This window comes from Ambystoma mexicanum, chromosome 1q (assembly GCF_040938575.1).
Source record: "Ambystoma mexicanum isolate Mex_15411 chromosome 1q, UKY_AmexF1_1, whole genome shotgun sequence".
Lineage (NCBI taxonomy): Eukaryota > Metazoa > Chordata > Amphibia > Caudata > Ambystomatidae > Ambystoma > Ambystoma mexicanum.
The window spans coordinates 478,961,633-479,033,721 of NC_090922.1; positions in this window are offsets into that span (position 1 = coordinate 478,961,633).

Genomic DNA, 72,089 nt, shown 5'->3' on the forward strand with positions numbered 1-72,089 from the left:
CTGCCCTCATCAATTTCACACCAGGTCAGCAAGTCCTGATCATGAATCCTATAAGGCCTAGAGCACTATAGGACAAATGGTCAGGCCCTTACACAGTGGTGGAGTCACTGGGTGAGGTCAACAATTTAGTGGACCTTGGAAAGGCTGGACAAGCTCCAAAAGTGTTGTATGTGAATAGGCTGAAGGCTTTCATCCCAAGAGTTGAAATTGCTGCACTGATGCTGGCTGCAGATGTTGAGGAGGAGGTGTCAGAACCTCGCCCTAACCTGTTCCAGGGCAGTCCTTCAGATAGCTCCATTGAGGGTGTCAAATTCGCCCGTTGCCTGACTTCTGATCAACAAGCTGAGGTTAAATGTTTTCTGAGGCAGTTTTCCCCCTTGTTCTCACAAACTCCTGGTTTGACATCTTGGTGCACACATGACATTAACACTGGAGATAGTGTGCCTACCAAAAGTAGGGGATACAAGATGTCAGACAAAGTAAGGTCTTACATTAAGACAGACGTCAACAAAATGTTGGATCTTGGGGTGATTGAACCCTCTAGTAGTTCTTGGTCCAACCCAGTGGTGTTCGTTCCAAAGGCAGGCACCTCTGAGTTGAGGTTCTGTGTGGATTACAGGGCTCTGAATGCTGTCACCAAGACAGATGGGGTTTATTTTTTTCTCCTGCTAAGAGTGAGACTCTTTTTCTCCCACTCTTAGACATGATTTGAGATATCCTTTGACTTAGTAATGTGTTTATGGGCTATGGGGTCTTTTACTCCATAGGGTTTCATGTGGTTTTTGGTAAGTGTGTTACACAGCACCCTCAGTGTAGTAACACAGGGGTGTTATAGTGACCCCCAAACATAGACTCCATACGCTGGGACTGACTACTGTCTTCCAGGGCATGTAAAGTCACCATTGACTTTACTAGTCTTAAATTGGGAACAGAACCAGTACAAACCATCATATTGTGGAAGTACTGGTAGGGGTAATTAGGTTACCCCTGGGTCTGTTTTTCGAGGGGGCACTGTGCAGTCCCCCTCGTCGATTTTCTGGCTGGTGGCAGTGGTTACCATGCGAAATATTCCACTGGAATATTTCCTATGGGATTTTCCCATTCATTTTAAACGCACCACTTTTTGGTGCAATGTTAAAGATACCGCCGGGTTATTTATTTAATATTTAGTCCCCGGTTGGGTCCTTTTGCCGGAACTCGGTTTTAAAATGGTGTTTGTGTTCAACTCTGTAACTCCAACCCAAGTCGAGCCCTTTGTTCCATTTTTTTCAGGCTTCTCCACAGGAGCCTCCAAAAGTGGTGCCACTCTGTCTAGGTTTACAGGATGTGTGGGAGGGGGGTTTAGGCACCCTGGACTGAGTTGCCTCGGCAACTCAAGTCGCACTCTTGTATAATTGGCCCAGTGGTGAGCCGCCCGGCTCACCACTTAGCATGTTTGAGTGACAGCTAGGACTGATGAATGGGGGTTTTCTGCATAAAAGCAGGGCTTTGGGGACTGGAACTTCAGAAGTCGCCACAGGACCAAAGAATCCGAAGAGGGAGAAGCTGAGCCAACCTGCAACGACGACAACACAGGTGGAGCCCTGCTGAACCGCCTCACCACTTTTCCCGACGACAGAGGAGATCTTCATTCCGAGGAGTCGTCTTCCTTTGACTGGTGGGGATAACCAGTTTGCCTGCCTTTTCGCCTTCCCGGATCGTCTCGTGGCCGCCTTGCCTGTGCCAAGCACCCCGGCAACCGGGCTACCACGATTTACCACTACCTCGAATAAAAGGGTAGTACCTTTTAACCGGAGAACTCCGTGGCTGGTTTCTTCCCTGGCAGTGCAACGACCTTCAGCTTTCCTCCACGTCGAGATCTTCTCTTCCTCTGGACAACGCCGCGACTTGCACCTGCTGCCAGGAACAACTGCCCCCGCTGGAGGAACCTCTCCATTTTAAAGGTACTGTGACTGCCTAGCCTCCCTTGCAACGGTCTGTATGGGGTGTCTATTAAATCCTCGATTTACCACCTGGGCTGACCCTAGGCTGGCTAACTGAACTTTTCTGAGCTGAACCAATTCCTTTTTGAACTCTCTGCAAGACTTTTTCAAGCCTCTTAAACTGTGTGATCTTGGGCGCATTGGTGTTCTGCTCTCTCTAAGAGGGAGCCTGGCCTCTGAAATTTTTGCTCACAAGTAGACTTTCCTGCCTTGCTGCGTGCTTCTAAAGTATTAGTGTTGTGTGCTTTTCTAATTTCTGCCTTTTCCCTCCCTTTTTTTGATAACTTATTGGAGTGCCATTTTCAGTTAAGCGCTCACTTCTGTCTGGACTAGTGACTGTGTTTTTAACTTGCTTACAATAATAGTGCTGGAGTGTTTGTATAAGTGTGTCTTTAAATAAATAATTATATACTTTGATACCAAAGCTCTGGTCAGTGTTTGCTTGTGCTACTGTATTTTAGTACCTATCTTGTATACTCTATATACTGTCTAACTCTTCTTGAGAGAAGTCTGGCTGCTCAGCCACAGCTACCAGGTAGATCTGGGTGGTACAGACTGCTACCAATTGGGTTTACTGCCAACACCTGTAGTCCTAAGCCTTTTGCAGTGGTCCCTAAGGGAACTGCACAGGTTTCTGCCTAACACTCAGCACATTTGACCTCACTGCAGGCTATTGGCAAATAGCTCCTGCAGAACATCCCAAGGAGAAGACCGCTTTCTCAACACCACAGGGTCCTTACCAGTTCAGGGTAATGCCTTTTGGGTTGAGGAATGCCCCTGCCACTTCCAGAGGCTTGTGAATCATGTCTTTAACGGGTTGGACGAATTCTGTCTAGCATATCTGGATGATGTATCAGTTTTCAATGCTACCTGGGAGGATCATGTGAACACTTTAGGATTGTGTTAGTCTCTTCACAAGGCCCACTTGACCATAAAGGCCAGTAAGGGCCCGATTGGACAAGGTTCTGTGGTCTACCTTTGGCATGAAGTAGGTGGAGGGAGGATACAGCCTCTGCCCAGTAAAGTACAAGCAGTACAAGACCGGCCTATCCCACTTCTCAAACCCAAGTGAGAGCCTTTTTATGACTCACTGGGAACTATTTGAATTTTATGGCAGACTATGGCACCATAGCTGCTCCTTTGACTGCTCTCAAAGCTTCTAAGAAACCCAAGAAGATAACTTGGTCTGAAGAGTGTGGGAAGGCCTTTACAGTACTTTACAGTACAGTGCACTTGGGTCTTCCTGTCATTCCTAAAGGCCCTAGATGCTCTTGAAGGATTTTTTAGCAGAAGTGCAGATGTGCCTTGGACAGGGCGGGTGGCAACTTATCTTTTCATGTAGTTTTACCCCTTTCCTGCCTGGTAAACCGCATTTACCGCATTTGGCACGAATAGTTGGCCTGGCTCCAAAATGGCCTGCCACGAGGTTCTTTGTCCTGACCTTTGGCCATCTTGCCCCTTGTCCTTTCCCAGGTTGAGCTGACCCGGATCAGTCCTTTTTTGGGCATGCATTCTCTCGCAAAACACCAAGCTTTCGCAGGCTTCTGCATGCCTTGTGTGTGTGCTTCCAGGATGTGGGCTGGACTGTCTGGTTCCAATACACATGCTGGGTGCCAGAGTCTCTGGTGTGCTGTGAATGCCTGGGACCACCGTGGCCCATGATTAGTCCACATATGGTATGCCTGTATATGAACAGATCTCCCATTGGGTCCTCATCGTTTTGGCGCGAAGGAGATTTTGGATAAGAGAAGGCTCGAAACACCCATACCATGTCAATCTCTGGAGTTCTCACTGAACGGAAGTATAGGATCCAAGTATCCTGAAACTAGTAAGCCGAGGCAAGGAACCGCTGGAGACCCGCTGGAAGGTTTGGCACCTTGAGCCCGCTGTCATTCCAGTGGACCCCTCGCCACTCTCACACTGAATGTCGTACACTTAGCACTTCCAGGTCTGGAGTAAAGAGAGAGCGCCCGAACCAGAGTACACGTGGTTACCGTGTTGCCCAGCCATGGTGAAGAACTTTGCAAATGTATTGCAGCTGTGCTCTTCTGTGCCGTGAAGCCTGCTACAGTGGAACTGGCCTGATTTATCCACCAGGAGCGGAGAAATTGCCACTGTCCCGTGGGAATCAACACTGTAACTTTGTCGCTAGAAGCTGTAGAACCATGAGATTGCCGCATTTGAACCTGCAACTGAAGTAGACTCGACTGCCGAAGTTTGGTCTGGAGTGGGCCGGGGGTCGGTGAGTATTTGCAACCCTAACCGGTGGCCCCTATCGCATCCATCAATTTTTTACGCACGAGTGGCCCCTGGAGGGCCCTCTCCTTTCCACTGCTAGTGAGAACAAGCAAACTATTACCAACTCTTGGAACCTGCTCTTCCCTGTTGGGGAGACCCTCCACGAATAGTGGGAACTTATTCAGAATCACCTCACCCACCTTCCTGAGCTGCTACAGACCCTGCAAAAGACCCTGTTTTGCCCATCTGCACTACCGTGTGCGCCAGCATTGCAAGTACATTTGAGCGATCGGCTCCTCTCTTCTTAGGAACTGGACTGCCTTTCAGTTAGGAATTGTGTATGTTGCAGAACTGCCTTACGACTATTTGCACTACCTGCTTCCTTCCATTTCTAGCTTGTTGACCCATTTTGTGCATTAACCCTTTAGGCCCTTTGGTCTTGTATATATGTATTTAAGTAGGATTGTGTTGGTTTATAAGTGTTACTGTTAATAACTATAGTGTTGAAACTCAAAGGCCTTGAAATAAATGTATGTGTACTTTTAATATATCTAAACCTGACTGTGAGTGATTTGTAAGTGTCCTTTACTGTGTGTGCTCATTGAGGTCTTTCAGTCACCCTCACCCCTCCTCAGACCTAGTCTTGAACGCCGCCAATGCTACCTTGATTGGTTTGGCTTGTCCAGAAGGTTACCATGTTCCAAGAAACTAGGCTGGCCTTCTGAACCTCTGCCCACCAGGTGTTTGCCACGAGTAATGGGGAGGTATGATGAGACAGTTGAAATGTGTCGCTTGCAATTACTACAGTATGTGCCACAACACTCACCTAAGCAATGGTGACAGTAACAAGTGAATCTACATAATCAGCTTCTACCACTCAATTCCAACGCAATTGCTGTCCCGTTTCGCGACCGCGTATGTTCAGCCCCCAATCCAACCAACAAAGGCAGAGGATTCATACCTCCAACAGTTGTTTTCAATGTTGCAGACACGGTTTTGCGGATTTGACCGGGTCTGACTGGGTACAACTGGACTCTCTTTGCTGGAATCAACGTGATGGCGCTATGCACCGCTTCCAACTCTTATAGGCTCCTCCTCTGTATTAAAGGAGAAGTAGGAAGCGGTTTTGCAGCCAATAGCAAAATGTCACAAAGTAACGTTGAGCACAATCACTCCACCAGTAAGCAGGGTACGACTGGACTCTCTTTGCCGGGCTCCATGTGTCTGCGCTACTTGCCGCTTCCAGCTCTTATAGGCTCCTCTTCTGTTTTAAAGGAGCCGCAGAAAGCAGTTTAGCAGCCGATGGCAAAATGTCACAAAGTAACGTTGAGCACAATCATTCTACCAGGAAGCTGGGTATGACTGGATTCTCTTTGCCGGACTCCACTTGTTTTTTACAAAAAGCTCTCTTCTCCTCTTTGTGGGGACCCTACTACACTCCGCTTTATCTTACAGACAACACCACTGTCCCTCCTGCTACTGTAAAAATTACCAATCCTCCTTCACATCACTGCTCCCTCATCTTCGCCTGGGAGGGTACCATTTTTTATCATCCCATCCACCTCTCCAATATGTCTTTCTAAACTCCTTTCTCTTTCTTGCTCCTGTTCCTCACTTTTTTCCTTTTCTCAAAGCATGCGTTCCTTGGCAATTTATCTGCTTCTTTTCGTGTCTCTTTCGGCTTCATTCCATCTTTCGCTCTATCTCCCTCTCTCTTTCTTCCTCCATTTCCTCTGTGCTCTCTTTCGCTGCTTCCCTTTGCCTTTATCTTTCTTCCTTTTGGTTTCTTGCTCTTTCCCTTTCTTGTCTCTCTAGCTCCCTTCACTTTTACCCCTTTCGCTTCCTTTCTTCCTATCTACTTCACATTTCCTTTCTCTCTCCTTCTCTTCCTCAATTATTGTGTCCCACTCTCTTTCCTTCCCCTCCTGCTTCCTTATCAGTCATGCTGTTTTCTTTCCTCTTGCTCTTCCTTTTCCTGTCTTTCCTTAACTTCCCTTTCTCTGTCTTTAGCATCGTTCATGTTCTGTCCATCTTATTTAGGCAATATCTGTCCTCCCACCCACGTGTTGAAAGTGATCGCTGTATCTTCTTCATTGCCCTGCCTGCCTCTCTGTCTTTGGATCTCTTTCTCTTGCCTCTATCAGCTTTGCCTTCAGTTCGAAGCACTCGTTATACTCATTGCACATGGACACTGGCTTTTCTTTGTTTAATTTAGCACCTTTATAACATTCTCACTACTGTAAGCGGGGGTCACATATAAAGGGTTAGTGTACCCTGCTTTGAATTCTTTCAATAAGCGCACACCCAGCTGAGTACCCTGAAGAGTACTGACTGCAGTATCTGCCCGCCTTTCTGCTCTGCTCCAGCGCCGCTCGAATTCAACGTGATTCCTTTAAACTTCACCTCCAGCTGCTTCTTGGTACCTGCCTGAAATACTTACTGGACATTTGCTTATACTTATTTACAACAAAAACAAGTGGATTTAAACTAATATATTTTCGTTTTCTACTTTTAGAAAATAAGCCACGCCCCCTTTTTTCCGTGGCTCTACAAAACACAAGATGTGCGCGCAACTGCGCGCGCGCACACAGCGGAGTACCCTGAAGAGTACTGACTGCTGACCGCTGCAACGCGGCACAGCGAGTCAGCGAGATACTCTATCAGTAAGACTCTAATGGTATATATTTTAGTTTTTTCTTCTTTCTCTTCTTTTTTCTTCTTTTAATACAAGCTAACTGACTTTTGATTTTGATTTTCTCTAAAATAGCCCGGGCCTTGAACTTAACTTAGTATTGCCCCGGACTGAGTCTGTTTAGATTATAAGCCCTGTTTTCGGTCGCCTCTCATAAACTATTGCTTTAATATATCTTTAATACACCTGCGTGATCATGAATCGTTTAACTGCAGGAATGCCTCGAGTCTCGAGCTTGCTAACACGCAGAAGTCTAGACAAGTCCCCAATCAATATTGGCGCCTCAAAATCAGGAATCCCTTCGAAAAAAAGTCTTGGCTTTTCTCCTGACATCCGCCATTTTTTGGTAAACCCTGAACAACCCGAGCTCCAACCTGCTTCTGACCATTCTTTAAATAATGTCCCGGCCAACATTGCGTTACTTGACCAGCTGCATAAAAACTCAGATAGACACCCAATGCATTTGTCGGATAATACGATGCAGCGCTGCTTATCCCTTTCATCAAGCCCTACAAGTAATAATCTTTTTCATACTCCCACCTATTTACCAGAATTTTCTATGGAACCACAGCAAAACCTCTTTGTGCCTCCACCACAGGCCGCTAATCTAAAAACCCTTTATTCAGATATAGTCAACCCTGCCGTAATAAAACCTTTACCAATAGTGCAACCTGTGGCAAACGCTCCTTATTTGCTTCCATTACCTCTCTCTTCTTCTACACAGACTCCGGTTTCGAATAGTATTGACTTACCAACTCTGAATGGTACGTTAAATGCTCCTAACACTTCTGCACTCTCAAAAACTCCAGATCTTTACATAACAGACGCAACTGAAGACCTCTTTTCACCAATTAAGTCTCCATCGTCTTTTGTCGCTTCTTTCTCTAAACTAACAGCACGCCAATCATTTGGATTTCCATCAATCAACAATCCTCCACTCGATGCTGCATTAACAGCTATAAACACTAGCATATTTTCATTAGTCAAACTCTTTGAAGTACTAGACCATAGATCGGCTTGTCATCAAGACTCTCTGCTTCTTCATAAAAATATAGATTGGATTGCAGCATCTAGAAATAATGTAACATCTCATTTGAAAACAAGTGAGCTTCATTCTTTAATACCTTTGGAGAGTCCTGCTTCTGAAGATCCAATTGGAGATGTACAGCCAAATCTGGAACCACCTGCAGTTTCTAATGAGGATGAATGAATCCCTAATTCCCCTGACGTGCAAATTGTTGAAAAACCCCTTTATGAGGTGTTAATTAAACCAGTTCAAATCTCCAAAAGAAGGAGAGGAAATAGGAAGCGCACATCACAAAATCTGAATTATTCTGGTTGTAATTCCGATATTGAACAAAAACCATCGAAAAAAAATCACCAAAAAATAAAACAAATAAAAAAGCCAAAACAAAAAAGTTTATTGCAAATTTAGCATCTAGTGATAAATTGTCTCATGATTTATCTGAACAAGATTTGCAAGAGCCTCAAAAATGTCCTTCTCCATCAAGAACGGTTACATCGACTCTTCCTTCAGTCTTAGAAGTCTCCAAAGGTAAGAAGCCTACTCTCTCTCAACCAATTTGTATTGAAAGTGAAGAATTAAATGAAGCTGATTTGAATGACATCCAAGAAGAGCTTATGAACATGCCTGTATGTAAATGACTCAATTATCGAAGTAGTTCATCACGGTCTACACAACACTACATTAAATAAACAACAGGTGAGGCCTATCTTTCGTGTACATTTTGATGCAAACTCCATAGCTTTCAAGACCCTTGATCAAAGGTGGAAAGCCTTACAGTCAAATTCCCTGAGTCTGAGTGATAGATCGGACACTACTGACATCCCTGTATTAGCCAACCAAAACACTCATGGAGTTGTTATGCAACAATGGACAACTTCAGAATCTTTTCCGGCAGTTAGACCCAAATCTACATCTTCCCTGAGATTAAGATCTACAACTAAAACAGTGTCAAACATTTCTGAAGATTATATCCATGAAGAGTATAGACCTGACATATACCTTCCAAACCCCCCAATATTAAGAGATGAGTGCTTGAAGATGACAATGCTTGACAGGTTACATTCGGATCCCTTTCCGAATCGTAATACAATACTATTAATATTAAATTCAATACCTGCATTATCACAAGTAAACTCAAATGATATTGCCTCTCTATGGTATCCAATGCCAGCACAACAAGATGTCAGCCTGATCGATGTGTATTCGATATTTGTCAAAAATCTTATCTGGAAAGAAAGACAAGAACTGTACAATAGAGGGTTAAAGATTGAAGCATTTTGTCCCCCTCCTAAAATTGAGAAAACTATGCCTAAAAATCCAAACTCCAATGTGACACATGCACACAACATTGAATCGACTTGCTGTACGTGTAAGGCTGATAAAGGCTCAAACCAAGGGCCCCCCCCATCTAAATGGGAATGGCTTAAAAACGAAAAAAAGGGTGGGGTCAGTCAACTAAATCATTAGACTAAATCTGCAAAATTATTACACTCTTGTACCTTAGCATCATGGAATACTAGAGGGTTCGCACATTTACTGTTCACTAATGAATCAAATCTTAATACGTATGACATAGTTTTACTACAAGAAACCTGGCTCCAAATTACTCCTTGCTGGGCAGATCATCAACTCAACATTGTGCCGGCCTCTAAACCAACTAAAGGGCGTCCTGCTGCTGGCCTCTTGGTTGCAGTCCATAATGACAGCCAGCTTGCCCTCAAAGCGTGGCCATCACCTGACATTGGAATTCAGGTTGTTGAACTATCTACGACTAACTCTTCATCAATTTTTTCCTTCTTGCTTAGTACTAAATATATATTGGAACCCCTTATCTCCTTCTGAGCTGCGTTTCTTAGATGAAATGGAAAATGTGCTAAATCAAGCTTTAATTAATCCCAATATTAGAACGGTGATTATTGCTGGTGATTTTAATTTAAATTGTATAAATATAAAATATAACTCAAGAGTCTATAAGTGGACTAAGTTAGCAGTCGAAAGAAAGTTATCTATGTTAAACGGATCATTCTCTTCAGATACTCCACCCAAGCCGACGTGGAAGCGAAATAATAGTAAGTCTATATTAGATTATGTCTTCATATCTGCAGAGGCCATTCCTCTGATAGCATCATTTGAGGTATTAATGACCAAACTCGGTGATCACAACATCATCGAAGTTTCTTGGTTGGAATTCGTGATCATTATAATTTGACAATAGAAATAAATAATGAAGGCAACCGACTTAAAAGGTATCCTTCCCAAATAGCTAAACTGAAACATCATATGATAATTCTACTATAGCTAGTGTTTTTTATAGCGATTGCATTCAAGTTTTAAATCAGGAAGTAAGTATACTACCTCGTACATCCTACTCACATAAATATCCACGATTATTACAAATTTCAAACCTAAAGAAAGCAATGAGACAGGAACTGAGAACTATACCGGCTAGGACATGTACAGCACACAAGCACCAAATAAGAAACTATTACAAAAATCGAATTAAACAACTCTTATATAATTATAATCAAGAAAGAGCTGAAGCTATGCTAAGAGCACTAGTTTCCAAGTCAACTGTCGAGATTTGAAAGTTCTCAATGACCTGCCTCGTAATGCTCATAGATCTATCTTACTAAACCCTATCGCTGAGTCTGTATGGTCCAAGCATTTCCAGCTATTACTACAAAAATCAAACCAGACCTGGGATTTAGAATTCATACCCAATCCTCGCTTATGGTTAGGGAGAATTCTCTGTTTAGGCTGAATTTCCTAACCTAGTGAGTCCCCCAGCAGCTTTGCTGGATTTTTTGGGGTTTATTTTTTTTCTCCTGCCAAGAGTGAGACTCTTTTACCCTCACTCTTAGACATGATTTGAGTGTGTTTCTTTGAATCTAGATGTGTTTAATGGGCTATGGGGTCTTTTACTCCATAGGGTTCCATGTGTTTTTGTGATGTGTGTTACACAGCACCCTCCGTGCAGTAACACAGGGGTGTCATAGTGACCCCCCAGTATAGACTCCATACCCTGGGACTGACTACTGTCTCCCAGGGCATGTAAAGTCACCATTGACTTTACTAGTCTTAAATTCTGAACAGGCCCAGTACAAACCATCATATTGTGGACGTACTGGCTGGGGCAATTTGATTGCCCCAGGGTCTGTTAGTCGAGGGGGCACGTCTCCATCCCCCCTGATCGAGTTTTGGCTGGTGGCAGTGGATACTACTTTTTATATTCAACCGCGAATATTTTCCTATGGGATTTCCCATTGTTTTAGGCTACTATCTTTATTTAATTATTTAAGGTAGCCTCGAACATACCGCTGGTTTATTTAATTAATATTAATTCTCCGGTTGGTATTTTTTGCCAAAACTTGATTCTAAAATGGCGTTTGTGTTCTCTTCTGTGACTCCAACCCAAGTCGAGCCCTTTGTTCCACTTTTTGGCGGGCTTCTCCACAGAAGCCTTCCAAAGTAGTGCCACTATGTCTGGGGTACTTAGGAGGGGTGGAGGGGAATTTAGGCACCCTGGACTGAGTTGCCTAGGCAACTCAAGTCACACTCCGTCCTGATTGGCCCAAGTGGTGAGCCGTCCGGCTCACCACTTAGCATGTTTGAGTGACAGCTAGGCTGAGTGAATGGGGGTTTGCTGCATAAAAGCAGGGCTTTGGGGACTGGAACTTCAGAAGTCGCCACAGGACCTAAGAATCCGACGAGGGAGAAGCTGAGCCGACCTGCCACGACACCACGAGCGGTGGAGCCCTGCTGCACCGTTTCACCACTTTTCCCAACGACAGAGGAGATCTCCCGCTGGAGATTCTTCTTCCTTTGACTGGTGGGGATAACCAGTTTCACCGTCTTTTCACTTTCCCGACGTATCTCGTGGCCACCTTGCCCGTGCTAAGCACCCCCGCAACCGGGATACCACATTTTACCACGGCCGCAAGATAAAGGTACCACCTTTTACCGGAAAACTCTGCGGCTGGTTTCTGCCCTGGTAGTGCAACGACCTGCATCTTTCCTCCACGTCGAGATCTTCTCTTCCCCTGGACGACGCCGCAACTTGCAACCACTACCAGGAACAACTGCCACCGCTGGAGGATCCTTCCCACTTAAGGTACCATGTCCCGCCTGGCTTCCCTTGCAACCGACTGTACAGGGTAGATTTAGCCCCCGGCTTTCGAACCTGGGTTAGCCTGGGACACCCTGGCTAAACTTTTCTAAGCCTCTCTAAACTCTTCTCTGAACTCTCTGCAAGACTTTCTAAGCCTAGTGCAACTGTGTGATCTTGGGCGCATTTGTGCTCTGCTCTCTCTAAGAGTGGGCCCAGCCTCTGGACTTTGGCTCACCAGTGACTTTTTGCTCTCTGCCTTGCTAATAGTGTTCCTGAATCGTAGAGTGCTGTAATCCTGCATGTTCTGTCTTTTTCCCTCCCTTTTTCACAACCTTAGTATAGTGCAATCTAGTTAAGCGCTCACCTCTGTATGAAAATAAGTGGTATCTTACTGTGATTTTCTAATAAGGGAAAAAGGGGTGTATATATCATAATAGTAACTGTGTTTAGAATATTTTACAATAAGAGGGCTGGAGTGTTTCAACTGTGTGTTTATAAATAAATAATTATATACTTTGATACCAAAGCTCTGGTCAGTGTTTGCTTGTATTATTGTATCTGAGTGCCTATTGAGTATACTTTGCATACTGCCTAACTCTTCTTGAGGGAAGTCTGACTGCTCAGCCACAGCTACCAGGTAAATCTGGGTGGTACAGACTGCTACCAAGTGGGTTGACTGCTAACACCTGTAGTCTTAAATCTTTTGCAGTGGTCCCTAAGGGAACTGCACAGGTTTCTGCCTAACACTTATCAGATCTTGTATTTGATGAATTGGACATTCTATTGATAATTAAAAAATGTAGTACATCTAGAGCCCCTGGACCGGATTTGCTCACTGATGCAATACTAAAGAAAAATCCTGAACTGTGGGCAAACGTGCTAAAATCAATTTTTATGAGAGTTATTGTTAGGCAGAAACCTGTGCAGCTCCCTCTGGGATCACTGCAAAAGATTTAAGACTACAGGTGTTTGGCAGTAAACCCACTTGGTAGCAGCCTGTACCACACAGATTCACTTGGTAGCTGTGGCTGAGCAGTCAGACTTCCCTCAAGAAGAGTTAGGCAGTATACAGAGTATTCACAATAGGTCACAAGAACACAGTAGAACAAGCAAACACTGACCAGAGCTTGGTGTAAAAGAGATATAATTATTTATTTAAAACCACATCTAATAAAACACACAGGCACTAATGTTAAGCAGTTCAAAAACACGGTCACTAAAAGATATACACTCCCTTAAAAGAATATTAGACAAGTCTTAAGTAAAGCCCCACTTATTTTCAGACAGCAGTGAGCGCTTAACGCAGATGGCACTCTAATAATTCGGTTTAAAAGGGAGAGAAAGGCAGAGCATAAATTGAAACAGATCCCAACACTTTCAAAAGAACACAGCAAGAGAGGAAGGCAGAGTCAAACCGTGAAGTTAGAGTTCAGAAAGCCGGATCCACTTTAAGAGGATCAGAACGAAATGTGTCCAAGGTCACACGGTTGAAAAGTGCACAAAAGTCTCAAAGGTTCAGAAAGAGTTGGACCAAAAGAAAGGGACCAGTTAGATGGTCAAGGCGGCCAGCCCAGGCAAGAAGGTTAAGGGATTATTATTACCTTGTAGCAATCTTTAGAAAGGGAGGCCTGGCGGACACGGTACCTTAAAGTGGTGAGAATACTCCAGTGGGGGCAGTTGTTCCTGGCAGCGGATGCAAGTCAGGGCTTCGTCCGGGGGAAGAGAGGATCTCGTCGGGGAGGAAGACAGGAGTCCGTTGCACTGCCAGGGAAGAAACCAGCCGCAGAGTTCTCAGTTAAAAAGGAGCGGTCCTTTTATTCGCGGTCCAGTGGTAAGTGGCTATCCAGTTGCCGGGGTGCTTGGCACGGGCAATTCGACCACAAGACGTCCTGGGATGCGAGGAAAAGAAGGTAAACTGGTTGTGCCCAACAGTCAGGGGAAGAAGACTCTCCAGCCGGGAGATCTTCTGTCGTCGGGAAGTGGTGAGTCGGTTACGCAGGGCTCCACCGGTGGTGTCGTCGTAGCAGGTCGGCTCAGCTTCTCCCTCGTCGGATTCTTAGGTCCTGTGGCGACTTCTGAAGTTCCAGTCCCAAATGCCCTGCTTTTATGCAGCACACCCCCATTCACTCAGCCTAGCTGTCAATCAAACATGTTAAGTGGTGAGCTGGCCGGCTCACCACTTGGGCCAATCACACAAGAGTGCGACTTGAGTTACCAAGGTAACTCAGTCCAGGGTGCCTAAACCCCCTCCCACACCCCCTGTGGTACCCAGACAGAGTGGCACCACTTTTGGAAGCTTTTGTGGAGAAGCCCGCCAAAAAGTGGAACAAAGGGCTCGACTTGGGTTGGAGTCACAGAAGAGAACACAAACACCATTTTAGAATCGAGTCCTGGCAAAAAATAACAACTGGGGAATTAATATTAAATAAATAAACCGGCTATATGTTCGAGGCTATGAGAATTAAATAATTAAAGTTGGTAGCCTCGAACAATGGGAAAATCCCATAGAGATATATTCGCGGTCGAATATAAAAAGTAGTATCCACTGCCACCAGCCAAAACTCGATCAGGGGGGACGGAGACGTGCCCCCTCGACTAACAGCCCCCGGGGCAATCGAATTGCCCCGACCAGTACGTCCACAATAAGATGGTTTGTACTGGTTTCTGTTCATAATTTGGGACTAGTAAAGCCAATGTTGACTTTACATGCCCTGGGAGACAGTAGTCAGTCCCAGGGTATGGAGTCTATGGTGGGGTGTCACTATGATACCCCTGTGTCACTGCACGGAGGTTGCTGTGGAACACACATAGTAAAAACACATGAGACCCTATGGAGTAAAGGACCCCATAGCCCATAAAACACATTAACAGTCAAAGGAACACCACAAATCATGTCCAAGAGTGGGAGAAAAAGAGTCTCACTCTTGGCAGGAGAAAAAAAACAAACTCCAGAAATCCAGCAAAGCTGCTGGGGGACTCATTAGGTTAGGAAATTCAGCCTAAACAGAGAATTCTCCCTAACAGTTATCGAATCAAACCAAATCCCTCCATCCTGGCAACAAGCAATTATTATCCGATATTTAAAAAAGGAAATAGATCAAACCCTGCTAATTATAGACCGATATCGCTACTGGATGCCCCAGGGAAAATATTTGCAAAATTGATACTTAGAGACTTTTCTAAATGGTTGAGTAAAGAACAGCACTTTGATATTTTGTTGCTGGAATTGGCACTTCATTACATTTTTTCATTTTATCAGTACTAAAATATCAAGCGAATTTAACTAAACAACCGGTTTTTATTGCTTTTATAGATTTTAAACAAGCATTTGACTCTGTGTCAAGAATAGTTCTATGGAAGAAACTCGGAGATATTGATTGCCTGCATATATTAGGTTTTGAATTCTTAAATTTTATTCTGAAACTTCCATAAGAATTAAGCTCACATCAAATGGATTATTATCGGAGCCAATTGGAACAAACTCTGGCTTAAAACAAGGATGTCCATTTGCTGCAATTTTATTTAATTGTTATATTAATGATATTTGTACTGCTTTTAATTCTGTGTGATCTTTTCCACCAAAAATGGATGTCCATGAAATTCTGTATTTATTATATGCTGATGATCTGGTGATAATAGACAGAACCCCAATTGGGTTACAGAGGAAGCTATCAACATTATCTGAATATGCATCAAAATACGAACGAACAATTAATACTTCCAAATCCAATATTCTTATTTTTCAACATGGTAGTTTATCAGCCAAAACAAATTTTATCTGGAAACTAGGACATTGTAAGCTGGATCTGGTTCAAGAATATAAATATCTCGGTGTAAATCTGAATTCACACCTGCTAGATTCACCATATCAAGAAGAAATTGCTGCTAAAACGAGACTACTTGTGATTCAAGGTAAAGCGCTCCAAAGGAATTATGGAAAATTCTCGGATACCGGCCAGGATATTCTATCTACAAAAGGTTGTTCCCACAGTGATTTATGTAGCCAAACTAAAATCAATCCAAAAGCCATAAAATGGGACTTCATTGAAGGCCTGTTTTGGAAACATATTTTACCAATACCTGTGCGTACTCTGATTGCCCTCATTAGATTTGAATTGGGTCTTATTTCATTAAATGCTTCAGTCTCTTGGCTTATGTTGTCCCTATATAGAAAATGTCTAATTGCCACTGATATAGATATGGATGTATTTCCTGTATTAAAAAATGTTCTAGAGAAATCTACCTACAAACCACTATTACAATGGAAAAATTGTTGTTTGTCAATCTTGTACGATGCTGATAGTTCATTAGACCTATTATTAGAATTCCCTGATAAACATAAATTGAAACGTTGGAGAAGCGATTAGATTAGTACTATTGAACAAATTAGCTCATATTAGGTGTTTAAAAAAGGCGCCTTCCAATTGCGAGTAGTCAATGTGCTACCACAGTACCTAATTAAATTTCCTGATAGGAAATATGCAGATGCATTTTTACGGTTTAGGTTTAATTTAATGCCTACAAAAGATACAGTAGCTTCTCGCAATCATATGGCGACCTTGTCCAGAACATGCTCTTATTGTAACAAAAGTGACTCTATTGAAACCACAAGGCATCTTCTAGTTGACTGTCCAGCGCTCTTAGATATTAGAACTCGCTATCTTTATAAACATTTTAAATATAGATTGTCGATAACCAAAGATGAACTATGGGACGCAATTTTTAACACCGCCAACACTTCATTGATTATTGACATCATCCAATTTTTGAAAGAGCTAAAATTGTTACCAGTAGATTAGCTATGATCTTGTATTGCTACATAGACTTGAGTTTAAGCAAGGTTTACGATTTTTTTATTTGCAATATTGGACACAATGAAACAACCTACCTTTTCACTGGTTATTATGAAATGAAACTATTATGAATTTATTTATATTTTAAATATACATTTTAAAATGGATTATGTACAAACCTATAAATTGCATATCTTGTGTTTAACTAAAATGTGTTTTAAATAACTATTTTCTTTTCTATTGTATACCTATAAGTTAAGTTATCTATTGACGGTTATTGTGCCTAAATGATGACCAATTATTGTTGAATAACTAAATCAAATCGTAAAGTGAAATTGAAATGTAAACTCTACTAAAACAATGGGCCTCATTAGGACCCTGGCGGAGTGGGTTTCCGCCAGCGGTATTCGCGGCGGACCCGTCCGCCCCACTACGAGTTCCCGTAGCGCCATGGCGCCGTTTTCCGCCTGGTTTTACCAGGCGGAGAAAACCATGGCGCTACGGGACCTCGTTGTTAATTACGCCACCGTATTTTACGGTGGCGTAATTAACTCCTTCCCCACTCCCATTATACCCTATGGGGCAAGAATGGGAATGGGGAAGGGCAGAATGGGGATTGGGGATTTACCGCTCCGCCAAGGTCGGCATGGGGTGGTAAATCCGCCAACCCCCATGGCGCTATCGACGGCTTTCCGCCGTGCTTCGCGGTGCATTTAGCACCGCGAAATCCGCCAGGGTCGTAATGAGGGCCAATGTATTAGATTTTAAAAAAATACACAAATAAGTGTAATCCCTGCCCTTAGTCTGACAGATCCATGCCCTGGGGAGGAGAAGGAGATGCCGAGCATGCTCTATCCTCCACCTTCATGCTGATTAAGCATTAACTCTCTCATGGGTGGATCCTCTGTCTCGTCCTGAAACATCTTCCATAACTCTAGAACAGCTAATCGTGTTTGCAGTTTCTTTCCTTTATACGTGGCATGTAAATATGTTATAATGTGTTGCAGCACTGATTTTGAAAGAATCCCCCCATGGGGCCAGGACAAAAACATTTTACCCGCTGTGCCCCGAACCCATTCAGAATGGTACTTTTTGTTTTTATATCTGGTCAGCTGTTAGGGAGAATTCTCTTAAAAGGCTAATTTCCCAAACCTAGTGAGTCCCCCAGCAGCTTTGCTGGATTTTTGGGGTTTGTTTTTTTCTCCTGCTAAGAGTGTGACTATTTTCTTCCCACTCTTAGGCATGATTTGGGGTATGTCTTTGACTTGTTATGTGCTTATGGGCTATGGGGTCTTTTACTCCATAGGGTATCATCTGTTTTGGTATGTGTGTTACACAGCACCCTCAGTGCAGTAACACAGGGGTGTCATAGTGACCCCCAAAGATAGACTCCATACCCTGGGACTGACTACAGTCTCTCAGGGAATGTAAAGTCACCATTGGCTTTACTAGTCCAAAATTGTGAACAGAAACAGTACAAACCATCATATTGTGGAAGTACTGGAAGGGGTTAATTAGATTGCCCCTGGGTCTGTTTCCAACAGGGCACTGTCCATTCCCCCCTTGTCGAGTTTCTGGCTGGTGGCAGTGGTTACCACGCAAAATATTCCACTGGAATATTTCCTATGGGATTTTCCCATTGATTTTAAACGCACCCCTTTTTTGGTGCAATGTCAAAGATACCGCTGTTTTTTTTATTTAATATAAAATCCCCGGTTGGGTCTTTTCGCAAGAACTCTTTTCCAAAATGGCGTTTGTGTCTGTTTCTGTAACTCCAACCATGGTCGGGCCCTTTGTTCCACTTTTTAGCGGGCTTCTCCACAGAAGCCCTCCAACTGGTGCCACTCTGTCTGGGTTCCACAGGATGTGCGGGTAGGGAAATTGGCACCCTGGACTGTGTTGCCTTAGCAACCCAAGTCGCACTCTGTTCTGATTGGCTCAGTGGTGAGCCGCCCGGCCACCACTTAGCATGTATGAGTGACAGCTAGGCTGTTGAATGGGGCTTTTTCTGCATAAAAGCAATGCTTTTGGGACTGGAACTTCAGAAGTCGCCACAGGACCTTAGAAATCCGAAGAGGGGAGAAGCTGAGCTATCTGCAATGACACCACCGGTGGAGCCCTGCTGCAATGACCTCACCACTTTCCCGAAGACAAGAGGAGATCTTCTGCTGGAAGAGTCTTCTCCCTCTGAGCTGGTGGGAACAACCAGTTCGCCATTCGTCTTCCAGGGCGTCTCTTGGTCGAATCGCCAGTGCCAAGCACCCCGGCAGCCGGATAGCCAAGCTTCACCACTTTCACCGCGAATAAAAGGAACGCACCTTGTAACCGAATGAACTCCGCGGCTGGTCTCTACCCTGGGCAGTGCAATGACTCCAAGTTTCCTCCTCGACGAGATCTTCTCTTCCCCTGGTCGAAACCATGAACTGCCCCCGCTGCCAGGAACAACTGCCACCGCTGGAGCTTCCTCAACTTCAAAGGTACTGTGTTTCACCTGGCCTCCCTTTCCACGGTTTGCTAAAGGTGACCCTTAAATCCTTGGCTTTCCAACTGGGTTGGCCCCCAGACCTTCTAACTTTACCTTCTGAATCAAACCAACCTCTTTTGAAAATGTTTACAAAGACTTGAATGCATTTCTAAACTGTGTGATCTTTCGCACATTTCACCTTTCTCCATTTAAAGTGGCCCTGGCCTATGAACTTTGGCTCTACAGTAGACTCTGCCTTCACTAACTTGTTTTGGTCTTAGAAAAGTGTTGGGAACTGTTTTATTTTCATGACCTGCCTTTTTCTCTCCCTTTAACTGAATTATTGGAGTGCCATCTAGGTTACGCGCTGATATCTGTTTTGACAAACAGTGGTGTTTTGACCTAGACTTGTCTAATAGTTATTAAGGAAGGTGTGTATCCTTTTTCTGATTGTGTTTGAACTTGCTTTGATCTATAGTGCTAGTGTATTTCCTAAAGTGTGTGTTAAATAAATAATTATATACTTTTGATACAAAGCTCTGGTCAGTGTTTGTTTGCTCCACTGTGTTTTTAGCCCTGTTGTGTATCCTCTGTATACAGCCCTACTCTTCTTGAGAGAAGTCTGACTGCTCAGCCACAGCTACCAGGTAAATCTGGGTGGTGCAATCTGCTACCAATTGGGTTTGCTGCTTACTCCTGTAGTCTTAATCTTCTTGCAGTGGTCCCCAAGGGAACTGCACAGGATTCTGCCTAACAGCAGCGACTTACATAAATGCATAAGTGGAGTGTCTCCCATGGTGGCACGTCACACTCTTGACTGCTGATACTTACCGGACCTTAACAAACCTTCACACTTTATACCTCTTCTATTCCTCCTTCACAAATACTTCCCTGTATATTCAACACTTTCAACATCTCTTCTCAACCTTCTCGGCTACAACAACTATTTGGGCAAGCACCACAAACGCTGCCCACTCCCAGAACCATACCCTTTGGGTCCAAACTCCAGCTCCAGGTGCTTTACAATGTAAACCAATATCCACAAAACCTCGCTTTTCACAGTTCAACCCACTGTTCACCCTCCCGCTGGCAACAGCAATCACTACACATACAGGTGCACCTTCAGAAATAACACAAGAAAACCCCCAAACTCATAGCCGTCTTCCTGCCCTCTTGACAAGGTATCCTTTTATCTCTTCCTTGTCATGGGAAATCTCTATATTCTTAATATTTTAATACTTTGTCATGAGGTTTAGTGTGTCACATTCCATAATCTTGTTATAGGTATCCTCTCATGAATAAATCATTTATCAACTCACGATTCCCCAATATATAGAGACCAATTCCTCCCTCCTTCGTTTGTCACTTCGATGCTCTATACTTTCATCCGTGGATCGGCCAATGCCTTCGGGATCAATCTTCCTTCAATCGGCCACGTGCCCTCACCCTGCAGGGCACCTGTGGGACCGGGCAGGATTTTCTCCAAGGGTGCTGAAGTCGGCCATCTCAGTTCAAGTGTAAATCAAAGTTCTCAACAGATCGCTCCGCAGTCCTCAAGATCGTAGCAGGGGCTATTGACAATCCGAGGGCCTGGAAAAAACCATCCTCTGCTACCATATGTAAAAGATCCCTGGAAAGTCCCAGCACTAGCAGAACAGACAGGCCAGGAAATACTGCACCCAATGACGGAAATAGTCAAAGTAAATGGCAAAGGCCTGTTTTAGTAACAATCCATTTAAAACAGGGATAGCAATAAGCACATAAGTCTCCAAAGATATTTCTATCTTTAAAATGCACGAAAATAGATAAGGCAAAAATACATCACAACTGAAGTCACACTTCAATCTTGGTTACAAAAACCTACCAGATGGAGGGATTGGCTAGGGGAATTGGCTAAATATAGTTTACATATGGGTTAGTCTTTTCATTGGATATAATGATCTGATGGCCCCACCTTGTAACACCACTAAATTGATACAAGTAAGAAAGGAATCATCTTAGCAGCAGGTAATTGGCTAATGCAACAGTAACATGGCAGATTATTTTGAGAGTTGTGATGGTTGGCTTTGGTATTACCAACCTTGGGCACTTGGCAGGTCATCAGCGCATGAGCCAAAATACTGGTAGGGGGAGTAACATCAAGGAACTGCTTATTTTAATTGAATAAGACACCATCCCTTATTTCCTAGGCGTCGAGCCATGGCATCTATGTTTGTACTTATCCTTGTCCAGCATCTCTCGCTCTGGGAATCTGTGGAGAGTGAGAGCAGGTGCATATCAGTGTCTGGAGTTAATGTATGGGCAATTTCTTACAAATATAAGTCACATGTGCGGAAACCATGTTTTGAATTATTCTAATTGGCTTTTATTAGGATTTTACCTCGTAATATTATGGGTGCTATTACTTTCTTGGCCATTGGAGACTTGGTTGAGCTATTCCTCATGCAATATAAAGCTTTTAATTAATGGGCACCTGGCTTTCAAAGGTTGTTTGTTCTCTACTTGATCTAAGAAAAATATGCCTAACGCTTGGGAATTATTATCGTCTGTTATCTTTGGAGCCATCCAAACCTCCCTTTTTGCAGGAACCTTGGAGGGGGCTATGCAGCCACAGTGTGGCCTGTACAGGTCTGTATTTTAGCTAATTCCAGCAAGTCGAATCTCCTTGGAGCTTTGAGGCCTCTTTGAGGCTTTCCATTCACTCTAACGTGGCGTCACCGTCCATTTTATTCGAGATGGACAATTGTTACTATAGCATTTCTACATTTCGCAAGCTATATATGTATACTGTTTGTCTTGCGTTTCAGCGTATACAGTGATTATGTTATGTTACTCATGTCTATATGGTGCAGGTAACATTCTTCATGTCTAAATGCATGTATGACCTAGTGTCTGTGTTTTTCATGGTGAGTGCATATTTGCTTCATGTCTGTTGTATCTTTGTGTGTCACTTTGGCAGTGATATCACTTGCTCTTGTCACCTTCAGTTACAGAATGTTCATTTCTTCTTGAGTTTCCTCTTCTATTGTTCCAGTATAAGGTTGGTAGGGTTGTCTTAGTGAATAGTGTCTCTTGTGCTTGCAGTATAGAGGTGGGGGAGGGGCTGATGCTATAAATGACATAGTCCACTTGTTTCTACGATATGGAGGCGGGGACAGACACAATGAATGACGTATTCATCTGCCTCTCGACAATAGGAATCCTTGGGGATTTTTGGGAGATTTACCACCGGCAGAATTAGCGCATGGTAAATCTGCAGATTTTTGGAGATAAAGTGTAGGATTTACTTCCAGCAGCAAGGTGGAGGTGAATCCACTACTTTTCATCTGAAAATGAACAGATTTACCATGCCGTAATTCCGCCAGCTGGAAATCTGTCAAAAATTATAATTTGGCATTGAAGGAAAAATGGCAGGAACGGAATTACCACCACTTTTTTCCCACACCTCCAAAGTTGGAATGAGGCCCTTTGGAGTCGTCAAGAAAAAGGTGTTCCCTTGTTTACTGATTTCTGTCAACAGAAAAGGCAGTACATGCATTGTATACATGCTTTATAAAACACATACTGATGTAGAGAGCAGGTAATGTGGAAGCCCTCAAGAGACACTGCATCTCTGACAAAGGAGATGCTTTAGAAGAGCAAACCTGAAAAAGAGGAAGAGTCCTCAGATGAAGGTAAAGAAAAGGATGGAAAGATAAGTGAGATGTTTGTTTCTTGTGCATGTAAGAGTGTGTTTCTGTGCATTTCATTGTGCATCTCGATGGATTGGCCACTCAGCCATTCGGCTGTGAGCAGATTTAGATGAGTCATGTGGGATGTTTTTTACAAGCAGCACTGGGGGCCAAAAGAATGCACCCCATTTTATATCCATCCAAGCCACTGTGTGTGTTTAAAACTACTTATTTCCTCTGGCTGCCTGTAGCATGGGCTTCCAGATGCGGTGCTCTCGCTCTAAACATATTGTGTATCTCTTGGCTTGACTCTTTTTCTAACACTTGACTAACTTCATGTAATGGGTAACAACAACAACAGGCCTTGCCGACACACTGATCTGCTCTGCCTATGCCACCTTGGCACCACCATGGTCATCATCACCCAGGACTGGAAGCAGCTGTCTGCCATTTGGCATGATTTCGCACGTTTGGGTGAATTACATTTACATTCAAAGTGAAACTCATGCAAGCAAGCAACATTTCTGCTGCTGCTCTGTGCCAGGGTGTGGCCCTCAAGCATGCACCTGTCTCCGATGGATCCAGAATTAGATCCAGTGACATGCAGGCTGCAGCAGGAGCGAGGAACCAGAGGCAGGGAGCAGCACGTGAAAGCCAAGGCCCGAGCAGTAAAAAAAATAAAAAAGTAGGAGGGGTGGCTGACTGACTCCTTGGTCAAGATGACGCAAAAGGTGTCAGGACACGTTAGTAGTTAGAGGAGCCGAGGTTGGAGCATTAATATTAAAGGCAGAGGGTGGCCCGGCCTATAGTATGGGGCAGGAAGAAACAGTGGTGTGCTGATGGCCTTAAACCACAGCAGCTTAACCCTGTGGTCTTAAAACTTGTGCATACCGAGCCCCACCTTGAATAAAATTATGGGTTGTGTTAGGACTGATTTTCTATACTCTGGCCTTATGGACAGATGTATAGAAGGCCTCAACTCAGAACAGTGACGTCTGCAGCATAGTAGCCCACAGTCAGAGCTGGTCAGCCACAGGGTGATCCTGGGGCACTTCCGATGGCTCTTCTTTGCTGGACTCTGAGCAGCTGACATTGAGAATGGATGTTCCCTCCACTCCAAGGGTCGCAGCTAACTCGCAGGACTACTGCAGATCACCTTCAAGACAGGACTCTCCCAGGACAGTAGCAGAAGTTGGTCACCAAGCCTTCCCTCAACGGGTCTCCAGTTTCCTTGTGGGTCTTGCAGCTGGACAGGAGTCTTGACTCCTTCAGTTTCTTCCAGGATCTCTCTAGAGTGGCTACAGGGTTCCTCTTCTTATCCTAAAAGCCTGTTAAGAGCAGCATCCCACACTATCCAGTAGTAGATCTGCCCCACACACAAACACACACACCAGCAGTGGTCCAATCAGGACCATTGGCAGCAAAACTCATTCATTCCACCCAGACACACTGGCACCCGTATGTGGATTGGGACCAGACAGTCCCAGGCCGCTTAATGGCAGCAAACACACATAGCCCTTCAGTAGCCTGCCAAAAGATTCTGCTTTCCTGGGCACTGGGTGTACATATAAGGATTTTCCTGGCATCACAGGCCAGGAAGAAGACTACAAAAACAAGATGGCCAAAGGACAAGTGAAAAATCTTGTTGCAAGGCCATGTTAGACCAGTAGTCACAGTTAGTAGCCAAACGTGATAGGGCTAAAATAAAAAAGTACCAAAAATTGTAAAAAGTCACTGCTGCCACTAGCTTGTCCATTTAGCACACATAGAGTAACCAAAAATCTAGGGTGAAACAAAAAGTGTACCCCATTGTACTGCATTGTAAGATGCATTGTGCAATAATTAAAAGTTACCACAAGTGATAATAAGTCACTAAATGTAGCAACAAAGTAACTAGACTAAAGGAAACAATGTTTCCCGCTACTGATAGCCTGAAGGACATGTCCGTTTCCCCATAACAGATAAGCAAAAGACAGTGGGCCTCATTCCTAGTTGGGCGCAAAGGGATTACCGGTAAGGACACCGGTGCCAGTAATCCCTTTGCGCCCTATTCCGAGGTCCCTTAGGGGTCCCTCCCTTAACGCCTGGTCTGACCAGACGTTATGTACGGGGACCCGTTAAGGGACTTCGGAGCTAATAACGGTACCGCAAATTGCAGTACCGTTATTAGCTACTTCCCCATTCCCATTGATCCCTATGGGGGCTCAAATGGGAATGGGGAATGGATTTTTCAATGGGGACTTACCGGTCCCTCCAGGGTCGGAATGGACCGGTAAATCCCCATTGAACCAGGTCGGAGTCGGTACCGGTATGGGAGGTAGTCATGGCGCTAATAGCGCCATGACTACCTCCATACTCGGACTGAGGCCCAGTGAAGTGAAGCTAAGGCTTCACTGCACTGTAAAAAGAGCAGGTCAGAAACAAAAATAAAAGCAGAATGTTTGGGGGTCCATAGAAATGGAAGGAAAGGTGCAGTAAAGAGGAATCTTTCCTAACAGGTTGCTCCCCCAGGGGGCCCAAAGGATGTCCAGGGTTGCCCCAGGCTCTTTAAAATACAAACAGATTTTCTACTGCTTATGTGTTCTATTAAAAACAATCATTTTAATCCTTTTTTAAAAAGTCTTGCCCCGCCCCCCCCCCCCACCCCCCCGACATCCTTCACCACCCCAAGTGAGGCCAGCCCCCAGTTTGAAGACCACTGGCTTAACCAATTCATTTTATGCCAAGGTCGATTTTAACGGTGTGCTAGCAGCAAGCCTGCACAACGCGGGGAAGCAAGGTGACTAAAGCTGCCTCGCAGCTGCAGAAGACACCGCTGGGGCTGTTGCAATGCTGGGCTCCCATTAGTGTCACACATATATTATGAGCTGTGTGAAAATCAGGGTTATGACGCAGGTTTAATAGGCCTATCAAAGAGAAGGCCGGTCTGCTGCAGGCTCCCCTGTGACATTGCTATGTGCAAGGTTGACACTTCCTCTAGTGGTTAATTAACTGACCTTTGGTAGCAGAGTTAGCCCTCCAGGGTCGCTGTCAAACCCTGTTGAATTCATTGGCACCCAGAGATAAGTCAGTGATGTAATGCGGTCTAATTCATTTGAATTGTTTGTCTGAGATTTCTGATCTATGTCGAGAGAGATGTTCAGAATGAAGCAGGTTGCCTTGATTAATACCCACCATTACGATGAAGTCCTCAGCTCTCCCCAATGTGTAAGCTGCAAAGAGAAATGTGATTGTGCCCACAAGGGATGCAGACTGGCGATTGATGATGTGTCACAGGAGCATTAAGACGTGCAGACATTTCCACCACCTAGAAGCGGTGCTCGGAGAAACTGGCTTATCCGGTTTGCTCTTTATTTTGTTGACTTACTGATGCGGGTGCCAGGCCCCGCTGAAAATGTGTGGGGGCCCATTTCAACTTTGACGGGTGGGGGCCCCCTGCTGAGACTGAGTGAAAACAGTCGGAGGCACCCGTGTCCCTCGTACATTACAATGGGCAATGGTGACAGAGATCAGGTTAATAGCTGCCGGACGGCCATACAGCAGGAAGGTATAAACACTAATTGGTCACTGCAGATTTCGAAGCCCTTCGTTGTCAGCAAGTGGCTGATGTGGAGGAACCAGTGTTAGAAGGCAATGAGGTGATAACACTTCTATATGTCCTGTCAGGAGAGAAAACGCAGTTTTTAATTCGAGCGCTGTGGAGGCGCACATTTTAAGCCCTGGAACATGAATAGACAAATGTATATTTTGCCGTGCTACAACCAGACTGCTGACTGGCAACATGGGGGCAGTTACTGTGCCCTGCTCTGCTGGGGCTCTAAGCGTGCCACCCCTGTTAAGCACATTGCTTCTTATTCCTGTAATTTGGTGCTACCTCTTCTGGATTTATATTGTGTACTCATCCGTTTTCTCTGCAGCTTTCTTTTATGATGCTACCTTGCACACATAGATGGCACTGGAGTCAGGTTGCCAAGGATAAATTGCCTCTATTCACCTTTCTTCATTATAAGGTCATCATTTACGTGTGTCCTAGGGCTCTGCATCCGTCCTCCGATTGTGTGTAACTACTACTCATGGAACAATAACTTAGGTCGCATCCCCAAGGTTTCCTTCATCACAGCATTCCATATGTGGTCAGAGAGAGAGGCATTGCACATTCAGTATATAACTTATTTCCCCCTTTTTTAATACCTGCCAATCAAACTGAGGGAAGGGTAGGAAAAGCGAGCCTCAGACCAATAGGAACATGGGAGTGCTATCATAGCTATGTATTGAGTAGACCGGGGGCTCACGTCTGGTGGAATAAATCACTGCCAAACACTCTAAGGTGCTGTGAATATAGGTGGAACAAAACAGCACAGCACAGATGTATAACGATATCTATTGAGGACAACTATTAACACGAGAAGGACCTTCTCCCCCCAAGTTAAGGAGCCACAGCAAATACCGTTATTTCTGTACTCTTGAGTTCACTTAGCCCTGTCTGAACCATATATAATATCACCAAGGCTTTCTCGCCCAGGCCGGGGTATAGGGCGAATAAATATTTTTATTAACCAATACTTTTAATAGATATCTAGAAAACAATTTATTTAGACATGCCACCTTCTCTGTGGCATCCAAATCTGCACAAAATAGATGGGACACTTTTTATTTTGAATTTGACAGAATAGAAATCAGGTTTACTAGTTTTGGCTTATGTCCCGCAAACGCCAAATTATCAAATCCCACCATTCATTGCAATATTACAGTACAATCGGGCAAATTGGCATTTGGTGATCAGCTTAGAAGGGTCACATTTATACATTCAATTTGAACGTGGGCTTCATCTCTCTGCACCCAAAATACATGGATTTGAGAACAGTTTATTTCAAATTAGCACCTTTGTTCCTTCTTTACCCCAAACCAGTCTCAAACCTTTCAGCTATGAGTGTCACTTGCTCACTCCCAGGAAAGAGTGTATTTCTATCACTGGAGACTCACACCTGACTTATTTTGACATGCAGGGTTTGGGACCATGGAATGGATAGGGATTGTTGTTTTTAGGACAAAGGCACTTTCAAATGAACAACAGGGTTGTAGAATTTTCATTTTGAGAACACTAGCACATCCAAATGAAAAGCTAGGTTACCCAATTACACTAAAGACTAGAGTAATTTACTGTGCACTGGGATTATCTTTGTCAATTTTGAATTTTGACAAAACATCACCCCCGTTATAAATGACCCTATGGGAATTAATTAAATGATATTTTTTTGTTAAATAAGCTAAGGGTATTCACACTTTTACCCCCTGCCCACTAACGGAAGATAACCCACTAATGAAAAGGATGGGTTAAAACAAACCGATTCCCCTCACACTTCAGTTTAAAATGGATGTGCCATTTTTCTATAGGGGAATTAAGTAATATGTTTAGTCAAATATGGCCAGGATATACACAGTTTTGCCCCCCCCCCCACTATGCAGGATGGAGATTAAGGCTGGCAGATTCCTCCACACTTTTGTCATTTGGATCAATCTACTTACATGAGCTTTGCTATTGGGCACTCAGGGAAACAGTGGGGCTCATCTTTGGAAAGCACAGATCAGGTCAAAGTCTTCTGTCAAGGAAAGTGACCACCACACAGTCCTTATCTGGCTCCTCAAATGTCAGGCTCAGACAGATTTTTTCCTGGCAAGGTGGTACCCCGATGGATTTTTGGCTGCTCTCCTCCATAGAGCATTTAAGTTCATATAGTGCCTGTGGCACACTCCAAATTATGAATATGGGGATGTGCCAAGCCATTTTACCACAGATCGGATTGGACAATAATTGTCCTCTTGCCCCAGAAATCCAGCCTCTGCCAGCCAATAGGGCAAGGGATTTCTGAGGTATATTATGGATACTGAGGAGAGGAGAGAAATGCATTTGTTTCAAAATTACATTTAAAGTTGCATTTTTCTTTCTCAGAAAGTCACAACATGACAACGTTCTTCAATTTACAGTTAACCACCATAAACTATATATTTTCCGATTCAGCAACTCCTGCCAAGCCTACTAACTTTAGTTTACTCTTGGATCAACCTTCATGGAGCAGGCTATCATTTTTCCAGTTTATTCATACACCCAAATAGTTATGAACATCAAAATTCACAAAACATGCATTCATTTTAATTTCTATCAGCTCACCAGCTTTTGGATTTCTGTCATTTATAGGACTGTCACGATCCCATTTTTATCTCTATCCCAAATTACACACATTGCATGATGTTGATGTTTGCATAGAACTAACAGGTTTTTTTTATGATCTTTAATATGAGCCCTGGTTGAGCTTACTACGACACACAGTTCTTCTGTTATTAAGGAAAAAAGAATCCACTGTTAATCAAATGGCAATGCAAAATATGGGCATCCTTGAGTTTCTGTTTCTCAAAAGTCACATGCCACGGACATCTGCTTATCCAGGTTGGCAGTAATGTTTATGAAACAGTTATTTAAGTTCCATTAGTAATTCTCTGTTTGACGCTGTGAGACAGTTTATTGTGGCCATGAGAGTCCTGAAAGGTCAAGCCTGCATTTCCTTATTTGACCCTTCCTCAATTTTGATCTGAAAACAGTGTATTTTTTTAGCATTTTGCTGAAACAGACCTGCATTCCTCTTAGGCATCAACCAAATGTCTGAGGTCAGAGATCCAGATACACAGCCCAGCAGTTCAATGGGGGAAGCTGCAAAAGCAAGCTAAATATATAATTCTGAAAGAAATGGCATTTTAATTCAAAAGAATGCGTTTTACATGTGTCATATTTAATCTCAATACATTGCCTCTGTGCCTTCTGGTAATGTGTAAATATATTTCTGTCATCTGACGGTTGAAAAGACATGAGTGTTCCTTCTGTATTGTCCACACGTAGGCCATTATTTAACATGGGAAACCAGTGTCCATTTTAAAATCAAGCAGGCGTTTCCATTTAAATAATGTCAGTTTGTGTGTTAGAAAGAAAGTGTTTTATTTGTTTCAAATGAAAAATGTCGCTTGGCTTTGCTTTTTGACATCAGGCACAATTTCACTTAGATTTCCGGATCATAGTCTTGTATTGCATGGAATTCAATGTAACATGCTTCTGTTGTTCTTTTTCAGTCAGAATGTGCCTTTTCCCATTATACATGAAGTCAGAATTTGCAGAAACACATGTCTTTTGGAATCCTTTGAGCACATTCAGCAGTATTAAAGTTCTAAGGCACACTTTCCATCATCGGAGTGCCTTCCCATTTTGGCAAGGTTCAGTGAGGCCCACTTTTTGCATTCACTAGGCCTCAGTTAGGTATTATTGGTTTAGGCTGGCCTGCACGTTCCAATGGGTCTCTTCATCATCCAGCTTAAATCTTGCATTGGAGGCCTTATTTGGTATTTTAGTTTGTACTTATAGGGCTGAAATGATACCCCCAGCGAACCCTTTACCCTGGATGTTTGGCTCAGTTCACTCGTAGGAAAGAGCAAGGGAGAGTGGGGCTTTTCGTTCTTTCCTTTCCATGGAGCACATCCGCTCCTTTATCCATCCTGAGGTAGTGGGTACTCTGGCCTCCACCCCCCAGGCTCTTTCATTGGGGGGAAAAGTTTGCACTCCCCCTGCTTTCTTTGAGCCCCTTTCCCAGGTTCCTCCCCATGCTGGAAATTGAAGGATTTAGTTATTCTGGCGATAAGAAGAAAAGGAGAGTGCAAGTATTTTTTACAGCACCAATTTCCCCAGTGTTACGGACAGACAGTTCGAAAAACAAAACAACATCACATCATCTAATCATAACAAACAAAAACACGCATTGACATTTATTTGAATTGCATTACAATTATCCTACACACATTATTATTTACAGTCCTTATTCATGCATTTCTATGAATGTTAATTACTTTACTCCCTTTATGTATGTTATATTCTCCATCCGGGTTTCCATTCTTTCCTTTCATCCGTCAGATGGTTCCTGGGCTCTACCCTTACTGGGCTCCTCAATCGGCTGTAAAGCTTGTCCGGGGTGACAGCTCTTTAACTGATTGACATGGAACCACTTCTCTTCCATGTGTTCTCCTCTAGGGATGTGGATCTTATAGGCAACTGATGACATTTTATCGACAATTTCAAAGGCACCACCCCAAGATGGAAGGAATTTCCGGTCCTTGGTCTGGTTTCTTTGAAAATTGTACAGGTAGACCTTGTCAACAATTTTGTACTCCTTGTTGGTGGTCTTAAGGTCGCAATAGGTTTTCATTCCTTCCGCCGAATTTTCGCGGTTGCGCTGAGCATAAGCAAAAGCGTGCTGGAGATGTTTCCTTAGATTTTCAATGTACTCGTGTGTAGTGGATGCATTTATCAATGTCTGCTCCTGAGTTCTGTAGAGCAGTTGCGGAGGTAGCACAATTTCTCGGCCAGTCATGAGCTCAAATGGAGACATTTTGGTTGCAGAAGATTGAGTAGACCTAATCGCCCTCAGAACAAGCAGTAATCTAATGTCCCAACTGGGTTCAGAGTCTGCCACAAACGTCTTCAAGATGCCCACAATAGTCTTGTTGTACCTCTCAAACCCCCCCCCCCCGCCCTTGCTCGAGGCGGGGCTGTAGGCAATGTAGAGTTTTCTTTTTACCTCTAGAATCTCCCACATCTTGGTCATCACCTCACTGGTAAAATGACTTCTTCGGTCTGACTTAATTCTTTGCCAGAGGCCAAAACAAGAGAAGATGTGGTTGATCATAAGTGCGGCAGCGGTCTCTTACCCACTTGGTAAACAAGAATGCGACAGTCAACATGTACTTGTTTCCTGTAGAGGAGCGAATCACTGGCACAGTGAAATCAACTTGCACATCTGACCAAGGCAATGTCATTTCCCCTTTCTGTAGGGAAGCTCGTGTGTGATAGAACTTGGCTGGAAATGAGCACACACAAGACACTCCTTTAAGTAGATGTCGAGGTCCTGACCTATGTCGGGCCAGTATGCAACCTCATGCAGGATTTCAAATGTCGTATGAAACCCCTTGTGGCCGGCAGTGGCCGCGTCATGGGCGTGACTCAAAATCAGGCTTTGGGATGAGGCAAGTACCATCCAGTGGTCACATCCAGATAGGGATCTCCGTAGCAACAAACCGTCTTGGATTCGAAACATTTTAGAAAACTTCATTAACATCCGAAGATACTCTTTCCCAATGTAATCCGATTCTGTCAGTGGAAAATTCACACGGTCGTCAATATGTTGATAACATTTCCCAATAATCAGGTCCTGTTTTTGCGCAGTAATTAAATCTGCTCAGTTCATTGTTGGCATGGGTTTGAGACCTGGTGACAGCAGTGACTTGGATTTCACCCAGCAGGTACTCAGTTTATAGGAAATCCCCATCCAGAACTCTGGTTTTAGCCAGCCGACCAGCCTGGTCATTTCCAGTCTTTTCTGGTCCCTCTATTTTGGAGTGACCTCTGATCTTTTTCCAATAGATGGTCATCTCATTAGAAGTTACCAGATCATCAATAGACTGGATTCCTCTCCCATGTTTTAATGATTTGTTTGCATAGAGCATGCCTCAATTTCTGCAGTTAATCAGGTTTTCCACAAACCCATTCCTGACATAATCTGAGTCAGTGATAATGATCAGTTCTCAGAGTTGGTGGTGCACTGCAGTGAGGATGGCTTGATGTACAGCCATCAACTCTGCCACCTGACTACTTTGGGGTTCTATTTTGGACCCAGCAGAGGGCCAGAGCCAGGCATTGCCAATGCAAACCACTAATTATTTTTCCCCATTATTGTCAACCTGGTAGGAGCACCTATCCACTTAAACTTTGGGTATCCCCTGACACGTGTCTTCTTCATAGACCTTTTGTGAGGATGTTAAGTGTGCCTCCATGTTGTTTTTCGTCACTAGACTTTCATCCTCGTGACAGTTTTCTTGAGCACAATCATGCAAATCTCCCAACCCTTCCGATACGGGACTCCTCTTGTTTTGGCCATATCTGACCTCCACAGGAAAGCCTTGCATGGACAGAATCCAGGAAGTAATTCTGTAATTACTGACGTTCCCTGCCCAGATTCTGTCACTTTGGAGATATTGCAAGAGTTGGTGAGGAGTCTGGACAATGATGTGTTCCCCCTGGATAAATGGGCTGTAATTCTTCAATGCCCACACCGTTGCCAGGAGTGCCTTTTCACAATCATTGAATCTTTTTTCCACTGAGGACAATGTTTTGCTCACGTACAGGATTATTTGATTGACCTTGTCATGCTTTTGATTCAATACCACTGTGAGGCAGGTATCTGAAAACCCTGCCTCTATGAAGAACTCATTTTCCTTTATGGGTTAAGCAAAACAAGGAGCCTGGGAAAGGCTTCTTTTCACTTGTTTAACTGACTTGGATTGTTCCGGACCCCACTCCCACTTGACTCCAGCCTTTAATAAATGGACTAAGGGTCGGGTGACCTCTGTGTAGTCTTCAATGAACTTCCAACTATAATTAGTGAGTCCAAGAAGGCTTCTCCATTTTTGCAGCGCAGTAGGGTCTTTTCATTTCAATCAGGCTTCCACCTTCTTTGCCTGGTGATTGAGACCCTTGGGGTTATCTCAGGCCCTAAGAAGTTCACTCAGGTCTTACACCACTGTACCTTCTGGAAGGAGAGTTGCTCCAGCTTTTTGCAACTGAGTCAGAACATAGCAGATTTCTGCTGTATGCTCCTTCACAGTTCAGCTGTTGATCAGAACAACATCTACATAGGCCAGGTTTCCCCTTTCGCCCAAATTGGGCATGGCCTTATGCAGAAAGATGTTGAATTTGTTGCCGGAGTTTATGTATCCAAAGGGGGTTTGGGTCAACATGTACTGCTGCCCCCGAAGGTAAAGGCAAGCTTGTACAGTTCTTCCCTACTCACAGGTACTGTCCAGTAACCATTGGTCTTGTCAATGGTGGTGTACACCTTTGACCTTTGGATCTGGGCCAGTCCCTGATCTTTGTAGGCAAGGGCCATCTTGACATCAGGACCTGTTCTTCAACTCCCTCAGGTCTGCACATAGTTTCATTGGTCATTTGGTTTGCGTATCCCCAGTAGCGGGTTGTTAAAGGTACTGTGGATTGGACAAATTATCCCACATGATTCTAAATTCTTAATAATCTCTGCGAGTGACTCCATGTACACGAGAGGCATCCGGTATTGTTTCACAAATACTGGAGCCGTCTTGGGGTCCATGGGTATGGTGGTTGAATGTATATCTGTGCGTCCACAGTCCTATGAGTCAACTGAAAAGATATCATGGAATTCCAGGTAAACCTGTTTTAGCTTTTGTCTCTGCTCCTCAGTCTCACAGGCATCAGCAAGATTAATCATTTCTTCAACCATCAGCTTGAATCCAGGAAAGACCTTGGGCTTGGCAATTTCAGCAGTATCCTCCAGTTGGGTGGAGAGTTCTCTGTTTATGGTGTCGACCTGGACAGAAGGTTCCAGGGATTTGAGGTAGTCATTATTTACTCTGAATATTACCTCATCCCTTCTAATGTCACACGTCACCTCTTCCACCCCATAAGGACAGCAAGAGTACACCAAGAAACTCCTCCCTTGTCTGGTAAAAATCTTTTCTGGAGGAATTCCGTTGTGGCAGTCGAAACAGTCATTTTTGGAATTGGTCCAATGATTTCATTACCTAAATCAATAGAATAATATTGGGCATCAGCTGCCATTCCAATAAAGGTGTTTGCACTCAAAGTGATACTTCGAGGGTCACTGTTATCCAGCAATATTCGAATGGTGCCATGTTCTAGGTCTACTTGAAGTGTTGGGTTTAAATACAAACCTTGTTGGAGATGGGAATTTAGATTTATCTAGGCGTCCTGATGTTTGAGGTTCTGTCCTCGATTAATTTTGAGGGGAACAGTACATTGTTGCACCTGTCCTGGGATGGTAACCTCTTCTCTCACCTGAACTTCAACCACATAAGGCAGCAATTGAACTGACCAGAATGCTTTTTCAGTGTTGTCAAAGCCCATGCGGTTACCCCCCAGTCGGGACCAGGCTTTGTTATTAATTAGGTCCAAATTAATTGTGAATCGATTGAGAATGTCACTGCCTAAATAGAAGGCGGAAGGGACATCTTGCACGACCCAACAATTATGTTCTATGCTTTTGTCATCAATGGACATTTTTAGCATACACCTGCTAGACAGAAGATGTTTGGAATTTGGGTTTTTCAGGTCTACTTCCCATTGAACAAACTGGTCAGTTCAATTGCTGCCTTATGTGGTTGAAGTTCAGGTGAGAGAAGAGGTTACCATCCCAGGACAGGTGGAACAATATTCTGTTCCCCTTAAAAAATGAGTCGAGGACAGAACCTCAAACATCATGAAGCCTATATAAATCTAAATTCCCATCTCCAACAAGGTTTGTATTTAGACCCAGCACATCAAGTAGACCTAGAACATGACACCATTCGAATATTGCTAGAGATGACCGTGATGTTTGAGACCTGATAGTTCTGGAAATGAAATTCCACTTTCAGAACATTGTTCAATCACATGGCATGTGCCATTCAAAACTCCCATAATTAGTGCTTTGTTTTAGTTTGATCGTCCAGTTAGTCTGAGTCCCGAGGACCTTGTTCACACAGTCAATCTGGGGTGATAACCTCCGAAAGAGATCCTTCCCCAGTAGACAAGATGTGCCCTCTGTATTCACGACTATTACCGGGTGTTTTACTCTGTTGCCCAATTTCTATTTTCAGATCCACAGTCCCTTCAACGGAAATATCATTCCCGTCAAAGTTTTGAAGTTGACCAGGAAGAGGACTGAGGGGAATTTGGTGTCTCTCCCCTGTCCTGAGTTCAGTTGGTCAAAGGCCTTTTTGGACAGGAGGGTGGCTTGGGATCCAATGTCCACCAGTGCTGATAATGCACACTGGCTCTGTACCTTGACCAGAGCATAAAAGCTTCCTTCTCTCTTCTCAAGGGGGCAAAGAAAGTGTGAATATGTTCCAGCTCTGCCATCCATTTTATTATGTTGAACTCCGACACAGTGTGATTTTGGGCAATTTTCTGTTTCGAAGATCAGGAATCTGTAAGAAAGATTTATCACCCAGAACCACATGGAGTTGGGGAGTCCCCTTTCTCCCCTGATTCTTTGATGTCCCCATTCTCTGGGGACAGTCATCAGAACCTGTGCGAGGGGAGGATACCCCTTCAATTTCACTATTATCTGGCTCAAATTGTTGGGGTTTAATAATGTCTTTCCCTGGGTCAGTCTCCATACTTACCCAGTCAAAATCGGGGCCTTTTAGACCCATTTTTCTTCGGGAGGGATCCTTCCATTCCTTAAAGAGAAGATTTCCTTACCTGAATCCTCCAGGGATTCTCTCCTTCAAAGGGGATGATCCTGAGTTCCTCCACAAAGTGGGTTCTCTTTTGACTTCTCCTACTTACTCTCTGTTCTTTATGAATCTTCTACCCCCAAAAAGCTGGAACCTATTCAGGCTCAGAGGTTTCGAGGGGTTTTGTTCCGTGGGAAGGGAAGCTTCCTCTAGGGCTTAGCACCTCCCCTCCACCGGGTTCCCTCCTCAGGAACCTGTTGGTTGTCAGAATTTTCTTTCAGTAATTCCCCCCCCAGGGCATCAGACCCAGACGTTGGGTTGTTCTGGGCAGCCGGTTCTAGTTCAGGGTTTGACTGAGCCCTCATCATGCGACCCAGGTCTTCGGTTAGTTGTTGGACCTGTCACTCCAGCTGGGAAACTTTTTCAGGGTGGTAACGAGGTCTTGATTCATACCTTTGCTGCACCTGGTAAGGGCAACTTCCCCTTCTGCCGGAGTAATTTGGGAATTGTACGTTTCCCTCATAATTTTACATCCTTGGTCTCCCTTCTGAGGGTTCAGGAACCTATTGTCCTGGAAGCCGGGAGAGAGAAGAAGATTATTCTGGAAGTTCTGGTACGGGCGGTACCTGGGGAAAAGGTTCAGGTTAGGAGGTGGAGTATTACTTCTCTATGGAAGAAAATTTGGAGGGAAGTTTCAAGGGGTGGTACTGATAAGACCCCCCCTTTGTGACGGGTGAGCATATACATATCCTGGTATAGGTTTTGTACTTTTGTATCTCGGGCTTACATATGTGGCAGGGTCAGAGGGTTATTTTTGTGGTATCCTGCCTGACTCCCATTCAATTGGGCTGGGTCCGAGGGTCTCCTCTGCCTTTCATTCTGCTTGTTGTCCGATGGAGTATTTTTAGACTGCCCCCCGTCTCCAAGTCCAATGGAGGAGGAGTTTTCACCTCTGCCACCTTCGGAGCGGCAGGTGTATGGGTCGGATTAGGGGTTTTGGAGTTATTTTTACTTTCAGAGGTCTTGTGTACCTCATAGATCCTGGTGGCCTGTTCAATCACCCAATCCAGGGTCCTATGCCCATTGAAGTCTTGCACCAACTGAGTCATAACGTATTTAGGGAGTGCATGGAAGTGTGTACTCACAAACTCCCTACTATTGGTATTCATCCGCCTAGAAGTCTGGGCAAATGCTTGTTTCAAATCCTGCACAAACTCACACAGTGCCTGGCCTTCCCCAGCACTGCAGGATATATGTCACCTTGCGGGCCTCCTGTCGGTTTCTGTGGGTAGAAAAATGTTTCAAGATGGCCGTCTTATATTTGGACCATTTATGGTGATCCTGATCCTCCAGCCCGGCAAAGAAGCTGGAGTATTCGGGGGAGAATGTCCACTTGACAAACTCCATGCAATTCTCATAGTTTTTAATTCCAAATGATGTCATCATTTGCCCGTGAAGCTCCAAATGCACCCATACCGAATATTTTGCATTTTTCTGATAGGGAGTCATGAAGCTCTATATGGTCTTTATCTGTCAGATTGGGTCTTTCACCAAACCTTTCTTCTGTTTGGCAGCCTTCCTTTCTGCTGTACCTGAGCCCACTCACCTTCTGACTCAGAGCTGCTATTGTTTGTAGTCCATTCCCTGTCCTCTTGGTGCTCCCTATCTCTGTGAGATCCCTGAGTCACCAGGTCTGGACTCCTCTCTCGTATGGTGCTGTGTACTCTCAGGGTGATTTCCCCTGTAGTCCCCTTTCTGCATAGGAGAGTACTCATTCCTGTCATACCTCCTTCCAGGTAGGCTGAGAACCCCTCCCCCCCCCCGAATGTGCAGAGGTTTTCAAAATGCTCTTCCTAAGCCCAAGCTTCGGATCTTCTCTTTCTGCAAAGCGGACAAAGTTGTCCCTTTGTAGTTTCATTTTCTGCCAGTCCAACTCCCTGATCTTTTCATCATAGGAGTCCTCACGGTCAGAAGTTCTCTCTGCAGTATTTTTAATTTCTCAGGAGACACCGATCTGGCGTCCTTCCCTTCTGCTTGGTAGAGATTAATATTCATCAATATCTGATAAGGACTGGCCTTCTGGCTCAATCTTTTAATTCTTTGATTTCTTCATTATTTGACTCATTTTTGTTTTGAGAGGCCTGCTTTATGCGCGTATATTCCGAGCAATTTGCCTTCAAGAGACTAATCTCTTGTGCATTTCTGCACTGCGCTGCCTGTAATAGATCAGCTTCCATTTGCCTCACACGCTCCTTCTATTCTACATTTTCTCACCTAATGCCAGTCACTTCCAGGGAACTTTACTGTTCCTTTTCTGCATCCATTTTCAACAGATGCACTTCCTGGTTCAGGAGGTATTTTTCCTTCATCAGTTGCATATTTTGCTTTTTCAAACATCCTATGTTTTGGTGCATCTGATCAAATTCGCCTTGAGAATCAATCCCTTTTATAATCAACTGACTGTTTTCGGCTTTTAGTTCATTTCTAATGTATTTAAAAGCTACAATTTCATCTAACAACATCCTCCTGTAAGCAGTTTGATAATTTGTCTTGGCTTGGAGTGTACTCACATTGTCTATGCATTGCCTATGTGGATCATACAGTATTGAGAGTTGCATTCCAGCTCAGATCTGGACTGCAAATGGGTTTCTATCTCATCTCTGAGTTGCTGAATGCACCATTCATATTTTAGCTTTGCAATGTAATTGTTTTGTAATTGTTCTTCTAGTTTCTGTAATGATTTCTGGGTCTTTTCTAGGTCCCCAGTTTTATCCAGCAAACTGACTTCTTTATTTTGCAATCGCTCTTCAGCTAATTGCAAATGAAAGTCTAAATAAGCCATGAGCGGTGCCATTTTAATCTGCTTTTCCTGGGTCATGTAGAATTGTTCTAACCTTTTGTGTAACAGACCCCTATCCATCCAAATATCAGTGGTTACTGCTGTAACTTCCTGAATAATTCTGGCCTGCCAGGTGTCACCATCCATCTCTGCCATTCACCACAAATGAACAACTTTGAGAAGAGATGCTGTCTGGCCTGTGCCATTTCTATAGCACTCGTGCTTAACAGTGACTTTTTTTTGGAACACATTTGCAAACACTTTCTACCATAACAGAATCCTGTCTTTTGCAGTCAGTAAATGTCTACAATTTCTAAATTAAATATCTGGCCAAATCAGATTACTTTTGAATTACTTTGGGTACTTTTGTTCCTCAATACTACTCTGATTCTCAGAGGTCAAACCAAACTGGTACTTCAACAAAACATGAATAACCTGCTGAGTACCTAGTGATTTTACACATAAATGACTGGTCTGCTATACCATGACCTCATCATGAGTCAGAACCACAGGCTAAATCCCGGCTACCGAGCCCCCACTTTGTAACAATATCTATTTTATTGAATTTTTATAACATGCAAAATCGGCCAAGAGCCCCAGAGCGCACAGAGAACCAAAAATAACGGACAAACAAAAACCCTACAGTGGAAAAGATGGTGTAGAGAAGGAGTCAAGTACCCCCACCTCAACCACCTCACCCATATTGCCTATATGTTGGGAACCAGAGTGTGAGACACGTGCAGTCCGATTGAAATTACAGATATCAAGGAGAATCCTGAAAGCAAGTTTCCCATTGAGAAAACCATACCTGCATACCAGACAGTATGATGGCCATTTGAATGAAATCCCAGAAGAAACAGAGCAGATGTCTGGCAGAGAAGAATGGTGACGTCACACAAAGCAAGACTGGGGTATATAGAAGAGATGCAGAGACAAGAGAATGCAGATATTCTAGAAGGCATCAAGAAAGTATCAAAGATAAGTGACATCTTGGGCTCAAGATGAAGAAACGTATGCTACAGAACCAATGAAGATTTCAAGTCATTTTACACGTGTAGATATGTAAAGAAACGCAAGCAGGTGAAGTATTCTTGAGGCTAGCTAAGTAATGAATAGATTGCGGCATGCACCAACATATACATATATAGGCGTAAGTAAAGAATGGATGTTTCCACTATTTATTATAGCAGAGCTGGACTAAAAAAGGAAGGCCTCTTTTTCCAGTGTGTCGCAGTTAAAACAGCAATTGAATTAACAGGAGTGAATCTCAGAAAGGCGAGGCTGCATGAGCACCAAGAAGCCAAGGTCGTATGAGACTGGGATGAACAGACATTGGATACAAATCGTGTGAAAGAACGAAACTCATGTTCAGTAGGCATGGACAAAAACAAGGAAGATGTCAGTGGTCTATTAAAGAATAGTATTTTAAATGCACTAGAGCTCAATTTTGTGGTCTTCGTCACGTGGAAAGATGACGTTGGACAAAGATCACGACCACACCTATGCATGAAGGCAGTGCGTGCCTTCTCTCCCCTGAATTCTCCAGAGCAAAGAACATGTCCAAGGACAAGTTCAAAGCCTTAATTGACAGCAGATCACTGAGGTGATGATAGATGATATGCTAATTGGTGGGAAGCTATGGTTAAGACCAGCTCACCAGCACTTGGAGCCCAGCCTGCGTGCCTATAACATAGGTGCAAAAGTATTGACAGAGGTTAGAGTGCCAACCAATGGTAGGGGGGCTGCGTAATTAAGGGCCCTATAGTTTGTATAACCAATGGGACGTCATGTATTTAGTGACGTTCATAGTGTTTGAGGGGATGGCTTAGTTGCCCCACCTGATGTTAAGGAGCCTATTACTCTCTTAGACTAGTATGGAACGTATACTTAGATGTTCCCTTAGACCCTATCACAATAGCCACTAGGTTTTTGTAGTTTGTCACGTAGGATGATGTTAGTAAATAAGTAGGTTGACGTCACCGATGGCGAGTTTTTGTTATAAAAGTACGCTTTCGCATTGAGACAACATGTGCTGAGACGACATTTGATGTCCGTTGTACTCCTTGTTTAATATAATTGATATTAAAACAGTCAACCTTTTTGCCAACTACCTGAGTCGTTTCGATTATTGATGTTTGAGTAACTTCTGCAGCCCCATTCATCTCAAGGGTATTGATACCTCGTCTTAAAGGGATGTGCGGACCCCCAGTTAACATTGTAGCAGAGATGATGGTTTAAAATCCATCGACACAGGAAGCTTTGGGGTCCCATAAATCTTACGTCCTCTGCCATTCGGCTGAAAGGACGTGAAGCTCCCTGTAGATAGTGGCAACATTTTGTAATATCAGACTTGCAAGCATTAGGTGAGACGGATCCCTTGTTTTCAGGCAAACTCCCCCTCCCGACGTCTACAGGAAGCTGAACAAACTGAAGGTTGAATCGGCTGATAACGATGCGTTGATCTCGAGAGTTGGAAGTCGAAAAAGCGCATGGTGAGTAAAAACTGAGTGAGGTGGCAAAATTGGCAATGGGTAGTGAGTGGAAAAAGTTATAAGGGAAAAACGAGTAACAGGGAGGTTTGGGTAAAGCAACTTGAGAACGATGAGTGTCGAATATTAAGTAATTAACTTGAGGAAAGGCCAAGCAATTAAGATAAATTGTGAGGAAAGGAGCCACGATAAGAGTACGTCCAGTGTCCTGCATCGTAAAGACGTTACAGAAGGAACCGTATCTAGAATCCCATTTTCTGTGGACGTACACTACAGATTTGTTTAAAGACAATCCAAAGAGAACGGTTCACATCCCAATCGGGGTATTTTAGGGGCAAGAAAGGGTAAGTCTTGAGGATATAGAGTGAGATATATGTGACCAGTCGAGTATGTTGGTTTGTTTAATTGTGGTGTGTCTGTTTGTTTGTATGTGATTGTATACAGTGAAGAAACAATAGAGAAATTGATAAAGGTAAAAAGAGAAACATGAGATTTAAAAATTGATTATTTGCTGGAATTGAATTGATGGTATTTAGTTACAAAAAACATGATATAGAGTGTTTGGAGCCTGTAACGATTGGTGCTCGCTCATATTGCTTTGTTTTTCTGAAACATATTTTTGAAATTTGCAAAGTGTAAAGGTGAGTATTGACAGTCAAGTGTGATGAGTCAAAATGGAGGATATTACTCCACTTAGACACCTCAGCAAGCCAAAACACGCACCCAAACTTAAGCAATACAATGCAGAATGGGTTAAAGGCATGGCAGACAAGATGTTCATGCCATGGCCACAAGGGGGATCATTATCGAAGGCAGTTTTCCAGCATGTGACGACATATTTGCATGCAACATACACAGGGAAAAAGTTAGATAAACTACTAGTGAGCTTAGAGCTCTGGAAAATTTACCAGGAGGAAAGGGAAGAACTGCCTCCTGAAGACTGGATATTGAATATATGCAAAAAGGGGGATGAGAAGCCTTCTGCTTCCCCGCTGTGCCTGAAGCAAACGGCAATAGTAAGAAAGATGACGGTTTGTACCCATTAAGAGAGCTTAAGGCAGCGACATGGTACAGCAATCCGGCATATGAGTCGCCTGCGCAAAGCAGCGATGAGGGTACAGAAAAAATACCCGAGAGAGATGTAATCTCTTAGGGCCCAAGGGACAAGGAGAGACGCGATAAAGAGAGAAGTGATCGACCAAGTACATCCTTAGATATAGGATCGGAGATAAAGAGATGGCAAGGAGAAAAGAACAAGGCTGATGAGGTAGCGCTCTTACAACATTAATGGATGGGTGGTGAGATTTTGCTCAAACTCAATGGTAAAAGCATCAAGGACGTAAGGCAGAGGGAAGATCGAGACGAGCAATACAAAAAGGATAGAGAGAGAGAGGAACGATTGAAAGGGGATGGAGCAAAAGGGAAGGATAGACAAAGACAGGAACAGTTGTATCAAGATGAATAACTGAAAAAGCAGGAAAGAGCAGAAGAGCAAAGAAAATCTGACAACAGACAGAGGGCAATTGAAGAACGAGAAAAGCCAGAAAGAAAGAGAGGAAGAGGAGGAACAGGAATTAAGGGAAAAAAGAATACAAAGACGACAAGACAAAGAAATACAAAGGGCAAACGAGAGAAGAGATATGAAAAGGAAGGGTAAGAGAGGAAGCAAACGAGCGGAGGGAGTTTGATGATAAAGTGGAACGAAAGAGGAGAGAACATGTGATTTTGAGCGTGAAGAAAAATAATTAATGGCGGCTAGTCCAGTAGTGGCATGGGAGGATATAGAAGAGTTCTTCACGACACATGAGCCCATACCAGGTCCGTCTAGTGCAACTCTAGAGGATGAGTTTGACTCTAGAAGTATTGGAGATGCAATTGATAAACTCTACCATGAGATGAGGACTAAGAAAGAATTGAAAGGGAAGGGTAAAAAACAATCGACTCGAGAGTACGCAGTTGTATGATAAAGATGGAGGCTCATGTAGTTTTGAACCTAGAGTTGTCTCTAAATAGACTAACACTGAATAGAGACGAAGAGGAGAGAAGCCACACGAGTTGGGGACAGGATATGCCAGACAAAAACAGATAAACCTTCTGCTGGGAGGAGGAAGGTAATGCATATGGCCCTGAAGGACAAGGAAGTAAGATGGTTTGATCTAGACCTACCCAAATCACGGGGGCGTCAGAATCCCTGACGTGGCTAGATGCACTTAGAGGGCGATCCCATGGTCAGAGGGGGGACTCACCACCTTATGTGAGCAGGTTAAGGTCACTGCCGGGAAGAAGGCGGTGCAAAGCCATTGTCCCTGTTATGAATCGACAGACGATGGGGGACGAGTGAGAGTTTTGGATTTTGCAGTTTCCTTTGTTAGAGAAAGGGGGAGCCAGAACACAGTATATACCTTGGCCACTGATGGATAAAGATAATTTAAGGTGTAAACTCCTGAATTTAACTCGTTAGCTATAGGGGAAATTAAAGGTCTCCTAGTCGCTATTCTTGGAGAGTGAGCTGATGACGTTTGGTTGAGAGCAGGATATTCGAGTTTTACCACGTTGAGTACTGCTCATGATGGAGCACAGTTCAATAATTGAAGGGCAGCGGTCTGGAAAGCACTTAGAGTACTGTATCCGGACACATCAGATATGGGAGCTACAGTAATAATAATAGCGAAAAAGATGCAGGTAGGGGATTATAGGTAGGGGATGATCCTCTTGTTTACATTCAGAATTTCCAAGAGCAATGGGCTTTTGGAGACACGCAAGGCTTGGGGGAAATTTATACCTGTGTTTTACCATATATTATGCCAAGGGCTGCCAGAGTCTGTACAGAAGCAGCTCCAAAATTGGTGGGCATGGAAGCAAAACTATGGTCAGAAATACTGCTGACCATCGCGCATTATTGTAGACTGTTGCAAAAGAAGAATCGAAAGGAAGACGATGTTAGGAAAGGTGAAGAGGCGAAATTAGTGCAGAAGAAATTTTCAAAATATGCCATTGAAGGGACAATGCAGACTAGCAGTAAGAATATTACATCTCCGTTGGTCACACATTATTTGACCAACTCCCACAGCCCTGATGACATCTTGTGGTGGGTCCTTGATAGGATCTACACAGGTCAAAATGTACAGCACAGACTTCTCGAATTGGAAAAGAGATGGGTTCACAGATTGGACTCCCTGGACAATGGTCTCAATGAGTTACCTCCTGCTTGAATCCTTCACCGCTAACAGAGTTTCTTGTTTAACAATATTCTTTGAGCGGAGTTCCCTTATGGACTTACTGTCTTCCATATTATCCATAGATAGGGACTTCCATTTTACTTAACATGATATGCACATTCTTACCCGGGACGGCTTCCACACAACTATTCAGTCGCGGCGTGCATACACTGTCCACATGCACACCCAGCATTTTTCTTCCTTACCTGGCAGATTTTCATGCCCAGTTAGTTTCCCCATGGCACAACAGTCTAATTACCTTGGGAGCCGGTCAGGAGGGCCCCAACCATGGCACTAGGGGGTGTCCGCTCCGGGGGTGTCCGCTCCGGTACTGGTCCCTTTAGACCAGCATGCCCTTGGGCTGCTCATTAGTCAGGGGCGGCACGAAGAAACATGATCCCCTCGATGTCTCGAGGCGGATACCGGCTCTAACATCCATCACTTGTTTGGTCGACGCCGCGGTGTATTTATTACAACCCGACTAAAACTCTCCCTCCCCTCTGATAGGCTAGGCGGGACACACTCCCCCTGCAACTCGGTGGTCATACAGGGTCCTGATTGGATACCCTGCCCGCTACCAGACACCGGCCCCACACGCCCGCCTCCACACGTCACGGCGTCTACCTAAATAGAAAGGCTGCCTTTCCACATTCTAGGAGCCAGTCGCAGCAGATTTTGCAGCGCGATACAGACGCCAGCTGGAGGCGGTCCTTTCCCCTCCACTCCCTTCCTGCCTAAGCTTTTTCGCTACGGGACTCAGCTATACCTTATCACAGGTACTGAATTACCTGTACTAAAAAACAACAATATAAAAAATTATTTCCTCTTTTTTTACACACGAATAATTTCGTTTTGGCTTCATAACTTGAAAGCAAACTGCCCTTCAATTGGGTTTTGTTTCCTTTTCTTTTTGTCTAGGTTGGCTTTTTCAACAGACCTCATATATATCTGGTGATATAATCTCCTTTGAGAGGCAACTGCCGACTCGATTGTCACCATACAGGATTCAGCCAGTGTCCAACAAGCAACAATGGGCTCACCTCTTTCGTTGAGCGTAGCATAGGATCACGCTCAAGGTAACAATATTCTCATGTTTAGATTATTCACTTATGCCCCATTGGGGTTTCAATTTCAATTTTATTGCACTCTCTTTTTGCCTCAAATTGCCCCCCCCCCCACCCCCCTGGGGTAGGCGGGTCACGAGTGGTGTGTTCTAAGTCCCCAGCGTTGTTGTTCACAGAAAGGGCTTTTCTGGCCAGGTCCTTTTATTTTCCTTGGGGGGGTCACACTAGCATGTTACCAGGTGATCCCAGCAGTTTAGGAAATTTAGACTTTGGCATGAAGTGAGTTGCAAACATGACCAAGATCATGCACTTTGCAAGTTTTTGACTTTAGCGATTCATCTACACAATTTTGTTCCACATAAATTATTCTCTGCATCATCTTTTGGACATGTTTTCTCTCTTTCATTCAGTTCTTTTCTTACTAAAACATTCCTTTCTCTCTATTTCTCTCTTTTGTTTCCCACAGGGTCTTGCTATTTCTGCCCTGATGAAGGCGGAGCTGGTACCGCCGAAACACAATATTGCCTAGAGGGGATTGAAGGTCCCTCAGAATAACATCTGATCTATATTGGACCTCTTGTTTACAACAATATATGTTTTGTTGTTTTTTCAGTTAGCCAGGATCTACAGTAACACTTGTTCAGTATCCCAGTTGGTTTTCGTAGATCACTGTCTATTGAATCAGCCTTATTCGTTGTTTGGGAATATCAGCATTTTTCTTATTTCCCTTTCTTCCCTCTCATGCGTTGGCAGACCCCACCCCATTGGTGTATGAACAAATATTCCCACTGGGGTGTTACTGATACTTACTATGATCATATAATGTTGAAAAAAGTATTTGTTACCTTTTTCCAGTGTTGATGTTTCTACATTGGGAGAAATATTTCCTTGTTTTGGTTTACGTCTCATTGATTTTTCCATTTTTCCTTCTTTCTTTTTTATCTAACATTCATGATTTCTGTTTAGCAATTTTGCATTCTGATTCATACTAAGAAGGATTGTTTTTCATATGTATGTAACCTTGTAAATGTTTTATTGATTGTATTTGTACGGATGTTTGCACATAAAGTTTTGTCTTTAATTTACAATAATTTGCATGACTATTCTTGATGTGTTGTACTATGATGGATACTAATTATATGTAGATGCTATTACCCCAAAGGGGTACTTAGGTTTGGACCAGGGGTAGGACCTTAATTCATTCACACCTTCCTATAGGCCAACCTACATACGTACTAGTACCTTGTGTTAATATTAGCAGAATGGGGTCAGGTTTGCAGCAGGCATGTCACAGGTGAATAACCAAAGGCAGTTCGATCAAGGTAATAATGGATTTGTACCACGAAGAAGAGGAGGGTTTCGAAGTAGAGGCTTCCAGAATAATCAGGGAAACTTCCAGAACAATCAAAGTAGGTTTCAAACACACAGAACGATAGTCAAGGCACGCAGGGAGCACTGAGAGCAGGCAAAAATGAATCCGCCGCAAGGGCTGTCATGGCATTCACCCATGCAGCTACAGCAAGGCACAAGTACAGGACAGCTAATGACTCCTAGAATAGGGGGTGTCACTGTTGATGGAGGGAATTCTTTCACAGGACAGGAATGAGAATGTATCCACAATAGGACAGCTCACTGGGAGACTTGATGTGTTTGATACTATCAGTGACGCCTAATCCTCAAGAGGAACCGAGGTTTGACGTCAATATAGGAGGAAAATACATTTCTTTTTTAGTAGACAAGGGTGCAACATGCTCACGTATACGAGAGGGGAAATTTACGATGTCTGGAAATGCCATGGATACTCAAGGTTTCACAGGAGCTACAAATAGAGTTCCTTTTACTGAAGAATTGCCAGTCTCTGTAGGGGAGTGTGACATGTCTGTGCCATTATTATATTCAAGGCAGACACCTGTCAATATATTAGGTCGAGATTTAATGACCAAATTGATCATGATGATTTCATTTACTGATGAAGGCATAGGGCCTCATTAACACGGTAGGCGGTAAGGGATTACCGGCACCAGTAAGGGTACCGGTGCCGGTAATCCCTTACCGCCCTACTACGAGGTCCCTTAGCGGGTCCCGTCCTTAATGCCTGGTTTTACCAGGTGTTAAGGACGGGACCAGCTAAGGGACTTCAGAGCTAATAACGGTACCGCAATTTGCGGTACCGTTATTAGCTCTATCCCCATTCCCATTGAGCCCTATGGGGGCTCAAATGGGAATGGCGAATGGTTCCCGGAATGGGGACTTACCGGTCCCGCCAAGGTCAGAATGACCTGGTAAGTCCCTATTTAGGGAACACAGACCCGGAATGCAGTAAGGGGGTAGCCATGGCGCTAATAGCGCCATGGCTACTGCCTACCGTGTAATGAGGCCCATAGCGTGTTCAACACCAGGAATGCATTATTTAAACGTGAGTGAATTTATTATGGCATTTGCAGGACAAGTGGCCATACAAGGAACACTGTTAGAACCAGAAGTTTTTCACTATGGGGTAAGCATTCTGTTAATGTGGCTACCAGCTTTAGTGGGAAGAACTATGAGAATACCTGATGAATTTTTATTTAGGCCAAAAATGCCTATGGATGAAGAGGAAGGACAAGGCTTTCCTTTAGAATTACAAGCAGCTATAGCGCGAGGAGAAATGGCTTTGCTTGATGGAAATGATCATAAGGCCGAATATGTTGCACAGTGATTGCCATTGGGGAAGGTTACAGATTAACTGACGTCACTGATGAAGATATGTTTGGGGACCACCCATCGGATGATAAAGTGATATTTGAGATGAGTTTTACTTATTGGGTAAGAGCCAGACCTTCCAGGATTTTGCAGCATGAAATGGCAAATTTTGCGGCTTAAACCTTTATTTATTGCGGCATTTTTGCAGGACATTTGTATTAACTTGAGGGTGTAAGATTGCCACACTGCAGGAAATAGGCAGAGTGCAAGGCTACAAGAGAGCCAGGGTATCATTATGTATCTTTTGTATTAATTTAATAGGAAGAGTCCCAGATGTCTCTGGCTTGGCAGAACAGTGTTTGATTTGGCTACATTTCTGGTTTAATGTTCATGCCTATTTAATAGTATTAACTAAATTGATCATTATCAATTGTAATGCTGAAAATATTCCCCTTCTATGTTCTCCAATCCCCCAAACACCCACACACCTCTCTCACCAACACACATCTTACCAACTCTCCATCACAACTTACATTCCTTAACCTCTCCTCTGTCATACAAATACGTGCTATGTCACACTGCCAAGTCACAATTTGCACAGCCCTGCCACACTCCAAATCATACTCCCAACGCATACCTTTACACTCTACAATTCCTCCCGCAATACACAGTCCTTCATTCTTTTGTGCTGCTTCTGTATCTTGCATCCTTTCTCCCATTCTATCGCACTCTTCCCTCATCCTTTTTCCCAATCTGCAGCTCACTGCCTCTTTCTGGCCAACCGCTTCCTCTCTGCTTTCTGGCTCACTGACCACACGCTCCGTCTACTTTCTGTACCTCTGCTCGCTCTCAGATTTCTGGCCCACCGCCTCACTGCTTTCTCTGCTCTCTTGTGCAGCGCTTCCTCCTCTGACCCACTGCTCTCCCTCTGCTTTCTTGCCTATCACTTCACATCTCACCCATCACTCTCCCTCTCCCTCTCTCTCATAGTGTAACCATTTTTTTAATTTTTTTTAAATGTAGATTTTGACCCAGTTCCTCAAATAATGGGGCATTTAAAAAAAGAACGGAGGATATGCTATTTTTAGACAACCCATTTTTTGGAAATGAGCAGGTCACCTTATTCTCAAAGGTGACCGGCGCATTTCCACAGGCTTGAGCTGTAGCGCAAATTGTGTGCTGGCCAGCTGCCTTGAATGGTGTTCTGGGTTGTTTGACTGAAGTGTAATTATTTGCGGCGGAATTGACCGTAGTCAATTTTGCTGCAAATTGATTTGCACTTCAGCCAAACAAAACCCAAAATGGACTTTTCACCACCACCCGACCCCCTCCCCTACTTAACTGCTTGGTCGCTGCCGCTTCCCCTGCAACCCTGCAGTGCCAGATCTATCCCTCTAACGCGGGTCGGATCCGACTCCGCTGGGTCCCTTTTTCGTTATTTTCTTTTTTTTCTGTCCCCACCTCCAATTTTGAGGAAAAAGGTCAAAACACTTCTGCAACCACCCTAGACCAAAAATACTGAACATGGGGAGCGGGTGACACCCTAGCAACACATGTTCAGTATTTATAAAAATTGATTGAATAGTACTGGACGAAACAGGTCAAATTGTAACATTCGATAGATTTTTGTCATCAAAATGGGCAGTACTTTGAATAGAATCGCTCTCCCGACAGTGTTCTGCAAGCTCCAAGCGCCTTTCACAGGGACAGGCCCTCCAGGTGCCTGCCACTGTAAAATGCGACCCACATTTTTTAAATCCATTTTTAAGGAACAGAAATGCAAGCGACACAGCAGCGGTTCATACCTTAAAAGAAATGCATGACATTTACATGTGTAAAAAAAAGTTGAGAACCTGGCACCCTGAGTATTATTTTTTTTTAAACAATAATTTTTGCGGATTACTTTTAAAAAAAAGTTTAAAAAAAACATTTTTTTAAAAAAAAATGCTGTTTTTGCGCAAAACGGCTGTTTTCGCTGCATTTTGCGGGATCGCAAAATCGCTATAAGCTGAAGGGTCTGAAGAGCAATCAAACATGAGGTTCCTCAGAAAATTATGTTAGTACAGAAGTGCCCCGAGTATTTCGATAAAGACATGGCAAAATTGCCAGTTTCATTATGGACAACAGTCTCCTATGACGTGGGCCTATTGAAGGGGACTGGAGAAGTAAGGATTACATTAAAACCAGGAGCAATTTTACCTCGAGCACGGCAATATCCCATGTCTGAAGAGGCAGATGAAGGTATTTTCAAGATGATATCCGCCATGATGGTGCAGGGCATCTTAGTGACATCAGAGTCACTGTGTAATACTGCGATTTTTCCGATCAAAAAATCAAAGGGGTGGTTGTGGCGTTTAATTCAGGATTTATGACCAATTAACCTGATTGTAGCGGCCGAGTTCCCTCTAGTTCCTAATCCTGCAACAATTCTATGTAATATCCCTGTTGAAGCATGATATTTCACTGTAATTGACTTGAAAAATGAATTTTTCTCAATCCCATTGCATAAAGACTCACAGGATCTGATGTCATTTACGTTCAGACAAACTCGTCTGAAAAGTACTTGCCTGCCCCACGGGTATTGTGAGTCTCCATCGATTTTCAATAGAGTCCTACAGATGGACTTAAGCAATATTGATTTAGAAAGTGTTATGTTGCAGTATGTGGATGACATATTGGTCTGCAGCACCTCAGAGGAAGAGGGCAGACGCGATTCAGTTCAATTAATGATTATTCCTACAGAAAAAGGATATAAAGTAGACAAAGAGAAATTACAGTATTGTCAAGAAGAAGTACTGTATATAGGCCAGCTAATTTTGCATGAAGGAAAGAAAGTTACTCCTGAAAGGGCTGAGACTATTTTGAAAACAGCAAGGCCACACACGATAAAAAACATGCAGAGATTTTTGGGACTATGTAATTATGTAAGAGCATGGGTCTTTGATTACAGTTCATACATAAGGCCCTTGTTGCAAGCTCTAAAGAAATCACAGGCAGCTCAGGAAAAAATTGTCTGGACTGAGGAAATGGAAGAGGGTTTGATGAGTTAAAAAAGGCAATTTGGACAACTCCAGTTTTAGGGATTCACAATTATACTGAGGAATTCTTTTTGTTTTCACACACGAATGGTACTGTTATGACAGCTGTACCTACGCAGAGAACCACGTGCATATTACAGTGGGATACTAGATCCAGTAATGAGGGCTCATTTTCCTTGTGAACAATCTTGGCAGCCACACGTTCGCCATTGAGAAGGCTGCCAGCAGATTAATGGGTTGTCCCATGACGTTATTTGTTGAACATGTATTGTTTGCCATTTTGGAAAAACTTAAAGGCACGTTGACATCTGAAAGGGCTTCTGCCTATGAGGTGGTTATATCAAATCCAGCGATTAAAATATTTTGATGCAGATTAGTGAATCCTGCCATGTTTGTAACAGAACCACTGGCAGAGGTAGAGTATGCACATGATGACTCGAACTATGAGGAATTCTATGGTGAACTCCCGATGGTGAAGGAAAATGTGTTGGCACTGGGGAGATTCTCTAGTTGACGGTTCTTCTAGAATCGATCAAAATGATGGACAAAGATATAAAAGTGCCGCTGTGGTGAAGTACACGGCCAATGGAGAGTATGAAGTACGGATAAGTGCACGACTACCGTCTCACTTTCTGGCACAGACTGCAGAATTAGTGGCAGTGATTGTCGCGCTCAAGAATCTCCCAGACCAGGAAGTAACAATGTACAGTGACTCCGCCTATGTGACGTCGACAGTGCATGCAGGTTAGCTGTCCGGAATATGGGGTGGTGGAGGCGAAAGAGGTGTTTAAATCTGAAAAGAGCTTAGAATGGGCTGGATAAACTACATTTCCCAGCAGCCCCTTGTCCATTCGTAGTCCTTGCCGGGCGCGTTGGCCAGCTGTCAGTAATTAACAACAGTTTATCACGGGCAACGGCGCACGGCAGGTGTGGCTTATTGTTTCACGAGGCAAAGCCATGCCGGAGGTTCGTGCGGTCCGTGCACGCCTTACATCAGGATTCCAGGTATGTGATCTCAGCAGCACACGGTGAACTACGCGGTCCTAGAAAGAACGAGCGGCGAAGCACAGGAAGTACAAGGAGGACGAGGCGTCGCTTCGTTCAGGCTCTGCTCCCATACGGGTGCTGACTCTGTGAACGGGGCCTTGCGCTCTTCTATCAAGGCGCCATCATTTCTCGTCTGGGATGGCTTGCGAGTCTCCCAGATGCACAGATAAGTGATCAATGATTTTGTTGCTTTCCGTGTGTTAACGTGGGGCAATGTTTGCATATGAAAGACTTGGAGGAGCATATCATATGGACCGAGCACTTTGATTAGTCCATGTTTAGGGATTACTGAATGTTTCTACTATGGAAGCAATAAGCGGTCAGGACGTACCACACACAGCGTGGCATTAGGCTGCTCCCCCAGTGTATGTTTGTTGGAATCCATTCTCCATTGGTGTTGAACTCACACCTTTGGTCCTACATGTTTTATGAATGTTTATGTTGCTTCTGCTTGCCCAAAGGGCCATGTGTCATGTTCTTCATGCCGGGAATCATATCCCATGAGTTTGTTTCATTTACGCTTGCATTCATGTATTCTATGTCCTGGTAATTACTACTTGTGCCTGTATCAAGGGGCTATTAGAGAGTACAATACACTAGCTAAGGTCCTTATTCAGCCTGTATTAAGGGGGCATATTTTCTGATCTATGTGTGTTATGTGTCATTGTTTACTAGCTACATATTAGACAGTGTCGGTTTTTTTTCCCTGTGTTTCCCTCTATCCTATCCACTGTAGGTGTTTCCTAAACCTCTATCCGGTTTCCCTTAAATTCCCTGTCCACAACCTCTCCCTAACCCTCTTCCCCCCCATTGGCTGCCACGTGGTATCCTGTATTTTAAATATCAGGTATCTGTGCCAACCACGGGTGGAGGGTCGACTTCATTTGGCTTCTTTGGTTCGGGGGAGAGTGTCAGCACTTCTCTCTCTTATAGTGTTTTTGATACTAGCACATTGGAAAAGCAGGGTCTACCTCTGAGCGAACGGCACGCCAGTGCAGCACACAGCCTTATTGGACAGGCTCATTAAAGCACTACAACTCCCAGTAGCCATCGCAGTCGTTAAATGTGCAGCACACACTAAAAGGACAGACTTTATCTCACGTGCAAATCAAGCAGCAGATGAGGAAGCAAAACGAGTTGCATGTTCAGAAAACATTTTGGAATTTGACACACCTGATATGAATGAAAGAATGGTAGTGATCATGATTGTGCCTGATTGTTATAGTAATTTGTCTAGGACTCATCTAATAGAAGTTCAAGGGGAAGCGCCTCAGGATGAAAAAGACCTGTGGACATGGAGAGGATGTTCTTTAAATCCTTCCGAAGCATTGTGGAGATAAGACAACACTGGTAAATCAGTAATGCCTGTAGCCTTATTAATGGTGGCGTTCGAACAGCTACACTAGCCTGCGCACATCACTAGAGAGAGCCTCGCCGTAACAATTGCGGAGGATTGGTTTGTTCCGAATTTAGTAGAACACGTTGCATTTTATGTAGTAAACTGCATTGTATGTCAAAGGTTTACCGCTGGGCACACACTGCGCACAATTAGAGGAGTTATTCTGAAACCTAATGGTCCCTTTCAGCATTTGCACATCGACTATGTCGACATGCTGCAAGTATTCAATGGATACAAATATGTGATTGTTGTGGTATGTCCTTTTTCGAGGTGGATTGAAGCTGGTCCATGTACACATCCAGACTACACCTGTGCAGCCACATTTTTTGTAGGAGAAGTGTTTCCAAGATGGGGGAATAAATAATGGCCCACATTTTGATAATGAAGTCTTTGAACAGATAAGCTTATTGCTTAGTATAAAGCACAAGTTTTCATTGGCTTAACACCCACAGGTGAATGGGATCTTTGAGAGACTCAACGGCCTGCATAAAAAAGAATAGCCAAATTGAAGCTTACCTTGAAGAAAGTATGGTTGCATTGCCTACCACTTGCATTGAATGCGTTGAGAAATCAACCAGGTTCCAACCACCATCTTAGCCCCCATGAAATAGTGACAGAAAGGCGGATGAGGACACCCCTCACACCTCCATCTAGAACTAGAAGTGATGCCCTGACGACAGCAGAATTGTTAGGAAAGACGTTACGTGATTATTTAACGTGTATGACTACAAGTATCTGTCATTTCAGATCAGCAGAAGCAGAAGGGGTGTCGGGCACAGAACACAGAAGGAGATGCTACAGTAACTGGATGTGAAGAACTACGTCTTCCCAAACTTTTTCCCGGTGATCAGATCCTGGTCCGCAAGGAGATGGCACGAACTGCGTTTTAACAGGCCATTCATCGTGGAAGACATGACACCATCAGCAGTGAAGGTGCAAGGCATACATGCTTGGATATTTTTTGTATATGTGAAAATCTACACTGGAGAACTCCCTTCACCCCCACCCCTGTCGGAAGGAAGCATCGGTGAAGAACCAGAACACATGCAGACTAGATCCATGACGAAGAAGAAGGGCGCAGAAGCTTTCAAATAAACACACAAAGAGTATATTGGACTGGGGCTTGTTTCGGGACTTTATTTTTCAGATACTAAAAAAGGAGTAAAGGGAAGATATTTGTTCTTGAGCCACAGGAGTTTGTTAACATTAGACTGAGACATGTTTAAGTCTTGATCGAGAAGGACAGATGACAGATTTGGAATTCCTTTTTGATGACTGGAAGAGGGAACATTTCCCTGATTCCTTTCTCACTGAGTTTCTTTTCGGAGGCACCCATGGTGATGCATGATGGCCACGTTCCACAGATCGCTCTTACAGTTTTTCTGTTTGTTCTGGGCGCATACCCTGCACTTGTGGGGAGAACTACTAGTGTTCATCTGTTCCTGCAAGATCCTAAGTCTGGTCCAATCATGAGGAGATTGCTCGCAGCTATAATAGTTTAGTTTAGTTTAGTTTAGTTTATTATTTGTAGGGCGCGCCATGCCCTGGAGCATCAGGGCGCACAAGACAAGAATATGCTCAACTTTGTTACAGGTACATCTACATAATCATAGTACATTCTACAATCAATAAAATATGTACAGGTACATGTGCATGGTCATAATACAGTATACAATAAGCAAGAATGAGCATGGCTGGAGCTAGGTCCAGACAAGAGGTTATAAGGGTACAGGAATACTTAACAATGTGGAGGTGATATACAGTGGAATAAGTACAGTAATATACAATGGTGTAAAATACAGACCGAGGTAACAGAGCTGGGGCATGCAGGTGGATCGCCAGTAGGGACAGTCAGGTCAAGCAGGTCGGATTAGTTAGATGTCATTGGCTCTCAGCCACTTGGTCAAATTCTGCCTGAATTTCGCGAAGGGCTGGGGTTCTCTTATGTCATGTGGTAGGGAGTTCCAAAGCTGTGCTGCTTTGACTGCGAAGCTATGTCCTCCAATAGTGGCACGTTTAAAGCGAGGGACATAGAGGCAATTCTCATTGACCGTTCTTGTTGGTCTAGGTGAGGTTCTTAAGTGTAGCCTGTCCATGAGGTAGGGTGGTGCCATGTTATTGAGGCACTTGTGAGTAAGGGAGGCAATTTTGAGTTGGATTTTGTCCTGAGTGGATAGCCATTTATATTCTCTTATAGAGGAGATATGCTCTTTCCTGTTGATCTTGAGCGCGGCTCTCAGGGCATTATTCTGTAGGACCTGGATTTTTTGGATAGTCTGTTTGTTAGCCCCAATGTAGAGACCATTACAGTAGTCCAGTTTGGACAGTATAAGGGCTCTGGCAAGCGTGATGCAGCTGTCTGTAGAGAGGAATTGCTTGCTGGCTCTAATGAGTTTGCAAGTATATGCTGTAGAAGAGGCTAGGGAGTTGACTTGTTTGCCAAAGTTTAAGGTGGCGTCAAGGTAAAAGCCTAGGGTCTTGACTTAATAGAGCAAGTTCTTCAGCTTCCTGAGTACAGTGGTGAAAACACAAATGCCCCTATTGGCTGATAATGCGCATAGACTGGTTGGCTTGGTGTGCCCACATTTTGTTGGAAGACAAACTGATGTTCACACTTTCTTGTGAGACCCAAGGAATAATGCAGCACTTAATGAAATACTACGAGACATAATAACACAAGTCAATCTATATTCTGAGAGAACACTGAGAAATGAATGAGACTTTCGAGGGAGGAGATCCAAAAGTCTACTGGTTAAAGTACTTTCTTTCGTGATGAAGGAGAATCTTCATTTCGTCTGGTGAAAGGACGATTCCTTTGCCTTCATTGGGAACTTTGTTAATCGTCTAGCAGCAGCCATCTGATCGAGAAAAGTGTGGATCAGACTCAGCAGATTCCAGAGTACTGCATTATGTTGCCCGAATAAAAATGTTTTTTTCCTTCCTTAAAAAAGATTAAGAACGGGCAGCGTCAATAGTAACAAGATTATGGCAGACAGCGAGAGATGACCATGATGTGCAAGAAGCTATTGTTGTAAGAAATGGGCTTACTTGTACGTGATCTACACATGCATTTTGTTTATATTGATACTGCTCTCACTTACAGTACACACTGCATATTATTTGGATCCAAATAAAGAAAGGATCATTGTGTATCTTCCAATGCAGAAGGAGGGTACAGATTTGGCAACTACAAGGCAGCCAAGACCTTATTTGATTGTTCGTACTTTGGAGGTACCTTTAAAGGCATCTAGTCCTGAAATAGACAAAGCTGGGTTACCTTTTGGAGGGAGGACACAAATGGAGATTATGCAAGACATTTTTATACCTACATATGTTAATAGTATGAAGCTTCTGGAACTCTCTCCTACAAGGGAGCACATGTAAAAACACCCAGCACACTGACAAATGTTTCTATGATTGGTCCGGCTGTCAAACCGTAAATGCAATTGCATAGCCTGAATAATATGAATAGTATGTTGGTCAGAAGCAAATCGCATCATGTGACAAACATTGCAAACCATGAAACCTGAATGTGACCATTGGGAGTCCATTTTGTAAATGTCGGCCATTTTCTTTTCTGTAACGCTTTGCATATATATTCTGTGCTTCAGATCCACAAACGGTGCGAGGCCACAGCTTGAACTCTGAATGCTAACATAGACAGGAATGTAAAACCATGCAGAAATACATTGTTTTTCTCTTCAGTAAGGCCTTGAAGCTGTGCAAGAGCCACAACTAATTAGCAGCCCAGGTGCCGGTTTGTCTTGCAAGCGCTGTTGTAAAAGGCAATTAAATGTGAATTATATGCAACTAACGGTGCTCCTTCACGAAGGATGGTATTTTCGCTCATGAGCGCAGCGAACAGATAACATTGGTTGGAATGTCTCCCTGCTAGAACATGATATCCTTCCCTGTGTCAGTGCCCCGTGTTCCCCATAACAGAAAACTGTCTCTGCAGCCTCTGCTAGAAATACTAATGTTTAGACTGAATGAAGTTACATGCATAACTGTCAATTACCGAACCATAGCTTGTATGTCACGTATAAGGGCGGGCCGACTAATATTGTAGAATGATGATGTGTTATGTATATATATGACTGCTTTACCACTGCTCACTCTCTCTCCTCTCACGGTGTCTGGGAACACACGTTGTGAGGTGGTGATACCTGGTCGGCCGACTGAGATACTCTATGAATAAGCCAGCTTGACGACTGGGGTTTCATTAGTATATGGTTATTGTGCCTTTATTCCAAATATGGGGGGTCATTATAAGGTGGGCGGTAAGGGATACCGGGCACCGATAAGGAGACCAGTGCCGGTAATCCCTTACCTCCCTACTAGAAGATTCCTTAGCGGGTCCTGCCAGTAACAGCAGGTCTGACCTGCCGTTATGGACGGGACCCGCTAAGGGACCAGGGCGCAAATAACGGGCTTGACATGCACAAGCCCGTTATTTGCGCCCTCCCCATTCCCATTGAGCCCTATGGGGGTTCAAATGGGAATGGGTAATGGCATTTTCAATGGGGACTTACCGATCCCGCTAAGGTCAGACTACACCGATACGTCCCCATTGAACTAGACCGGTGCCGGACCCGTTATTGGTGGCAGTCATGGCGCAAGTAGCGCCATGACTACCACCAATCTCTGAATGAGGCCACATGGTCTTACAAAAATGGCGCTCGAATAGGGACCCTCCTTGTGATGCTCCAGCGCGTACAATGAAGGCGAGGACGAGTCAAGGACGAAGCTGTCGAACCGGGATCGGAAGGTGTTTGGGGCGCCCCTGCAGAAGTGATTAGAGACTTCTCTGCAGATCTGTACACAGCTGATCCCTGAACGAGAAGCGGCGCCCAGAGAGCATCAAGGCGAGGGTCCTGGAATCAAGGCAAATTGTGCCAGACACGTGGTCATGACGATTCTTGGTTGCGCCTGTATACAGGCGAATTGCATCCTGCGAGACGAATTGATTGATCAGGTGAGTCGTGCCCTGATTCTTAAACGTCCTGAAATTGATTGAGTGTTGCACTTGCAAGTATAAACGCCCAGGTGAAAGAGGTAAAAGTTAACCATGCCTGGGAAATTGTCTTCCTGTTAAGTGAGATTTTTTTCACTGTGGTAGACAGTCTTTGGAAACTGGCCAGGCCGCGCCACCCGAGGGGTCACCGGCATACAATATGTACATTAAATACGGTATAGGGGCAATAGTGTTTAATGCCATTTGGCATAGGCAGACTAGACGTTTATCAGACCTTCAGTGGCCAAATGATGTCAGCTATGAATTAGCGCATATAGAGCATTTGGAATCAGTTTTGCTACAGAAAAAGGCCAGACCTGCAGCGTTCGATGTTGTAAGGGACTGGAGGAAGGAAGCGAATCACTGCTTGAAGAGTAGAGAGAAACACGCACGTAGACGCATGTAAAACATCGAGAAAGCACTACAGCATGATCAGCAGAAGTAGACAGAAGCCATTAGGAACAATCATAGGGCCTTCCAACTAGACATACAGAAAATATATCCTTCACAAGATATGCATACATCAGACGGATTGATAAATAAGATACTAAATGAGTGAAGAAATGATCATCCAAGTACTGACCCAGTTGCACCGCTTCCCTATGTATCTCCTCCTGTTGCTATTCCCACGCGTCCATCTGCACCTGCAGTAGCCGTCCCACCTGCGCCCGTGGCATAATTTCCTCCACCAGCTACAGAGCTTGAGTTATGCGCTTTAGCTGGCAGTTCTGCATCAATGGGTCCTGAAAGAGGAAGTATTAGACTGACTACTAGTACGATTAGCAAGGAACGAAAAAACAAACTAAAACAGTGGGCTGAGACGTATATTGATGGTGGCTGTGCAAAGTCCCATATCTGATCATAGAGGCCTTGGTGAACAGCAGGTATTGGTAGAATGTATGGGAGATTATCTTGTTAAGGTCTGGCGTGACATAACTGATACAGTGGTACCGCAAGAATTGCGTGATTTGATTGTCCTTTCCAATTCGCAAAATAATGTGGCAAAAATACAAGAACATGTAGGGCGAACATTTGTGTTTATGTGAGAACTTTATCGATTGCATAAAGTTATAATGAGTAAGCGTGAACCGCATATGTCACATGTCCAGAAATGATTTCTTCCGCCGTTGAAACCTGTTAGTGAAGAGATGCAAATTTGTACGCGAGATACGCTTAGATGTATTACAGATGCCGCCATTTCCACGATTGAAGTGCATGATACGTTTAGTCAATACACACCAGAAATGCAGAGAAAGGTGTTACAGGTTATGGTGGAATATTTACAGGATGAATGCATGAAGAAGGTTTGTTGTCCTGCCGATCTGATGACGATTTATAAACAAGCATTTCGCCTGACACCGGAACAACTGCTTTTTCCCTTGATCTGGCTTTGCTTCTTAATAGACGCACAGATGCAGAATCCCCTACTTTGCAATTACCCATGAGGGAGGTGCCTCCCACGTTTATCCCGAAAGTAGAAGTTGCTGCCGTAGGACAAATTCCAGCACGAACGATAGAAGCCCATTATATCGCACAGTTTGCACATGTTCCCTTTTCTAGGCAAGAAGTGAACACTATAAAACACAGTCCCTGACATTAGGAAAAATCCTGCTGGTTTTTATAAGGAAATTGAATCCGTTGTAAATTCATTTGTTTTTACACTGAGTGATATTGATTTATTGTTCCCTGTGATTCTTCCTGCTGACATATGGAAGCAAATTAGAAGTATAAATGATGCGCCAATGTTAGGCGATACATGGGAAACTGTGATCAGAGTTGATAGTGAGAGAAAGGCTGGGGAGAAACCTCTGCAAGTAATTTTAACTTTGCCCTCACGAATAGTAGAGAAATTGAAAAGTTAAATGCCTGAAAAGAGAATAGTTTGGGATAAATTGACTTCTTATCTACAAGGCAAATCGGGAAGGAGTGACAGATATTTTTAACCGATTTGAAGATGTATTTGCAGATTTTAGTGGGCAAGATCTAAGTACCGAACCTGGGAATAGATTATTTGTTGATAAAGCTGTGCGAGGATTGTTACCGGAAATGCAGACATTAATAATGACATCTGAAAGCGCATGGCAAGCAAAATCACAAAGTGAAGTATTACATATGGCCCAATATTATGAGAACCGAGTAAATTCAGAAAAAGATATGGACATAAGGAAGAAAGGAGATATGAAAACAAGAGTGCTACTGCAGCAGATAGCCAAAGGTAATAGAGGTGGCGGAAATGCACCGTCTAGAGTCCAATTTGCATCATCATCCAACATGCCAGGGGGTCCGACAGGTATAAATCAATGTGCCTATTGCAGACAAGAAGGCCATTGGCGAGCACAGTGCCCGCAATTACAGAGGATAAATGGGACCATTTAGAGGTCATCCAGGAATAGCGGGAAATAACTGAAGTCAGATGCAGCCACAATTCCAGGATAATCAGGTTAATCAGAATCAACAACAGAACACCATGAATGGTGGGAATGTTTTTGCTAATCCCTCCAATGAATATTACTCTGGAGACTTTACATCTGATGATGTATTGTTCCCCTAGGACAGCCCGAAGCAGGGTTTGGAACCAGTGCCTATTCCTGTTGATCAGAAAGGGCCCTACGTAGAAATGAAGGTTGGGAATAGGGAGCACATTTTTCTAGTGGACAAAGGTGCACAGAAGTGGTCGATCGATCAACAGCGGGTTCCAAATATACCACTGTCAGGGCATAGAAATGTTTCAGTAGGGTTCTCAGGTACACCAGTAATTAATCAAGTTTCACAACCAGTGCCAATCACACTAGGTCCATTCACTGAATCTTGTCCATTTCTTTTGACGACAAACTGCGGCGAAAATTTGTTGGGATTAAATCTATTGAAGAAATTGAATGCAGTAATTTATTCTTCTCCCGATGGAGTGTACTTAACGATTTCGCCACAACAAACTCCTGTATCGCAATTTGTATGGCTGCCATTGCCGACTGAATTGAGTGAAGTACCAACTCGTATATGGGCAGTAAATGATAATGATGTAGGATGTTTGAAAGTAGAACCAGTAAAAATTATTTTGAATGAGGGAATTACATTACTGCGTATTCCGCAATACAAAATCTCGATTGAAGGTGAAATAGCTTTGAAATGTATTGTGTCTGAATTAATTTCTAGAAATGTAATTGAGGAGATTGCTAGTAGTATTTGCAATATTCGATTCTTCCGGTTTGCATGAAAGGAGGTAATGAAATCCCTTAACGTTTTATAATTGATTTACGGGTGGTGAACCAAATTGTTGCCCCCAATTCCCACTAGTCCCCGATATCACCACAATTCTAACTATGATTCCAGCTTCTGCGTCATTGATTTGAAAAACTATTTTTTTTAGTATTCCCGTTCATCCAGCCAGTAGATATTTGTTTGCATTTGCATTAGGAGGGCGCTCGTTCACATTCACACGTATTCCACAAGGTTACACTGAAAATCCAAGTATTTACAGTAGAGCATTGACGGAACAGCTAGATATGCTTGAATTACCAACAGGATGTATATTATTGCAGTATATTGACGATCTGCTTATAGCAGCAGATTCAGAGGACTTTTGCAAAGAAAGCACTGTCTTACTATTGACACATTTAGCGGCACACGGTCACAAGGCTTTGTTGAAGAAATTCCATTATTGTCGAGAGGAGGTGGCCTATTTGGCCTCCGTCTTCCCTCCTATCGAAGGAGGGAAGAAGATTGACACCAGAACGTATAGAAAGCATCTCTGATATGCCTATTCCAAATACGCAAAAGGAAGCCAGTGCTTTAATTGGCATGGCTTCATATTGTAGGCAGTGGATTGCCAATTTCTCTATGATTGTGAAACCCATAGTGGCATTGACAAGGAAGGATGTTACCTTACCTTTGCCATGGAACATGGAGTGTCAAAAAGATTTTGACCTGCTCAAAGCTGCGTTATGCTCTGCTCCGGTTTTGGGCACGCCAAATAATGAGAAGTGTTTTATGTTATTTGTACATGAAAATGATGGATGTGCTTTGGCTGTTTTGACTCAGGAACACGGGGGCAGGAATAGACCATGCAGTTATTTTTCTTCCACGTTGGATCCTGTTGCATGTGCTTTGCCACATTTCTTGCGAGCTGTTGCTGTTGCTGCCGCGTCAGTAAAACAAACTGAGGAGATTTGTTTAGGTCACTCTTTAACCGTGATGGTACCCCATTCAGTAGATATTCTTTTAAATAGAATGCAGACACAACATTTCACATCCGCCCAACTAACAAGGTATGAATTAACCCTATTTGCACCGCATATTCAAATTAAGAGATGTTGCGTTTTGAATCCAGCCGAGTTATAGCCCCCTCCAAGTGTAAAGGGGAGTGAAAAACAATTCACATGATTGCAAGAGACAAAAGGAAGAATTGATTTAACCGATACACCCCTGAAAGAGCCAGATGGAGATCTTTTTTGTGATGGCTCTTGTTTTAAATTGCTGAATGGCGTATCAACTGCTGCTTATGCCATTACTACACTAAAAACTAGGGTAGAGAGCAAACAAATACCATATAACTCAGCACAAGCTGCGGAAATAATAGCGTTAGCCAGAGCATGTGAAATTTCTGAAAACCTTAGTGTGAATATATACACAGACTGTCAATACGCTTTTGGGGTGGTCCACAATTTTGGCCGATTATGGGCTGAAAGGGGCTTTCTGACGTCACATGGAACTAAGATTCAACATGGCACTTTAATAGTGAAATTTTTGTCAGCACTTGCACTTCCCAAGCGATTAGCAATAATGAAATGCAATGCGCATAAAAAGATAACGTGTAACGTAGTAAAGGGAAACGCATTTGCAGACAGAATCGCGAAGCAAACTGCCACTGATATGCACACAAAAATGTATGCTGAAACAACAGAGAGGGTGTCCTGCATGATAGAGGATAGAATTGGGACTGTCAAAGAGATACAAGCAGAAGTCACTCCAGCGGGAAAAAAAACAACGGTCTGAGGGTCCAGCAGAATTAGATCCCGAGGGTTGTTGGGAAGACAAAGAAAATAATAAATGGATGTTGCCGAATGCACATGTTATGGCAATGGTTATCATGTCCCATGGTCCAACACATATATGTGCGAAAAAGGTTTTTCAGCACCTTGATTCTGTATGGTACAATGACAACATTAAGAAAACTGCTGCGAGATTGGATCAGAATTGCATGACTTGTTTACAACATCACATTGGAAAAGGAACAGTGACAACAGTAGGAAGTTTTGGTCTTCCCTCGATGCCTTTTGAGGTCATTCATTTTAACTTCATAAAAATTGAGAGATGCCACAACTTTAAATATGTCCTTGTAGTGGTCTGTGCATTTAGCAAATGGGTGGAGTCCTATCCCCTGAAAGATTGTTCAGCTATGTCAACAGCGAAATCCATGTTAAAGGAATATTTTCCGATGTTTGGGCTACCCCGTGTCATATGGTCAGACAATGGCCCACATTTTATAGAAGCCGTGATATTACAGATTTGTGCAGGCCCCCAAATTGATAAACAATTCCATTCAGCCAGACACCCGATGAGTGCCGGTCTTGTAGAACGCCAAAACGGTATCTTGAAAAATAAGTTGGCAAAAATATGCGGCGAAATTAATTTGAAATGGCCTGATGCATTACCACTAGCCTTGTTGTGCATGCGCACGTCTCTGCAGGCAAGGACTGGTCTCTCCCCATATGAAATAGTTATGGGGAGACCAGCCAATGTCTGGAATGTGCCATATCCGAAAAAATGGAAGGACATGGAATATCCGCTACTTACGGAATATTGTAAACAGTTGACTCAAAACTTGCGTTTGATTCATCAGCAGGTGCAGGAGGCTCTTCCTGTCAGATACACGGGCCCGGGACATTGTCTGCAACCGGGAGAATGGGCCCTAGTGAAATATTTTGAGAAAGAAATCTTTGCTTGCACCGCGTTGGAAGGGACCGTACAGATACTCCTGGCCACACAAACTGCAGTTTGAGTAAACGGTCGAAAGCACTGGATCCATGCAACGCACACGAAAAGAATCCCGTTTCCTTTGCCAAATGAGAAAGAGACTGATAATCCTGACGTCCAGAGTAAACCAGCCCTGATCGATCACAAAGACATCGCGAATTTCAGCCGGAACTACTTCCTGAGCTCGAGAATGTGCCTGGGGAGATTGCAATGAAAATTGTAACATCAGTGTTACCTCAACATTGTTCGGGTGCTGCCTCATCATCACTAATTGCATCGGTGATTGGCACCGGCGGGGGCAAAGGTACCAACACTATGAAAAATTGATATTGATACTTGCTCCTGCCTTTTGGAGCCGTTGAGGTAAAACAGGTAAAACACCAGCTTGCTGCCATCTTAAGCAGGCTGAACTGAACTTGCTTGAACTCTGCTAATTAAACGTGTGTTGCCGTGGAGGACTTTTTCGACTGACGCTGAGAAACTTTTTGAAACAAGCCTTTATAGATCATGCCTGTATTCGCTCCTGCTTCTGCCTTCGCTGATGAAAACATTAATATAACTATAGACGCTGACATTGAATCTGCTCCGAGAAAGACTTGGTCTACAAAGACTAACCTGCTCCTGATCATCATATCTATCTGTATCGTATCTACACTAATTCCAATGTTTTGGTACTTAGAAACTATGCATCCCATGAACACCCTATTGCCCACTATCAATGCTCCCACTATGAAGACCCCAGTTCATGTGCTTTCTTACACTCTTCCGCCACGAGATGTGAAATACAGAAAAGGTTACGATAACAATAATCTATTACTGATTATGAATATGACACATACTATCCTAAATCAATCTAATTGTCGTGTGTGTTCGCATTAACCCCAGCATGGGGAAAGAGGAATGGGTTTGTATATACATCCTCTACCCCATAGTTCTGCCTGTTATGCATAGAGCGCTATTTTTTGGGAGATGGAATGATAGTGTCACTGGAAACTTTGATGGAACAAACATAAATGAATTCGAAAGATTGGTATTTGCACCCCTGGGTTGTTCGGTGTTTACAAATAGAAGCAAAATGAACACTGTATCGACCAGTCCTATTGATCGACTCTCTAGGCCTTACCAGTCCCTAATTACTTTCAAAATGGCTGCAGTTGGATACAAAGATGCCATGCCTCCCTCCTATACTATTAATCATAGTCCACATTCTGTTCCATTTTGCTTGCGGAAAAAAGGCTCCCACCCGGTGGGAACATTTACCAGATGCATGAATACTGCTGTACTTGAGCATGAAGAGAAACCATTATATATAGGAGGTTCTGTTGATTTTGTGTGTGGGGATCAAGCTTATCCATGGTTACCTAGAAACTGGGAAGGTACCTGTTATTTAGGGATACTTTTACCTGGTGTATTTCTTGCCAAAACCATTGAAATAGCAGAAATATCCAGATCCCCGCCACAACAAGATGATACTGCTGGACACATTTTTGGGGACATAGCCAAATATTTTATACCTTTTTGGGGACAGGCAATACATTCATGGAATATTAGAAAACTGTCCAGGGTTTTAGAAAAAATAATTAATGGAACCACTGACATACTTTACAACATGACACTGGAACAAAAAGCAATCAGGCTAGTTGCACTTCAGAATAGAATGGTTCTTGACATTATTTTGGCTGACCGTGGAGGTGTATGCAAATTAGTGGGATCAGCGTGCTGTGTTTTTGTAAGTGACACATCCCCTACAATATTTGAAGCAATTAAGGAATTACACATCCTAAGTTCTGAAATCCATGTTCCCATAGGTGGCTGGAATCTAAATTTGAGTACATGGTTCTGGGAACTGTTACGATCCTGGGGATGGAAACTAATTGCAATTTTGGTTATGATACTCAGTATCCTCATATTCCGCTGTTGTTGCATACAATGTTTGCCAGCCATTTGCTCCATAATTACAAATTAATGTGTACAGATAATTAGTACAAAGATTGTGAAGCCCACACCTCATATGATAAATGGTGGTCTCAAACCTGAAAATGAAATAATCAAAGAGTTTATGCAAATCAATATTTCTGATAATGATTATGATAGCGACATGGGTAGTTCGGAAAGTGACACTTGGTCTGATGAGTCCGCAATGTTCGGATGATGATGCTATTGGCTTAAGGCCAAAAGGAGGGTTTGTCAAACCGTAAATGCAATCGCATAGCCTGAATAATATGAATAGTATGTTGGCCAAAAGCAAATCGCATCCATGAAACCTGAATGTGACCATTGGGAGTCCATTTTGTAAATGCCGGCCATTTTCTTTTCTGTAACGCTTTGCACATATATTCTGTGCTTCAGATCCACACGGTGCGAGGCCACAGCTTGAACTCTGAATGCTAACATAGACAGGAATGTAAAACCATGCAGAAATACATTGTTTTTCTCTTCAGTAAGGCCTTGAAGCTGTGCAAGAGCCACAACTAATCAGCAGCCCAGGTGCCGGTTTGACTTGCAAGCGCTGTTGTAAAAGGCAGTTAATTGTGTATTATATGCAACTAACGGTGCTCCTTCACGAAGGATGGTATTTTCTCTGCTTCAGAACTAGCTGACCCTTAGCTCATGAGTGCAGCAAACAGATAACGTTGGTTGGAATGTCTCCCTGCTAGAACATGATATCCTTCCCTGTGCCAGTGCCCCGTGTTCCCCATAACAGAAAACTGTCTCTGCAGCCTCTGCTAGAAATACTAATGTTTAGACTGAACGAAGTTACGTGCATAACTGTCTAGTACTAAACCCTAGCTTGCATGTCACATATAATGGCGGGCCGACTAATATTGTAGATTGATGATGTGTTATGTATATATATGACTGCTTTACCAATGCTCGTTCTCTCTCTCCTCTCACGGTGTCTGGGAACACACATCGTGAGGCGTTGAGACCCTTTCGGCCTACTGAGATACTCTATGAATAAACCAGACTTGTTTGGGTAACGAACCTCACAACTTGTGTGTCATTAGTATATGGTTATTGTGCCTTTATTCCATATATGGTCTTACACGGGAAGAATGAACTATGCTGACATATTGCATGAGATGGTTAGAGTAGCTTGTAAGAAAAGAGGGAGACCTAAGAGAAGTTCTAGAGAGGATGATCATGAGTTGAATGATTACCTGGACAGTACAGCACACTTGGTGAATATAATATGGTATCAGCATATGAAGGATGTGGGAGGGAGGACCTCAAAGGAGGAATGCTTTGTGTGTGCACTCCTGCCTTATAGCATGGGGAAGTCTAAGATCTTCATAGCTATTGAAATAGATGTCCAGACCACTCATTGTCTATCACACATAGCACAGTGCCATACAAGGGGTCAGTTCATTGGCCGAGATGCCTATCTCAAAAAGGCAGCTGAATGGACAGATCCAGATGAAGATGACTATATCCACGACACAAAGACAAGAAGTAGGGTGCATACTAAGAATCATGTAATCAGATATGAAAAGGATGGAGTAAAAGGAGCTGGAATCAGATGGGAAATAAACAGGAGACTGGAAAGTCCAGGAAAATCTGCAGAAGACAGTTGTAGATGGAAGAACAGAGGACAGATGCAGATTTGGGGATCAGTGTTATCAGAGTTATCACCAGATGGATAGGAAGCAGGAGTGGCCATCTGCAGAGCCTGGGTGGTCATTGGCTGTTATCAACCAGCCATTGACCTAGTGCAGAGTGGATGCAAGCCTCTATGGCTTGCTAAGCTTCTGACCTCGGTCGAAGATAGAGGAGGACCTTTACAGATAGTGCCTTTGGAGAGTGCAAAACTGTGCTTCAGAAACAATGGCACAAGAAAAGTTGGAGAGAACCAGAACTGTGGTTGAATCTTTGATGTGCCAGGAATGAAAATTGGGACAGCAGTAATCATGGATTACTACTTGGCTTGTGGATCCAGAGCGTATATGAAGCTACCTGAAGCTACCTGAAGACTGGGGAGGACGAGGCTCACTAGTGAATGTCCATGTTCCAGCATTGGTGATTCCTAAAAGTGACTTAAGCCTTGACCGTTTTCCAAAAGCAGATGCTCATCTGAGGAAGAAGAGATCGATGGAGCTGATTAATCGAATGAAGAGAGAGAACTATTTCTCAGCCAAGTCAATAGAAGCTTTTGACTCCATCCCATATGAACACAGAATGTTCAGCCAGACTTCGTCAATATTCACAATGATCTTCATGCCAATGATTCACGTTGGAGCAAATACTAAATGACTGCAGATTACCAGATTCGAATTGCTGCAGACAATCAACACTACCATAAAGGGATTCAATGCTATCAGGGAAGAGATGCGAGCCATACGACTGAGGTCTCTTCAGAACAGATATGTCCTGGACATGATCACAGCTATGGATGGAGGTGTTTTGCAAAAATCGGGGGAATATTGTTACACGTTTATACCTTCTCATGATGATGAGAATGCTACCTTGACAGAGGCCATAGAGATGCTGACGAAGATGCTGACGAAGCTACACGTCCAGATGATAGACGAAATGGAAGACATTGCTGATGATAGCTGGTTTGGATCGATCCTTTCTTGGGTTCGACAGTGGATGGCAGACATGTTCAAGTTTTTGGAGCCCTGATAGTGATGGTGTTGCTTGGATTTTTTGTGATCAGGATAATAATCTCACAATGTCAAAAAACTGCAAAAAAAGCCATATGGGTGAAAATCATGATCAATGTTGAATCAGGGTGGAAGGCCAGAGACCTGACAGAGACTTTGTGAAGGCCAGTATCCATGCACCTGAGAGAAAGAAGTTACTGTATCAGAAGAACCATAAGAAGTTTGTGGGAAAATGGATCTATTGCAGTCTAAGTGGACAGTGCATGCCCATGACTTGGAACAAGGATGAGTATGTGAAATCAGCTGGATGCCATAAAGATATGGATCCCAAAGAAGCATTTCTTCAGACGAGGATGTCTAGACATGAAGGATGATGGGAGAGTGGTCAATGAATCTCCGAGAGGAGGGAGTGTAGAGAAGGCGCCAAGTGCCGCCACCTCAACCACCTCGCCCATATTTCCTATATGTTGGGAAACAGCGTGTGAGACACGTGCAGTACCATTGAAACTACAGATATACCAAGGAGAATCCTGGAAGCAAGGTTCCCATTGAGAAAACTATTCCTGCATACAAGACAGTATGATGGGCATTTGAATGAAATACCAGAAGAAACCGAGCAGATGTCTAGAAGAGAAGAATGGTGACGTCAAACAAAGCCAGACTGGCGTACATAGAAGAGATGCAGAGACAAGAGAATGAAGATATTCTATAAGGCATCAAGAAAGTATCAAAGATAAGTGACATCTCGGGCTCAAGATAAAGAAACGTATGCTACAGAAACGATGAAGGTATCAAGTCATTTTACACGTGTACACATGCAAAGAAACGCAAGCAGATGAAGTATTCTTGAGGCTAGCTTTATAGTGAATAGATTGCGGCATGCGCCAACGTATACATATATAGGTGTGAGTAAAGAATGGATGTTTCCACTACATGTTATAGCAGAGTTGGACTAGCAAAGGAAGGCCTTTCCAGTGTGTCGCAGTTAAAAAGCAATTGAATGAACAGGAGTGAATTGCAGAAAGGCGAGCCTGGATGAGCCCCAAGAAGCCATGGTCATATCAGACTGGGATGAACAGACATTAGTTACAAATCGTGTGAAAAAACGAAACTCCTGTTCAGAAGGCATGGTCAAAAACAAGGAAGACGTCAGAGGTCTATTAGAAAATAGTATTTTAAATACACTGGAGCTCATTTTTCTGGTCTTCAGTCATGTGGAAGGATGAAGTTGGACAAACATGACGAACCACACATACGCATGGAGGCAGAGTGTGCCTTCACTCCCCTGAATTTTCCAGAGCAAAGAACATTTCCAAGGACGAGCTCAAAGCCTTAATTGACAGCAGACCACTGAGGTGATGATAGATGATATGCTAATTGGTGGGAAGCTATGGTTAAGACCAGCTCACCAGCCCTGTGGAAGCCTGGCCTGCATGCTGCTAACATAGGTGGAAGAGTACTGACGGAGGTTAGAGTGCCAACCAATTGTAGGGGACAGCGTAATTGAGGGTCCTATAGTTTGTGTAACCAATGGGATGTCTTGTATTTAGTGACGTTCATAGTGACCTGTTTAAGGGGAGGGCTTAGTTGCCCCACCTGATGTTAAGGAACCTATAACTCTCTTAGACTGGTATGGAACGTATACTTAGATGTTCCCTTAGACACAATCACAATAGCCACTAGGTTTTTGTAGTTTGCCACGTAGGATGATGTTTGTAAGGTATGAGGTAATAAAATAGCGGCAAAAATGTTGCGGTAAAAATAAATCACGGCAAAAATGCCTTGGTTTGACCCGGTAAAGGTGTGCCCCATTATACCATTTAAGGGGAGCTGGTGTTGCTCCCCTTAAATGGTATGATAGGTCCGGGGGTTGCGGTGGTGTCCCCCGCATCCTTTACATGGATTGTGGCGCAAAAACCACAGCATTTTTGCCACGTTATTTTGTAACCACAGCAATTTCTGCCACGATTTTATCACATGGAACCGTTTGTAAATACGTAGGTTGACTTCACCTATGATGAGTTTTTTTTATAAAAGCAAGCTTTTTTTTAAGATGCATTGAGAGAACAATGCACTGAGACGTCCTTTGATGTCCGTTGTACTCCCTGTTTTAGATCATTGATATTAAAACAGTCAACCTTTTTGCCAGCTACCTGAGTCGTTTCGATTATTGCTGTTTGAGTAACTTCTGCATCCCTATTCATCTCAAGGGTATTGCTACCTTGCCTTAAAGGGCTGAATGTTCCCCCAGTAAACATCATTTATGTGGTGCAAGTCTTGGACCATTCTCCAATTGCCCCCCGTGGATTTTTTTTTTTTTTAAACTCCTTATTTAAAATTTTCAAAAAGGGTAACAAATAAACAACACACAAGTAACGTATGCAATACAGCAAAATACAACCATCATTATAGGTAAATAACATTCAGAATAAAAAGCAATAG